The sequence below is a fragment of the Triticum aestivum genome, chromosome 2A (assembly GCF_018294505.1).
Source record: "Triticum aestivum cultivar Chinese Spring chromosome 2A, IWGSC CS RefSeq v2.1, whole genome shotgun sequence".
NCBI classification, from domain to species: domain Eukaryota; kingdom Viridiplantae; phylum Streptophyta; class Magnoliopsida; order Poales; family Poaceae; genus Triticum; species Triticum aestivum.
In genome coordinates this window covers 559,241,565-559,302,512 of record NC_057797.1, presented here as the reverse complement: position 1 = coordinate 559,302,512, position 60,948 = coordinate 559,241,565, and the positions used below count along the sequence as shown (strand labels likewise).

Below are 60,948 nucleotides of genomic sequence, written 5' to 3'. Positions count from 1 at the left end.
CGACGAGCCACCGGCCGGATGTTTGGCAGGATCCGCGACGGGGGGTGGGGAGAGTGGTGCGGAGGCGGCGTGGCACGTCGGGCCCTTCACGTCCGGGGGGTGGATGATGACAGTGAGATGCGGCGACGCACGCCGTTGGGACGGCGACGGCGGTGTCTGACGGGGTCGGACGGCGGCGTCGGACGGGGTGGGAGGGCGGCGATCCGCGGGGCCGGCGATCGGATGTGGCGGGTGAGTACACGAGGTGGGTGGGCGAGTAGACGGGGTGCTTGGACGCACGCCGTTGGGACGGCCACGGCGGCATCGGACGGGCTCGGACGGCGGCGTCGGACGGGGTCGGAGGGCGGCGATCCGCGGCGGCGGCGATCGTATGGGGCGGCCGAGTAGACGGGGTGGACGGGCGAGTAGATGGGGTGGGCGGGTAGATCGTGCGGGCAGTTTTTTTTTTTGCATGCGCGCGGTCTACGTACGTCAGTTACATCCGTATAATACGAGCTGGGCATACCTTTCTTTCGTATGACCAATCTGCCCTTCTACGTTTTGTTGGGGGGGGGGGTCTACCGAAGCAAGGCCCATCCTTTTTTGTCTCGTACCGTTGCCGACGTGGACATCGCGAGTGCTCGCAGCTGAATGTGCTTTTTTTTTACATCAGTACAGACACAAGCACTCATATACACGCACATACACTCATCCCTATGAACACACACGCACATCCTACCCCTATGAGCACCTCCGAGAGACTGAGCCGGCATATCGATCTATATTATTTGAACTCACAAACTAATAGCGGCCACGGCCACGACAGCGGGTTCTGAGTGCATTGGCATACTCGGCTTGACGATGGCTTGATCATGGTTGAGGGCTCCATCCACTCCATAGTGTTAGTTATTGTTCATCTTTTGCTTGCTTGGAGTTGTTGGGGTGGTGTGGCTAATTCTCAACATCTTTGTATCTTGTTTTAGGCCTGTGCGTGTGATTGTGGTGGCATGTCGTTTGCATAGGGTTGTTTGTGAGGTGAAAACCTTTTTGACGCACGTATTTATTTGACTGGATGACGTGGTACCCTTTTTATTCCAATCCATGAACAAATACAAGAAGGGGTATTGAGCAATCTCAGCCCTACCGAAGCGGAAGTGAAAAAGGATTTATCAGGCTCACCACGTCGTTCGCGTTTTATTCTACAAGAAAAAGACAGGAGGAGAAAATCGCCTTCAGCCCCTTCTCTCCGCCTCGTCCTCCTCTCCGGCGCCGCCACACCACCCCCTCTATCCAGCGGTGTCGCCTCTCCTCCCTGGTGCGTGAGCCGCCGCCTCGCCGGCGCCCCTCCTCCTCCTCCTATCTTCTGCCGTCTCGCCGCTGCAGTCGTCCCCGTGAGCAAGCTATCCAGGCTAGGGTTCATCGGAAAGATATGAAAAAAAATCCCCATTCCCTCCGCTGTCTACTATGCCCCGCTGCCCACCTACTCTTCCTCTCTGCAGCATCTTGTTCATCCTCGACGCAGAAGGATATCGTGGACTGCAGAGACGCCCTGCCGCCGTGCTCCTTTTTGTTGATCCCCTTCCATCTGATTGGCCAATGAGGGAAGGTCCAAGAGGTCTGCGGTGGGATTGGAGCAGCGAGGTCGGAGACCCAGGCGGTGGACGCCTCATCGGGTAGAGGAGAGGTTGACAGTACGGACAAGGAGCAGTAGTGTCATGGATCTGCAGGGGAAGCGTCATCGAGGGATGGCTGGTGTCAAGGTGAGCTTATGTTAGTCCTTCTCCCCCCTTCACTTCTAATCTGTATCACTCTCTCTCCCTTTCTGCCCATTCTGAAAATTCGAATTTGGCTAATCCATGTGTACTGGACCTGCTTTCGAAGCTATTATGTCTTATTTTTTTTGAAGATGATGCCACTTAAATGCTAAAACGTTGTGCAATATAATTGACTAATCTAGATTAATGAATACTACTTGAGCTTCATAAGCACCGCCGAGCTTCCCGCAAGGGGGCACCTAGCAGGAGAAGATCGCTGCACTTGAAGGTAGTACCTACCTACCCACCTACTTCCGCTACCAGCTACTACTACTTTTTACACCTTGGCCCTCCAATCTGCTGTCACAATTCTGTCTCTCCTGATGCTGTTCCTCGTCAAGGTTCAAATGCTTGAAACACATAATTAGTTAGTTCTCAACATAGATAGATAGGCATTACAGGTGTCTTTCTTCCTTGCTCTATGAAATTTCCCCTCATTTTTGGGAAGAGCTCTTCTGTTCCATACTACTACGATCACCAATAACCTGACTGTAATGCTTCCGCTCTCAGTTCACAACATTAAACCCGGTCTTTTGATGCAACAGAGATGAAGGTACGCCAATATGAGGAGCATGTGCAACTCAAGATTTTAGTACAAGATCTTGAAAGTAAGTATGGAAGGAATCATTGCCTCTGTGCTTAGCTTTACTTGTTGATTTCAGCTACAATGCCTCTTTTTGACGTGTCTCTGCTACCGTAGTTGATTTTTTCATGCTCCCTGTTGTTTTACTCATCATATGGTACATGCATATTAGGTCGTAGACTACCACCTGTTTTATCCATCCAAACCATGTTGAACGTTGACAATACTCTGATATTTCATCTTCGAATTGGTCTGTTTTTTAGGCAGATTCAAACTATTATTTTCCAAATTTCTAAAGGTGAAAGTATTATGACCTTGGCCATGTTTGTAGAAATAAATTTGGGAATATTGTTTAAATATGGCACTGCAATAAATGGTATTGGGTTAACAGTTAGTACAATACATTCAGTTTGGGCTGAATGCCAGAATGTTACCGAGACATCGAGACTTGAAGAATCTGACTCTACTTTTAACATTTCTTTGGGATGCAGAGAGGAGCTTACAGACCTTAATAAACAAGAACGTGGTATTATGTGATCTTGCTAACCTTTATTGCTCTACAGGATCAACCTGATCTCTTTCTGCACATCAGGTTCCTGTCGCCGCTGTTGTCATAATGGCTTGCAATCGACCAGACTATTTGCAGAGGACAGTTGATCTATCCTCAATTACGCTCTGTTTTCTCCATCCCTTCATTTCCCAAAAGAAGAAAAATTCCGCCGTCTGCTGTTTCGTTTAATGGCACCCAGAGCACATTCAGTTGATGACACCTGTCACTTATATGTGAAAAAAATTTAATCAAGTTGCACTCTTTATCACCTCACCAGTCATACAACATCTCTTAGGAAACTTGTATAGTATTACTCCCTAATCTTTTTATGAAGCTATTTGCTTCTTCCATATCTATGTAGCTTCAGTTTGTAGAACACCCTTCCTGACTAAATAAATAATGGATGATAACTCTTCCAGGTTCCAGAAAGCAGTTGCCTCAAAGTTTCTACTTTTTATATCACAAGTATTGCTAATAGCAATTTCAGTTCTTGTTCTCAGTCACTTTAAGTGTGTATGAAGAATATTTTTACATTGCTTCTTCCAATCGCAGGATGGAACAAATGGAGAAGTGAAAAAGAAAGCTTTGAGTTACACTTAAATAACATTTATGCAGGTGCGTAAAGAAACACTTGCTTTGTGCTTCTTAATTGCCTGATAGAATCGAACTCTTGTAATATTGTTAGCATAGCTGATACATGTTATGCATGACTGCTCATACCAAGTAGACATGTAAGTACAAAAACTAAAAAAAATTGGCCTGCAAGAAGCTGTAGATGTACCGAGAGATGGTAGAAAATCTAGATGGAGGTAGGACTTGAAGCATTTGAGACATGTCGGAGCAACACTAGATCCAACAGCAAAATGGCTTAGCCACAAGGGAGACATGTTCACTTGTGGCATCTTGATGTGCCGCTGTTTTAGAGGGCACTAGATTATTTTGGTACTAGGAAAGTAGGTTATGTACGTGGATGTCAGATGCAGTGATTTCAATGGTCCAAACGTTGAAAGGTTCTGCCCCTGGTACAACATCAATGGGAACTGCTACCCTCAAGGAAACAGTGCAATGAAATGGGGCAGGTCCATTTGGTTTGACATTTTGAACACACAACTAGAAACAAGAACAATATATATGCTCTATAAGGCTTGCTCTAAATTTTGTGAGTCGCTGAAGAATGCTTTCTCTTCCAATTGTTTGGCTTTATAAGTACTTGATGTATCCCCGCAATTTGTTTTGATGTGTGCATGACACTTTCAGCAGAAAAAGTAACAGAAAATCTGGGCACAAGTTGACTCTTCCCGCCCATGCAAATAAAATGTGCAATCCATGCTTATCTATGAAAGGCCATCGTCTAATTCTAGGTTGGCAGATGATTCATCTGTTTTCAGTTGATTGATTATATAATTATATTGGTTATATCGTCTTTGTTTGCTCAGTATTGTGTTGAGTCCCCAAGGGAACATGGTGTTGTATAAACAATATTGGAAAACACTGGGCTCTTGAGATTTAGGATTTGTTTGTTTCAGTTTGTTTCAAGTTTTACTCCTGAAAACCTTGAGATTAGTTTGTCTGCTGAGAACAATATAGGGTCAATATAAAGTATGGAGATACATCTAAAAAAGGTCTGGAGATCATGTTTTGTTTTTGCTATGTCACCAGTACTAGATGGTCAAGTTTTTCTTTTTGTTGCTGAAATGAGTTAATTTTGTTTTTTCTAAGGACGTGTCCAATGCGGCGCTACTTGCCTATCGTGAATCGTGAGCTTTGTTGGCATTGCTGGTTCAGGAAGAGTTTGACGCCGCTCGACATTTTCGCCTCAAAAATAAAAAGAGTCTGACGCCTACCAATTCTCCTGCCAAGGATACTCCTATCGACGGTGGATCGACAATTTGAGGTCACCGAATGAAATTGAAAATAAACAGCTGACTTTGGGATAACTCATTGCATCCATGATCCACATGTCAGATGCCCTTATACTTTCCCATGCTTTTAAGTCACTTGCTCAAAATTATGAGTTAATATTTTCGTTCTCAAGTTGTCACTTGCACGAAAAACTTCAGTAGATACTTGTTCTTCTTCGAATCTAGGCATGTGTTGTTCGCATCACTGTCTATTTCATGCAAATGCAGCCATGTTTGCTTTGCAGATATAGTTTCCCCTGCGTGATGCATCTAGGTTGTGTTTGTAGTCGTAAATACAATTTTAATGTACAAAATGTAAGTGGCTTCTTTTACCTCATATTTTTTATCTCTGGACTCATTGGGTCCTTATCTCGAACAAGTCTTGGAAAATAACACATGCATGTCCTACTGTTACTCCTTACTAGAAAAAATCCGGAAAGCAGGCAGGAACTATACATGATTGACAAAATTGGCAGTCATATTTTTCTAACTAGAATAGGCAGAAACTATGCATACAAACATCACTTTGATACCTTTTAACTAAGCAAATTGTAAATTTGATTTCATAAAATGAAATTGATTGCTTTCAGAAATTAGTTCAGAACTGCTCAATGAGACATTTATGATTACCTCTATAATAGGCCAGTCCCTTTTTCTACCAAACCGATAAATATCTAATAAACCCGATTCCACGGGGTACAAAGGGACCAGAACGCCAGTAGCCATGTCCCATGGCTTAATATGATATTCCCAATAGGTTTCTGTAATGGCTAGGCATCTCTTTGATGCTGTGTGGGAATGTTAGAGATTTGCAAAACTGTTTGCTACAATCTTAGTTACACCTGCAATTGTGTTTATATAGGACAGAGTTCTGCCGTTTCAGTGGTGCCAAGATATACAATGATCTGGTAGGTGATTGGGCTGCTTAAATGTTTCCTTGTGATTAATAGTTTCATTTACCAATAGCTACTGGCAGCCAAAGAAAGTGACATCTAATCAGTCTCAGGGATTGAATGATTTAGTTACCACACTGTCAGTTAGTCGGCTTGCTGTTCACAACATGAATGATATATACTGCTTAATCATGTGTAGTTTTCTTTCCTTTTGCTCTGTTATAAATGGATGTGTTGTATTGTTTGGGCAGTTTTCATCGTTGTTTAGATGTGTTTTAACCAATACTCCATGTACTCGTGTTTTTTCAAGCAACTACAAATCGGAGGGCATATGAAGTTCTGGCTTGTAATTCTTCATGGTGTGGTTGCAGGATATTCATGCTGAGGCTGCAAAGAAGAGGCGCCGCACCACCAAGAGGCCATATAGAAATAAGTTGTTAACATGCAAGCTGGCTGAAGGATAGTCTTAGCAAGTGACATCCCAATGACAGAAAAACGAAGATTATTTACAATAGCATTCCGTAAGTTTATTAATGCATTCTGTTTTTGCAAGCATCAGTTTGACAAGAACTGTTTGATTATTCAGTGGTCAGGGGACAGTCCCAACAACATATGCAAGTACTTCACCGGCATCTCTGATCCTTGCACCAGTTGTTGGCGTTGTCATTTTCAATGTAGTGTTATATCATTTAACAATCACAGTCCAAACAGCAGTAAGCGATTGCCCTTCTCATGTGTGTTGTACATAGGGCCTGGCGGAAGGGAATGAAGATGTACACCGCCAGGAAGAAAAATCCAGAAGGACAAGGGCATCGAGCCCTCCGAATTCGAGGATGCCATCGCGTGGGTGAGCGTCTCTCTTGCGTCCCTCCATGTCACTGTGCTTTAATCTCAGGTTATAACACAGACCCATCTGAAATAAGACTGGGAGTACCCCTTGGGGCTAGGGTATAAATAAATATGTTTCTCTCCTTTCCTTGTGCTGATTTTTCGTTATGATCTCGTTATGTTGGTCCGACTAGAGAATCACGAGGTTTTTCATGTCCAAACGGAACACAAGCCTTTTTTAAATACATGTTACTTGAGGCATTGCGTTTCAGAAAGACGCCGCTTTATTCATGGGTTGGGTTGCCAGTTTGGAGCCACTTAATTTATGGGTTGCTATTCCTATCATCGCTGTTAAATACTAATTATATTATCCAACTAGCTAGATTTTTATTTGTGTTTGTATCGCAGGCTGCAAATAATCTTGTAGCTGCGACGGCAGTGGCACCTTCAGTTCTTGCTTGCAGGGCACCTACTGCAGATACACCTTCTAGATCAGGTATGTATCATATGGCTGTTTGTCTCTCCAGCACACACATGAACTACAACCTTAATCCTGCCCAGTGAGTTGTTATGTGATTAGAGTCCTCCCATCTGGGTGCCACCGTCGTCGTCGCACGCGGTGTCGGAGACATGGACGAGGTCAAGCAGTCTCTGCCTTTGTCTTCTTCCCTCGCTGTGAGGAGCTGAGGATACAGACGAGGAGGCAAGGAAACTGTGGCATCTTCATCGTCGTTCTCTCAGCGCGCTGTGTTGAAGAGATGGCCAAAGGAGGCTGGGAGCTGAAAGTGCGGCACACTGTAGTAGTTTGATGGGGAACTATCTTTGTATGCCAGCATATTTGTAGTGGTTTGTTTGATGGGAACTACCTTTATATGTCCGCATATTTTGCTTATGTATTAATGATTCCATGCTAAATTTCTACTCCTTACTAAAAGAATAAATTGTCAGTGCAACAACTATCAGCTTTTTTATAACTATCAGTTTGTTGCACTAAACTAAGTTAATACAACTGTGTTATATAAATCAGAAAATGCAAATAAAAATGGATGTGTACATTAGTACAAATAGGAAAGAGAAAGGGGAGTGACCCACCTGGCACCGCAGAGCTTCTGCTCAGGCGGTGCGCCATGGGCGCGCCCCAACAACTAGTGAATGTAAAGTCGCAGCATGACTATGAATGATATTGATGCTTCAATCAAAATAGTGTTCTGCTAGAGTCCTTCCCAATTCGCTCGTTGATGTGTGATGGAAGTGTTTGGTGCAAAGGATAGTTCGTCAAACACGATTCTCTCAAGTTCACCGTGTGTGATACGTGGACATCACACACGGCTTCTCCAAACAAACTGTTTGTGACAGAAAAATTGATGAGCCAAATAGTACTCATCACATACCTTGTGAAATCAAGAAATGCCTAAATTTGACCCAATGTGGCCAAAAAGATGGGAGTTATTATCTGACTAAATTTTCACCCAATTTGGGAAAAGAACTGACTATGGACAGACTATCAAAATCAAAGCATTCATCAAGCCACATGCATTCCCTAACCAACTTAGGGTTCAGAGGATACATTATTTCTGTTCCTTGAGAAACATAACCACAAAATAGTAGAGTAAAGTGATCTCAATCATCATGCTACCACGAGTCTCCCTTGGTAGAAGTTGAGCACCAGAATTTCATCCATCTTAAGAAAATTGTGAGCGAATTCTTTTCAACCAGAGTTCATGTAGATCCCACGGTCGGTGCTGCACATGTACTTAATCGGATTGCTTATGCAAAGATAGCCACATCTCGACAGATGAAGAATGCCAGATTTGCGGATGCGTAGGCGGATTTTTCTAGGCAGTTTCTGCAATAAAACAAATAGAAATCATGAGTAAGCACCTATAAATACAAAATTGCTCTGTTTTGCGTAAGAAAACATGTGCCATGTTATTCTCTTAGCTTAGCCAGATGATGGATGAAAGTTGGAGTCAAATATTAAGACCTCCGTCACCTCAACAAGTAGGACAGCATGCGCTCGCGATGGGAGTCATCGAGATCCACCCTTTGTGTGTACACAGTAGGATCTACAAGTTGTTGCTGACGTAGGATTGGATCCATTCGATGGGTATGACAGAGGAAGGCACATGCAACGAGGCCGGCAACGGCTAGAGATGAGGCAATGAGTGTGATGCAGGGCACATGTTGACTCTTTCGACAATAAGCAAAGGGAAAATTTGGCGTGAAGGTCGCGCATGACATAGAGTTACCCGCCCACATCCGCCGATGGCTTAGTTTCTTACGCAAGCATGTCATTTTTGGGTTTTTATTATTTATGCCATTAGTTGTGTCTCACCACTCAGTTTTGCCATTAGAAATTACAACTGCTCAAAAATGCCATCGCTCTATAAGATCTTTTGTCAAAAATGCCATTAAAGATCTAAAAAATGCCATCGTTCCATTAGATGTTTGCTCAGAAATGTCATTAGACATCGTTATTGTCAGGTCAAACTCGTTGACCATGTTATATGACAAAATAACCCTATACCCACCTGTCAGCTCTCTCTATCTCACAATGATAAGTGTGGACCCCACTTGTTTGGAGTAAGAAAGCGAATAATTTAGAGAAAATAAGAATGTTGTTGGGATCAAGTGGGACCCACACTTTATTGTAGTGAGATAGGAGAGAGCTGGCATGTTGCTCTATAGGTATTTTTGTCATTATGACATGGAAAATGAGATTTGAGCTGATAATCATGGTGTCCAGTGGCATTTTTGAGCATGCATGTAATGAAGCGATGTCATTTTTGAGCAGCTGAAATTTCTAATGGCAAAACTGAGTAGTGAGTGACAACCAGTGGCATAAATGATAAAAACCCTTCATTTTATTAACCCGTGTGTGTTGCAATAGGACATTTGATAACATTGCCGGTTGTCAATTTGGGAATATTGCCATTTTTGAATCTAGTAAAATTGCTATTTGTCAATCTGGGAGCTAAACAATTATTATCACTATCTACTTTTGCAACTGATATTCACCAAAAAAACTTGAGGAATAATAGACACTTAAATTCACTAACATGAGGGTTTATGACTCCATGAACTAGTGCAAGATGTTGAAGTTGGTTGCACAAGTACTTGCAAAAATGAATATGAGTGAAATATGTTGGCAGAGTCACCCACAAGAACTCTCTAGTTCTTCTTTGGGACCCACATCAACTTGATGGGAATCCTTGGAGTTATAGTTAAACTTGTGAAGTCTTGGGAACCCACTACCAAGGCTTGAGGTGCTTCTTCAAATGAGTCAATCTCTTCTTGAAGCTTGTCCTTTTCTTTTAGCTTATGGTCTTATGATGGAAGATCATCTTGAGTTTGTGTTTTCTCAAAAGATGTGGGGTCATACTTTTCTTGTTGAGGAACAAAGTTCGTCTTGGGGTATTGATCTTCTTCCCATTCAACTCCATTGGCATTGAACTTCTGTTTAAAACCAACACCTTGATTCTTCTGGTATCTTCCTTGCTTGCGTACGATTTCCTCGAATTGCTTACTCCTGATAAGACTCTTGTAAACACCTTTCTATTTAATTTCCTTCAATAAACTATTTTCTTGCTCAAGTGTAACTTGGCTATGAGAATCATTACTGGAATTAAGAGAATTACTAGAAGCAACAATATTGGATTTAGCATGGTTATTGTTACTACTAGAAGAAGAATTTTTCGTACTCTTGTTACTAGATTTAACTTGTGGCCTGTAACATCCCAAATTTTCAATTTGGAATGTCATACATTAGATCATCACTGCATATCATATTTTATTTGCTTTTGGTTTGATCCTACAAATTCTACGCAACTCAAGGAACCTCGGAGAGAGTTGGGGATTTCGTTATTTTCACATTTGAATTTTCTCAAATTTTGAAAATAGGATCAGTTGATTTTATTTGTTTTTTCTTCAAATATTTATATTATAAAAATATGAGAGAGGGAATAAAATGAATTTCCCAAAATAAAGAAATATTGAAGATTTAATAATAAAATCAAATAAGATTTTTATTTTGGATTTTTTTGCTATTTTATTTGAATTTAGGAAAAATGCGCGTTTTTCAAAACTGCATTTAGGCCCCAAATAAATGTTCATCTAGACTGGCTTGATTTTAGAAGTCGGAGAAAATTTATTTCGGGATTTTTGGAGTCCGTTTAGTATTTCTTTTATTTGTTTTTCTGCGCGTAATTATTTGAAAAAACACGAAACCGACTTTGGGCCGTGTTTGGCCAGGACTCTGTCCAGCTGGCCTTTATAATGCGCCGCCCCGAGCCCGTTAGCCCGTAAGCCGTGCCGCGCCGTGCCTAACCCTAACCCTAGTCGATCCGCCGCCGCCCGGACTCCGCCCGCCCGATCCGCCGCCGCCCCGGAGCCCGCCGCCCCCGGAGCCCGCCGCCGCCGACCCCGCTGCCTCGCCGAGGTTGACCCAGTCCACCGCCGGCGGTTTTCCTTGAGAAAACCGTTCGGTTTTCCGCCGGTTTTCCGTTCTGTTTTTCTTTAGATCCTTTTTTAGATCGGTTTTTTCCGGTTTAGTTTATTTAGCGAGCGTTCGCTCATTTGTTCGTTTTAACGTACGTGTTCACCGTTTAGTTCCAGAAAACGAACGTTCGTTCGTTAATCTATTCATCATTTTTCTTTTTCTCGGATTTTCCGCGATTATTTCTGATCGCGATTTCTGATCCGATTTTCGTTCTAGTATAACTTTTCGCTCGTTTATCGGAATCAGGTGATTCAAGCGCCTGGAGTTTCGTCTCGAAACCCTCTTTCCGTTTAACCAACTCAAACAAGTTTTTGCTTCTGTAAAATTTGACCTAGGTCCAGATTAGTAAACGAAGTTTATTTCTTTCGCCGTTTGACTTTTGTTGCTTCGTTCGATTTGATTCTTTTTGCAAACCGGAGTTCTTAAGTTGAACTTTCTGGTTAGTTCTCTTATTTGAGTTTTACCTGTGCATTAGATGAGTACTTATTGTGTGCTTGTTTGTTTGCGATAGAGTACCCGGAGTGCGCCGCTTGCTACTTTGAATCGCTAGGTTTCGCGGATCATCAGCAAGGCAAGTAACATTTTGATCATACCTCTTTCATACCCAGTTTTATTGCATTAGATCAATCCTCAAACATTGCATGATTAGGATCTAATTAAATTTTGGGTTTTGGGAAGTAGATGAGGTAGTACCTATTACCTGTTTTCTTATCAAACCTTTGGGAGTTACTTCTATGTTTGCTTATTATGCCATGCTATGCTAGTAGACGTGGATTGGGTGAGTGTATCCATGACAGATGTGAGATTGCTAATTTAATGGTTTATTTAAGGTGGCAACTTTAACACACATCTGAGTGGATTGATGCACCTGGGCATTCTAGCGATTGCTTGTTGTCTTTATGGACCGCCACCCAGACTCAAAGGGATCATGAAATTATTCATACTAGAAACTTTCGTGTGCAGCCACAAGCTACTATGGGCTCTAGCATAGTTGATTAAATCGTGCGAACTCTTACAATGGTAGACTAGCAGATGTAGGGGAAAGTAGGTGTTACGGTCTACCCGTTCGTAAGGTGCTAGCGCTTCTGAAAGACTATGTCTCGGTCATCCGTTTCTCAAACATCATGTAGTGCGAGAATCCCAACGGAGGAGATCGAGTCTGTGGGGAAAAGTGCACAAACCTCTGCAGAGTGTATAAACTAATCATGGTTAGCCGTGTCCCCGGTTATGGACGTCTTGAGTATCTAGTACATGGATTATCATGTGAATCTCATCATGTTACTTAAATCAATTTTGTTGGGTTTTAATGATGATGTTTAATTGGGATTGAGAGGGTGTCTACACTCTCAATGTTTAACAACCACCATGATAGTTAAATAAAATCTATTCCATTGCAGTAGAGAAAAATTGGCTTTACGCAAAACTGTAACCATAGAGTTTTCCACTAGCCATATATGCATGTAGTATAGCCTATTTCTTTCATTACTCTCTATGTGTTACTTTGCCAGCATATTCCATGTGCTGACCCGTTTTTGGGCTGCAACGTTCATGTTGCAGACTTTTCAGACGACGAGTAAGGTGCCTTTAGGTCGTGGTTCTATACTCAATGATGCCATTGGAGTTGATGGACTCACTTATCTTCCAAGCCTTCCGCTGTTATCGTTATTAGATGGCCTTAAGCCATATTATTTGTAATAAGTTCTCTTTTGAGACATTCTATGTAATAAGTGTGTGATTGCTACTCTGTTATAAATCCTTCAAGTACTGTGCATGTCAGCATTACTGATCCAGGGATGACACTGAAGCACAGAGATCAGACCGTTTGAGGTCTGGTCGCTACAAGATGGTATCAGAGCACATGCTGACTGTAGGACACGACTACTAAGCTAAAGCCCTAGATCACTACTCACTCTCCTCATTTCTGACTCCTCATCTTTTCTACTCTTTTAGGATGGCGGATGCAAGGAACAAGTTTACACAACCGGATGAAGATACACCCTTTGGACGTCACTTGAAGGAAGTCACTAGATACCTGAACATCGAAGTACCAAGCTTCACCGGAACCTACAATGCCACTTTACCTGAAGAGGAGCACTAGATGATTCAAGTTCAAGTTCCAGGAAGGACGTTCATGCTAGTCACTGAGCTCATAGAGTTTTCCTTTGATGCATCAACCTGGAGTCTAGGAAAGAGCATGGCAGCTCACATCGCCATGGGACGTATTTGAGCAGCTTACCGCAATGATCTCAAGGATACTATCTACCAGATTTGTGGGTGCCGAGATGAGCACTGGGAGATGATCAGCACCAAGAAGGATAGATCAATAGCAGCTTTTATTCAGGAGTTAAACCAGCACATTCGACGTCAGGAGAACCAGATGTGCGCAGACATGATAGATCTGAAGAAGGCGAGGACAAGAATCACGGAATTGGAGGAAGAACTCGAGGCTACACGTGAAGACTATGAGGAGGAAATCGTCATACTAGTGGAGAAGAATGACGACCTGATCAAGAAGATCGGAATATTTATGGGAGACCCTACACCAGTAGAAGAAGACGAAGAACCCAAGGAGATTCGCCCGGAAGACTACATCATCATCGACGACACCGACTCAGACCCAGACGATAGCGATGATGACTGTGTTGATGAAGCTGGAGCAGATATCATGGAGTCTGCAACCGAAGAATATTTCTAGTAGACCGCCCCATCAGTAGTAGTATTCCACCATGTAAATAGAGCAGTCCGAGCACTTTTTCGATAGTTAGTAGACCGGCTGTATGCCCTTGTTTGATTGAATGAAGTGATTTGCTTGCTTTTGCCTCATGTGCATATGGGTAGTGTTTTCTCTCTAGACCCCTCTCTATTCTTAAATCTCATCTTTTCTAAACCCATCAGATGCCTCCGAGACGTGACAATGGATTTGCCTTTCCACCGGAGCTCACCCAGTTGATCCAGCAGCAGAATACATTGATGCAGTTGCTAGTCCAGAATCAAAATCAGGGGAACAACAATAACAACAACCCGCCACCACCGCCACCACCTGTTGATCACTTAACCCGTTTTCTTAGGCTGAATCCACCGGTGTTCTCTAGTAGCACCGAGCCTATAGTAGCAGATGATTGGCTCCGCAAGATTGGAAGGGAGTTAACCACTACAGGATGTACTGATGCCGAGAAGGTGTGCTTTGCCGCACATCAGTTGGATGGACCAGCAACATCATGGTGGGAGAATTACACCGTCACCGACCCTATAGCCACGGTGACCTGGGATCAGTTTCAGCAGGCTTTCTGTACTGCCCATGTTTCAGCAGGAGCTATGGCCATGAAGAAGCGTGAGTTTCGCAACTTGCGCCAAGGAGGACAGACTGTTGGCCAGTATGTGGATGACTTTAGTAAGCTAGCACGTTATGCCCCAGATGACGTTGCTACGGATGTAGTTAAGAAGGAGAAGTTTTTGGAAGGACTGAATGATGAGTTGAGCATGCAGTTGATGGTAGCAAGCTTCAACAACTACCAGGAGTTGGTAGATCGTGCTCTTATGATTCAAGGGAAGCAGCAGCAGATTGAGAACCGCAAGAGGAAGTATGGACAAGGGAAGTACAATTCAGGAGCTCAACAGAAGCCGTGTTTTACCCCTAAACCGGGAGGACCTTTTCAGCATACTCATGTAGGAGGAAGTTCGCATAATCATAATGGCCCCAAGAATGGTAATGGGAATGGAGGAAGCAACGGCCAGAACCGCACCAACCCGTCAACCCCAGCCAAGAGAGACCTGAGCCAAGTCACTTGCTTTAAGTGCCAGAAGACCGGACATTATGCCAATGAATGTCCTGAAGCCCATAATGGAAATGTCAATGGAAGCTCTGGGAAGAACCCGAACCCTTTCAACAGGGGACAGGTGAACCACGTAAACGTGGAGGAGGTTGAAGAGTAGCCGGATGCAGTAATCAGTAAGTTTTTGGTTAAGTCTTTTACTGCAATCATTCTTTTTGATACTGGTGCATCGCATTCATACATATCAAGGGGATTTGTGGATAAGTATAACCTGCCCACTAAGGTTCTTAGAACACCTATGCTAGTAAGCTCACTAGGAGCAGAGTATATGGCCAGCCGAGGATGTTTTCAAGTGCCATTGAGTATAGGTAGGCATGTGTTTCCCTCGGATTTGATCATTTTGAAATCGCAAGGTTTGGATGTAATTCTGGGTATGGATTGGCTGTTGATGTATGGAGGAAACATCGATTGCGCCAGTAAGTCGATTTTTCTTACCACCCCAGAAGGAAGAAGGATCAAGTATGTATCCCGACATGTGCCTAAGAGAACTCAAGTAAATTCCCCAACGGGAGTTGTACAGGAGGAAGTACTGGTGGTAAAGGATTTTCCTGATGTATTTCCAGAAGAGTTACCAGGCATGCCACCGGATAGAGACATTGAGTTTTTGATTGAGCTTTTGCTAGGCACAGGGCCAATATCTAAGAGACCATACAGGATACCCGCAAAGGATTTGGAGGAGATTAAGAAGCAGATTAAAGAGTTACTGGATAAAGGTTATATTCGCCCAAGTTCTTCGCCTTGGGGATCGCCAGTACTTCTAGTGGAGAAAAAGGATGGATCGTTAAGGGTGGTTGTTGATTATCGAGGATTGAATGAAGTAACAATCAAGAACAAGTACCCACTACCGATGATCAATGATCTGTTCGATCGATTGCAAGGAGCTAAGGTATTTTCCAAGATCGATCTGCGATCAGGATACCATCAGTTGAAGATTCGAGAACAGGATATACCTAGGACAACTTTTACCACCAGGTATGGGCTGTACGAGTATACCGTTATGTCATTTGGTCTGACTAACGCACCTGCCTATTTTATGAACATGATGAACAAAGTGTTTATGGACTTTTTAGATAAGTTCGTCGTAGTGTTCATTGATGATATTCTGGTTTACTCGAAGAATGAAGAGGAGCATAAGGAGCATTTGCGTTTGGTACTTGAGAAGCTCAGAGAACATCAGTTATATGCCAAGTTTAGCAAATGTGAGTTTTGGTTGAAGGAAGTGGGATTCCTTGGACACGTTATATCCGGAGAAGGTATAGCAGTAGATCCCACAAAGGTTGTCACTGTGACAAATTGGGAAGCACCAACAATAGTTGGAGAGATCCGGAGTTTTCTTGGACTCGCAGGATACTACCGAAGATTTATTGAAAATTTCTCGAAGATTGCGAAGCCTATGACGGAGTTGTTGAAGAAGGATACCAAGTTCAAATGGACTGAGGAATGTGAGGCCAGTTTCCAGGAGTTGAAGTAACATTTGGTTACATCACCAGTGTTGATTTTGTCAGATCAGAACAAAGATTATGAGGTGTATTGCGACGCTTCACGTCAAGGACTTGGAGCAGTGCTTATGCAGGAGGGAAGAGTTGTTTCATATGCCTCACGACAACTTAAGCCTCATGAGTTGAATTATGCCATGCATGATTTGGAGTTAGCAGCCGTAGTGCACGCCTTTAAGACTTGGAGACATTTTCTCATTGGAAACCATTGTGAGGTGTACACGGATCACAAGAGTTTGAAGTAGATGTTCACACAGAAGGAGCTAAATCTCAGGCAAAGGAGATGGTTGGAGCTCATCAAGGACTACGATATGAGATTGCATTATCATCCCGGAAAGGCTAACGTAGTAGCCGATGCGCTGAGCCGTAAGAGCCATGTCAACACCCTAATGATGGGAGATTTACCGAAGGAGTTAGCCGAGGACCTTCATGAGCTATGTTTGGAGATAGTTCCGAGAGGCTATGTAGCAGCATTGGAGATTCAGTCTACTTTGATGGATAAGATCAGAGAAGCTTAGAAGACTGACAAGGAGGTTACCTTTATAAAGGAGAAGATGAGCAAAGGAAAAGTTGAAGGATTTCGTGAGGATGAGCACAATACCTTATGGTTTGAAGACCGTGTTTATATGCCCAACGACTCGGAGATCAGGAAGTTAATTCTGCAGGAGGCCCATGATTCACCATATTCGATTCACCCAGGAAATAACAAGATGTAGTTGGATTTGAAGGATACTTTCTGGTGGACCGGAATGAAGAAGGATATTGCGGAGTATGTAGCAGTTTGTGATGTATGTCAGAGAGTAAAGGCAGAGCATCAGAAGACAACAGGATTGTTACAGCCATTGCCAATACCCGAATGGAAGTGGGATAAGCTAGGCATGGATTTTATTACAGGATTGCCCAGAACGCGTTCAGGCTATGACTCGATTTGGGTTGTAGTCGATCGTTTGACAAAGGTAGCTCATTTCATCCCAGTGAAGACAACCTACACCAGTGCTAAGTTGGCAAAGATATACATGACCAGGAGTGTATGTCTGCATGGAGTTCCAAGGAGCATTGTATCAGATAGAGGAACCCAATTTACCTTAAAGTTCTGGAATCAATTGCATGAAACTTTGGGTACCAGGCTAGAGTTCAACACAACTTTTCATCCACAGACAGATGGACAGACCGAGAGAGTCAATCAGATTTTGGAGGATATGCTAAGAGCTTGCGCGCTAGATTACAGATCTAGTTGGGACGACAATTTGCCATACACAGAGTTCTCTTACAACAACAGTTATCAATCCAGCTTGAAGATGGCCCCTTTTGAAGCCTTATACGGAAGGAGGTGCAGGACCCCATTCTCGTGGGATGAAGTTGGAGACCGCCAGTTGTTTGGACCGGATTTGATTAAGGAGTCTGAACAGAAGGTGAAATTGATTCGCGATAGGCTCAAGGTAGCCCAGTCCAGGGTGAAGAGCTACGCAAATTCTAAACGCAAGGAGACAGTTTACGAAGTCGGAGACCGATTTTATCTTCGAGTATCTCCACTTCGAGGAGTTAAGCATTTTGGAGTTAAGGAAAAGTTAGCGCCACGTTTTGTAGGACCATACAAGGTTTTGGAGCGTATGGGAGAAGTAGCCTACAAGTTGGAATTACCCAAAGGATTGTCAGGAGTTCATGACGTATTCCACGTTTCCCAGTTGAAGAAGTGCCACGCAGAGATGGCTGATATACCGCTGAGAGATACAGTGCCGCTGGAAGCGATTCATTTGGACAGTGATTTGACCTATGAGGAGAAACCAGTCAAGATTCTTGAGTATGCCAGCCGAGTCACCCGTAGCAAGGTTATCAAGTTTTGCAAAGTTCAGTGGAGCTACCACACCGAGGATGAAGCCACCTGGGAGCGAGAGGAAGATCTGCTGAAGGACCACCCTCACCTATTTTCTAGCCAACCCGAATCTCGAGGGCAAGATTCATCTTAAGGGGAGTAGGTTTGTAACATCCCAAATTTTCAATTTGAAATGTTATACATTAGATCATCACTGCATATCATATTTTATTTTCTTTTGGTTTGATCCTAGAAATTCTACGCAACTCAAGGACCCTCGGAGAGAGTTGGGGTTTCGTTATTTTCATATTTGAGTTTTCTCAAATTTTGAAAATAGGATCAGTTGCTTTTATTTATTTTTTCTTCAAATATTTCTATTATAAAAATATAAGAGAGGGAATAAAATGACTTTCCCAAAATAAATAAATATTTAGGATTTAATAATAAAATCAAATAAGATTTTTATTTTGGATTTTTTTGCTATTTTATTTGAATTTAGGAAAAATGCGCGTTTTTCAAAACTGCATTTAGGCCCCAAATAAATGTTCATCTAGACCGGCTTGATTTTAGAAGTCGGGGAAAATTTATTTCTGGATTTTTGGAGTCCGTTTAGTATTTCTTTTATTTGTTTTTCTGCGCGTAATTATTAAAAAAACGCGAAACCAACTTTGGGCCGTGTTCGGCCAGGACTCTGTCTGGCCAGCCTTTATAATGCGCCGCCCCGAGCCTGTTAGCCCATAAGCCGCGCCGCGCCTAACCCTAACCCTAGCCGATCCGCCGCTGCCACGAGCCGCCGCCGCCGCCGGACTCCGCTGCCCGAGTCGCCGCCGCCCCCGGAGCCCGCCGCCGCCGACCCCGCCGCCCGCCGCCGCCGCCGACCCCGCTGCCCCGCCGAGGTTGACCCCGCCCCGCCGCCGGCGGTTTTCCTCGAGAAAACCGTTCGGTTTTCCGCCGGTTTTTCGTTCGGTTTTTCTTTAGATCCGTTTTTTAGATCGGTTTTTTTCGGTTTAGTTTATTTAGCGAGCGTTCGCTTGTTCGTTCGTTTTAACGGACGCGTTCACCATTTAGTTCTAGAAAACGAACGTTCGTTCGTTAATCAGTTTGTCATTTTTCTTTTTCTCGGATTTTCCACAATTATTTCTGATCGCGATTTCTGATCCGATTTTCGTTCTAGTATAACTTTTCACTCGTTTATCGGAATCAGGCGATTCAAGCGCCTGGAGTTTCGTCTCGAAACCCTCTTTCAGTTTAACCAACTCAAACAAGTTTTTGCTTCTGTAAAATTTGACCTAGGTCCAGATTAGTAAACGAAGTTTTTTCTTTCGCCGTTTGACTTTCGTTGCTTCGTTCGGTTTGATTCTTTTTGCAAACCGGAGTTCTTAAGTTGAACTTTCTGGTTAGTTCTCTTATTTGAGTTTTACCTGTGCATTAGATGAGTACTTATTGTATGCTTGTTTGTTTGCGAGAGAGTACCCGGAGTGCGCCGCTTGCTACTTTGAATCGCTAGGTTTCGCGGATCATCAGCAAGGCAAGTAACACTTTGATCATACCTCTTTCATACCCAGTTTTATTTCATTAGATCAATTCTCAAACATTGCATGATTAGGATCTAATTAAATTGTGGGTTTTGGGAAGTAGATGAGGTAGTACCTAATACCTGTTTTCTTATCAAACCTTTGGGAGTTACTTTTGAAGGAAATATGCCCTAGAGGCAATAATAAAGTATTATTTATTTCCTTGTATCATGATAAATGTTTATTATTCATGCTAGAATTGTATTAACCGGAAACATAATACATGTGTGAATACATAGACAAACAGAGTGTCACTAGTATGCCTCTACTTGACTAGCTCGTTGATCAAAGATGGTTATGTTTCCTAACCATAGCCATGAGTTGTCATTCGATTAACGGGATCACATCATTAGGAGAATGATGTGATTGACTTGCCCCATTCCGTTAGCATAGCACTTGATCGTTTAGTTTGTTGCTATTGCTTTCTTCATGACTTATACATGTTCCTATGACTATGAGATTATGCAACTCCCGTTTACGGGAGGAACACTTTATGTGCTACCAAACGTCACAATGTAACTGGGTGATTATAAAGGTGCTCTACAGGTGTCTCCGAAGGTACTTGTTGGGTTGGCGTATTTCGAGATTAGGATTTTTCACTCCGATTGTCGGAGAGGTATCTCTGGGCCCTCTCGGTAATGCACATCACTTAAAGCCTTGCAAGCATTGCAGCTAATGAGTTAGTTGCGGGATGATGTATTACAGAACGAGTAAAGAGACTTGCCGGTAACGAGATTGAACTAGGTATTAAGATACCAACGATCGAATCTTGGGCAAGTAACATACCAATGACAAAGGGAACAACATATATTGTTATGCGGTCTGACCGATAAAGATCTTCGTAGAATATGTAGGAGCTAATATGAGCATCCAGGTTCTGCTATTGGTTATTGACCGGAGACGTGTCTCGGTCATGTCTACATTGTTCTCGAACCCGTAGGGTCCGCACGCTTAACATTACGATGACAGTTTCATTATGAGTTTATATGTTTTGATGTACCGAAGGTTGTTCAGAGTCCCGGATGTGATCACGGACATGACGAGGAGTCTCGAAATGGTCGAGACATAAAGCTTGATATATTGGAAGCCTATGTTTGGACATCGGAAGTGTTCCGGGTGAAATCGGCATTTTACCGGAGTACCGGGAGGTTACCGGAACCCCCGCTAACCTAATGGGCCTTAATGGGCCTAGTGGAGGAAGTAGAGAGGAGGCCAAGGGGCAGCCGCACGCCCCTCCCCCCAAGTCCAAATTGGACAAGGAGGGGGGGCGGCGCCCCCCCTTTCCTTTCCCCTCTTTTTCTCCTTCCCCCCAAGTCCTAGTTCAACATGGAAAGGGGGGAGTCCTACTCCCGGTGGGAGTAGGACTCCTCCTGGCGCGCCCCTTTCCTGGCCGCACCTCCTCCCCCTTGCTCCTTTATATATGGGGGCAGGGGGGCACCCCAGAGACACAACAATTGATCATTGATCTCTTAGCCGTGTGCGGTGCCCCCCTCCACCATAATCCTCGATAATATTGTAGCGGTGCTTAGGTGAAGCCCTGCGATGGTAGAACATCAAGATCGTCACCACGCCGTCATGCTGACGGAACTCTTCCTCGACATTCTGCTGGATCGGAGTCCGGGGATCGTCATCGAGCTGAACGTGTGCTAGAACTCAGAGGTGCCGTAGTTTCGGTGCTTGATCGGTCGGGCGGTGAAGACGTACGATTACATCAACCGCGTTGTGCTAATGCTTCCGCTTTCGGTCTACAAGGGTACGTAGACAACACTCTCCTCTCTCGTTGCTATGCATCACCATGATCTTGCGTGTACGTAGGAAAATTTTGAAATTACTACGTTCCCCAAAAGTGGCATCAGAGCCAGGTTTTATGCGTTGATGTTGTGCACGAGTAGAACACAAGTTAGTTGTGGGCGATATAAGTCATCCTGCTTACCAGCATGTCATACTTTGGTTCGGCGGTATTGTTGGATGAAGCGGCCCGGACTGACATTACGCGTACGCTTACGCGAGACTGGTTCTACGAACATGCTTTGCACACAGGTGGCTGGCGGGTGTCAGTTTCTCCATCTTTAGTTGAACCAAGTGTGGCTACGCCCGGTCCTTGCGAAGGTTAAAATAGCACCAACTTGACAAACTATCGTTGTGGTTTTGATGCGTAGGTAAGAACGGTTCCTGGTAAGCCCGTAGCAGCCACGTAAAACTTGCAACAACAAAGTAGAGGACGTCTAACTTGTTTTTGCAGGGCTTGTTGTGATGTGATATGGTCAAGACATGATGCTAAATTTTATTGTATGAGATGATCATGTTTTGTAACCGAGTTATCGGCAACTGGCAGGAGCCATATGGTTGTCGCTTTATTGTATGCAATGCAATCGCGCTGTAATGCTTTACTTTATCACTAAGTGGTAGCGATAGTCGTGGAAGCATAAGATTGGCGAGATGACAATGATGCTACAATGGAGATCATGTCAGGACCCCGATTCCAAGTCACATCGATCTAGCCGGTAACACTTCATATCACATTGTGGCCTCACGCATGGTATCCCCACGGGTGTCGCCTTACCATGGCCCGGGACCATTTGCGCCTTTTGGCTCACGTATATGATAGTGTCACTAGCATCCATATGACAGAGAACCCGGGCCGACATGGCTAGTCGTGAACCCAAAGCGGCACAGACCTATGGAGACAGGCATACGTGAATCACATCGAGCATGTCGGTCATCAGCGTGTGAACCCGGGCTGTAGCACCGGGCTAACAGGACTCTGGGGAACCCATGCTGTAGCAGGCTAGGCAGGACTCCGGATGTCACCGCGTGACATTTCCCCAAAGGGACATACATAGGAACAAAGTGAAACACATGTCGGCCAATCAAGTGTCCTGAGCAGTAGTGCTGGGCTAGCAGGACTCCGGTGAACCGGGCTGTAGCGGACTACTATGGCTCGAGGAAGCACTAGACTACATTTCCCCATAAGAAAGGCTGCCAAGGATAAACAACTAGATTGTCGGATCCCACACATACCAAGCATTTCAATCATACACACAATATGCTCGATATGAGTAATACAACATGGCATCACAACAAAACTCTACAACTCAAGTACTTTATTTAAAAGGCTCCGAGGAGCCATACATAACATATTCATACAGGTAGGGGTCACACGACCCGACACTCAAGTCATACAATCATACAAGCACATGCGGAATCAACTTAGTCTGAGTACAGACACTAGAAAGAAAGAAGGCTTCTCGAAGCCTATCTATCTACATAGGGACCTCCATGGCCAGGATCACCACCTGGGTGGCAAGTCACTCATCGACGTCGAGGTCTACATAAAACCCATCAGAGGGGGCGGTGTTGTCGTCTGAAAACAGTAATTAAGCAAATATGAGTACAAAGGTACTCAGCAAGTCTTACATCTGAACCTACTATACATGCTCATTCTCAAGAAGGTGGTGGAGTTATTGCAGCAAGCCAGCTTTGACTCTTGGCTAAGCTATCCTACGGGACACCACTAGTAAAATAGTTTTCGCACACGAGTCCACTAATCACCAACACAATACTCCACCGGGGATCCTCCCTCGTCATCCTATGAGAGAGCCATCCTCGGTACTCACACTTATCTTGAGTCTTTTAGTAGTATCCATTAACTTGTCTATGAACTGTATAGGCAACCAAGTAGTCCTTTACTGCAGACGTGGCTATTCGAATAGATGATGTTAACCCTGCAGGGTGTACTTCTTCATACATGCTCTCACCACTTACCGCCGTTTACACGACATGTACTCGGCAACCTTCAAGCGGAAGCCCAACGAGGGTGTCGGCCACGGCCTACCTAAACACTCAAGTCTCTAGTCCAGGTTTATCGCCTATCCAGGTTCCATCCGCAGGGAGTCCGGCCGAGGTTTCCACATACGGCCCCGAACGATGTGAACAGGGTTCCCGAGACACCAAACGGGTGACTCGGTACACCGTGCCACGGTGTATCTACCGCAACATAGCCCACCCCTAGGGTCAGCGCTATGCACGGCCGCCAACACATAACCTACAAACACCAGAAACTAATTGCAACTCCTGGACAGAGTACTAGGGTGATTAAGAAGCCGAGAGGGTCCATTAGGTTCGGCCCAATGTATGGTAGTAACTGAATCTTAAATCACACATACAGATCTCAGTTCTTAGGGACGGCCTCAATGAAACAACCCACCATGTACTCCTACATGGCCTCTCATCGATACCTTTACCAAATCATGTTCAACACATCCCTCACATTACCGACATAATCATTTCACTCTAGCCCATCACCCAGATGAACCAGACCTGACACAGCTCTAAGCATAGCAGGCATAGCAAGGTAGGAAACACATACATGGCTCAATCAACTCCTACACATGCTAGTGGGTTTCATCTAGTTACTGTGGCAATGATAGGTCATGCAGAGGATAAGGGTTCAACTACCGTAGCACACAGCAGTTTGAAACGTTGTTGTCTTAATGCAGTAAATGAGAGCAGAGGCGAGAACATGGGATTGTATCGATATGATCAATGGGGCTGCTTGCCTGATGTAGTGGTAGTAGGGTACTGCCCTTCAGTTGGATACTCGGAGATATCCTCGGAGGCAGAACCTACCACGAGGGACACACAGAACATAATCAACACATGACAATATGCAACAATATGATGCATGCTATGACATGGCAAAATGATGTGTCCTGCCTAATGCAATGTGAAACAAGTTGAAATGGGTCCATTTGAACCAAAGATTCAAATGGAAGTTAAAGTTCTTATGCATAATAAGTGTGTTAGCTTGTTTCACCTAAACAGCAAGGTTAAAGTGGTTTGTCATGCATGAAACCATTACAGATGGATAGATTGAATTTTTCTGATCATTTTTCATATATAATTTGTTTGATTTGGAGCTATGGTTGATTTTCTATGATTTTTAGAAGTTTTGGCTATTTCCTGGAATTTCCTATATAAAAATAAATCCAGAAAATGAATAATTGCGTCAGCACTGCTTCACTGTGACGTCAGCGAGTCAAAGGCGCCAGGGCCAGTCAAACCTGACTGGTGGGCCCCGTCTGTCAGTGTCTCAGCTAACTAACAGAGTTAAGTTAGTACTAATTAACTGTCAGTGGGGCCTGGGCCCACATGTCAGTGACCTAAACTAACTAAAATTAGTTAATACTAATCCTAAACTAATTAACAGGTCAGTCCCACCTGTCATAGGCTCGGGGGGGGGGGGGAGGTCAACTTGGGCCCACACATCAGTCCACGGGTTAAAACGTGGTCAACTCGCCGGCGGCTTGACGCCGGCGACGACAGATGCGACAGAGGGGCTCGGGTTTGCGTCTCCAGCGACCAAACGGGCGGCCGAGACCATCTACGGGGAGCTGGAAGCGAGCCGCATCGTTTGGTGGTGGAAGTGGAGCTCGAGGAGGTTGGGAACGACGCCGGTGACGACCTTGGCGGTCACCGGAGCTCGGGTGAGCTCGGGCTCATTGCTGTAGTGGCCTAGGTGCGGCGGCGCTAGCATCTACGGCTCCTACGTGATGCGGGTAGTGCGTTGGACACAAGCCCGGGACCATATGGTCACCGGAGCACGACCGGCGACGACGCGGGCGGCGGCGCATGCGGGTGAGCTTCGTGCAGTCGATGCAGGGGACGACAGCGAGAATGGAGAGGATGGGAATGTATCTGAGCTCACAGCGGTTGCGATGATCTAAACGGCGAGGTCGGGGACGAGCTGGAGCAGTGGTGACAGTGAAAGGGATCTCCGTCGGCGATCAGCGAAGACGAGGACGAGGCGGTAACTCCAGGGCGAGCGAGCGCTCGGGGCTCGGTCTGCTCGACGGAGAGGAGGGAGGCGGAGCTCCTGGACACGGTGGCGTGGCACGGAGACGACGGAGAGCATGACTACGGCGACGGTGCGGCTACGATAGCGTCGGCCATCATGGGAGAGAGCAAGGGAGAGAGGCAGGGGTGTGTGTGAAGTGTTCACGGGGTCGGGCGGTGCCGCAGAGGCGCTTTCAGGCGTCGCGCTGGCGCGGGCGATGGCAGGTAGGCAGGGAGGTGGCGTGGCGAGCTCCTGTGCTCGCCATCGAGCACCTGCTCGCCTCGCTGGCTAGGCGAAGCAGCTGCGTGGAGCGGCTGCTGGGTCGGGCCAGCTAGGTGGGCCGGCTGGTGGGCTTCCAGGTAAGCTCTAACTCTCTCTCTCTTTTCTGTTTTGCTTTTATTTATTTCCTGCTATGTGTATTGAAATAGAATAAATACTATTTCATTTCCAAAAACTCTTAAATATTCAGAGGCACATTTGGGAATATTCTCAACTGCCTAAAAATGCTTCCAAGATTATTTGAGCACTTTAAAATATTTATAGCATTTAAAATGCCCAAATTCAAATACTTATGGCTTGTTCAAAAATCCAGAATGGCTCCATAAATTGCAAGACCATTTTTGGCAGAGGTTTTAGTCAAGACCAAAAATGGTGGGCTTTTATGAAGGGCATTTTGGGTTCATTGAAATTCCAATTGTTGGAAATTAGCATTTTCAGGGGGGGTGTTGGGGTTGATTAGGCCCCATTTCAAGTTTAAAAGAAATTTAAACATGATGCACATGTTCATCCAATCCTAATGCATGACTAAAAGCAGGGATGTGACAACTCACCCCCACTCAAAAGAATCTCGTCCCGAGATTTAGGATCCTCCGGGAAGAAGGTGGGGTACTCGAGTCGAAGACGATCCTCCCTTTCCCAAGTGGCTTCTTTCTCGGAATGGTGTGACCATTGAACCTTGAGAAACTTGATATTATGGCGTCGAGTGGTACGCTCGGCTTGATCAAGGATACGAACGGGATATTCCCGATATGAGAGGTTATCTTGTAGATCAAGCGTTTCGTGGTCCACTCCACGGATAGGATCCGCGAAGCAACGCCTGAGTTGAGAAACGTGGAAGACATCGTGAACTCTGGAAAGATGCGAAGGTAGTTCCAATTGGTAGGCAACTTCTCCTCGTTTGGCAAGAATGCGAAAGGGTCCAATGTAACGAGGAGCCAATTTGCCTTTGATACCGAAACGATGGGTTCCCTTTAACGGAGTAACCCGAAGGTAAGCCTTCTCGCCGACTTCATAAGTCATGAGCTTATGTTTACGATCATATTGGCTCTTTTGACGAGATTGGGCTGTTTTCAATTTCTCACGAATAACGCGAACCTGCTCTTCTGCTTCCTGAATCATATCCGGGCCAAAGAGTTGTCTTTCCCCGGTTTCTGACCAGTTAAGAGGCGTTCGACATTTTCGTCCATAGAGAACTTCGAAAGGAGCTTTGCCCAAGCTAGCTTGATAACTATTGTTATAAGCAAACTCCGCGAATGGAAGGCATTTCTCCCAACCCATTCCGAATGAGATGACAGAAGCTCGGAGCATATCTTCCAAAATTTGATTGACTCGCTCTACTTGACCACTTGATTGAGGATGGAAGGCGGTGCTAAAAGAGAGACGAGTTCCCATAGCATTTTGGAAACTTTCCCAAAATCGAGAGGTGAAGAGACTCCCACGGTCTGAGTTAATTTCCAATGGGACACCATGAAGCGACACTATTCGGGAGATGTATAATTCAGCTGGCTGGCTAGCGGTGATACTCTCACGAACAGGTAGGAAATGGGCTACTTTGGAAAGACGGTCGATAACGCCGAAAATGGCATTATTCCCTCTCTTGGTCCTGGGAAACCCAGTAATGAAATCCATACTGATTTTATCCCATTTCCACTCAGGAATAGCCAAAGGTTGAAGGGTGCCAGCAGGCCGTTGGTGCTCTGCTTTAACACGATGACAGACGTCGCAACTATCAATGCATTGAGCAATTTCTCTCTTCATCCTAGTCCACCAAAACCTCTGGCGTAGGTCTTGATACATTTTGGTACTACCGGGATGAATGGTGAGAGGGGATTCATGAGCTTCCTTAAGAATCAACTGGCGTAAATGTTGTTTCTTGGGAACCACCAAGCGGTTCTCGAAGAAGACAACACCTCGCTCATCCATGGAAAAACATTTAGCAACTCCGCTAGCGATGTTCTCCTTAATCCGGGATATGTCCTTATCATACCGCTGGGCGGTTATGATCTGATCCGTAAGGGTAGGTTTCGCCACCAGGGTGGATAGGAATCCTCGAGGAACAATGTGAAGATTAAGCTTACGAAATTCCTCATGGAGAAGTGGTTGACTTTGTTGTAACATCAGGTTGTTACAATAGGATTTACGACTTAGTGCATCAGCCATGACATTGGCTTTGCCCGGGGTGTAAGTTATTCCTAAGTCGTAATCCGAGATCAACTCGACCCAACGTCGTTGCCTGAGATTCAAATCCGGTTGGGTGAAGATATATTTCAAACTTTGGTGATCGGTGAAGATCTCGCAACGATTACCGAGGAGGTAATGTCGCCAAGTTTTAAGTGCATGGACTACAGCTGCAAGCTCTAGATCATGTGTGGGATAATTTTCCTCATGTGGGTGTAATTGCCGTGAAGCATAGGCAATTACCTGACGATCTTGCATGAGTATGCAACCTAGTCCTTGTCGCGAGGCGTCGCAATAGATAATAAAGTCCTTGGAGAAATCTGGTGGTACAAGTACGGGAGCAGATGTCAGGCGTCTTTTCAGTTCCTGAAAGCTGAACTCGCACTGTGGGGTCCACTCGAACTTTTTATCTTTCTTGAGGAGTTCAGTTAGAGGTTTAGCAACCTTGGAGAAATTCTCGACGAAGCGGCGGCAATAGCTCGCTAAGCCAAGGAAGCTCCGAACTTGCTTGACCGTCTCAGGTGGAGTCCAATCAAGGACGGCTTGAACTCGCTCGGGATTGACAGCAATACCCTTACCAGAGATTACATGGCCTAGATAGGTCACTTCTGGCAATCAAAATTCACACTTGGAGAATTTGGCATAAAGGCGATGCTCTCGAAGTTTCGTCAATACCAGCCTTAGATGTTCGGCATGTTCCTCTTCATTCTTGGAGTAGATGAGTATGTCATCGAGGTATACTACGACGAATTTATCCAAATACTCCATGAAGACCGAGTTCATTAACCGAGAGAAGGTGGCTGGGGCATTGGTTAAACCGAAGGACATAACGGTGTACTCGTATTGGCCATAACGAGTAACAAAGGCCGTTTTGGGAATGTCCCCGTTTCTGATTTTGATTTGATGGTAGCCCAACCTCAAATCCATCTTGGAAAAGACTGAGGATCCAGCGAGCTGGTCATACAGATCGTTGATCCTGGGAAGCGGATACTTGTTCTTGATAGTGACCAAGTTGACAGGTCGGTAATCTACAACCATCCGATCCGTTCCATCCTTCTTCTTGACGAAGAGGACGGGGCAAGCCCAAGGAGAGGAACTAGGACGGATGAAACCCTTTTTCAAGGACTCATCGAGTTGGTTCTTAAGCTCGGCTAGTTCTAAGGGTGCCATCTTATAGGGTCTTCTAGAAATTGGAACGGTTCCTGGAACAAGGTCTATCACAAACTCGACATCCCTGTCAGGTGGAACACCTGGCAGTTCTTCTGGAAAGACATCCGGAAAGTCCCGGACTACCGGAATATCTTCAAGGTCTGGAAGGGGGTTGGCATTTAGGGAGTAAAGCTGGCGCTTGGCCACTCGAGTTAAGACATTGACTGTCTTGCCCGATGGGTGAGTAAGTTGAACGGTTCTAGTGGCACAATCAATCTTAGCGTAATGAGCTGACATCCAGTCCATACCCAAGATGATGTTTATGTCCGAGGACTTGAGAGCTATTAAGGATGCAAGGAAGACAAGTCTATCGACAAGAATATTCGTTCCCATGGCTTACTCTAGAAGTTTGCCATTTGGAACCCGGAGTTTGAATTACCATGGAAGTGGGCATGTCACAGAATGTCGTGTTATGCAATCGAGCATAGTTCTCGGATATGAATGAATGAGATGCTCCAGTATCGAAAAGAACAGATGCCGGATGGCAATTAACAAGGAGCGTACCAAGGACGACGTTAGGATCCTCATGAGCCTCCTCGGCTGAGACATAGTTGACATGGCCACGTGCAGTGGTGACCGGCTTGGCGTAGAATGCCTTTCCCGCTGGCTTACCACGACCAACGGACTTTCCAGACTGATTGGGGTTGTTGTTCTGGGGACACTCTCGACTATAGTGACCCGGCTCTCCACACTTGAAACATGTCACAACATTGGGGCGTGGAGCAGCATTAGCAGCGGGGCCACCATAGGGCTTGGACGGTGCAAACTGCTGGTTGGGACGAGGCGCCTCAAAGGATGGCCTCGGAATGAACCTGGGTGGCAGTGCCGTGCTTGGAATCCACACCCGGCGCTTCTGAGATCCAGAGCCGGATGAAGAGCCAAAATCACGGGAGTGCTTGCGTGAAGCGTCATAATCAGACTGGCCTGTCTCAGCACTGATGGCTTTATTGACCAACTTCTGAAAGGAGGTGCACTCGTGCAGACGAAGATCGCGGCGAAGCTCAGGGCTAAGTCCCTTGCGGAACCTTGCCTGCTTCTTAGCGTCGGTAGATACTTCTTCAGGAGCATATCGTGCCAGATTCCCAAATTCACGACTATATGCATCCACAGTCAGTCTTCCTTGGGTGAAATTGCAGAACTCTTCCCTCTTGCGATCTATGAGACCTTCCGGGATGTGATGCTCACGGAAAGCCTCACTGAATTCAGCCCAAGTAGTGATTTGGCCGACCGGGCGCATAGCTTCAAAATTTTCCCACCAAAGACTAGCAGGGCCTTCGAGGTGATAGGCAGCATAAGTAACCTTATCAGCTTCGGCTACGTTGGCAGAACGTAGCTTGTGGGTGATGCTGCGAAGCCAGTCATCCGCGTCGAGGGGCTCGACGGAATGGTTAAACTTTGGTGGGTACAACTTGATGAAGTCATTGATTGACACCAAGTCATTTCGCTGATGGCGTGCAGTGTTCTGCTCAATCCGCTCCAGCAAGCGGTTAGTCTCACGCTTGTTTCTTTCCGCCTCCAGCATCACTTCGGCCAGAGAAGGCGGGTGAGGCAGATTTTCACCCCTAACTGCACTGGCTTCCCCCTGCTCCGGGGCAGCAGGGTTGCTGCGGGTGTTGACCATCCTAGGAGAAAACAAGACAACGGTTTAGATAAGGATGGCACAACTTAGCAAGGAAGTGCAGAATGTAATGGATAACACGGAATGCAGAGATGTTCATCCGTATGTCATGGTAATATAGAACTGCCATATATATACCAACGGTCATACACACCATACATAGTTTAGTACAAGCCCAGGCTACAGTACAACTATGATGAAAGACGTTACATCTCATCGGAGGCATTCCAAGCTCCTATACATTATTTGTCTACACCTCCGGAATTGATTACACACTAAGTCATATTCCACAAGTCACGCAGGACAGTGGAGATACAACTATTACAATACTAGTGATACTACTACTAACTCAGACAGCTCCGTAGTAGTCCTCATAGAAGTCACCTCCATAGCCTGGAAGTTCAACGTGATCATCCGGGAACAGACGGTCCTGAGGAGCTTGTGGACCAAAGGGGCTAGGATGAGGTCTTGGACCAACAAACGGTGGCCTGCGGGGACCACGGGGTGGGGTGATGCCTCCCACATCACGCCAATCCACCATGTCTGGCAGAGCAGATCTCACAGGATACAGATCCCTCGTATCCATACATCCAGCTTGCACAGCAGGTGCAAACCGAGTCAAAGTGGCCCAATGATCAGCACGGGTGTTGAAAAGCTCCAGTCTCAAGGCCCGATTCTCTCGGTCCTTATCCTCGAGCATCTCGGTAGTGGTGCGAGTTAGTGAGTCCTCACATGTGGAGTCAGCATAGATAGCCTGGAGATACCCTTGCGCTCCCGGGAGTGAAGCTGGCATATAACGGAAGTCGGTGTTCCGAAGCAGGCCAGTCCGGACTCGCATGATGGTCATCATGGAATAGGCAGCATCCTGCACAGCCATCTCAACAGTAACCCCGAGTCCATAGGAATAGTGGAGGGGCTCGGTAGATCCAGGATAAGAAGGAAATATCCTGACGGTGCAGAAATATTGGCTTTGATTAAAGTCTCGGAATTGCTCTTCGACAGTGTATTCGGGATACCAACGGTAACCCGTCTCGATCATTACCCGGACTAACATAGCAGTATGACCGGGCACATCGAGGCACCGGGTCAGGCGAACCACTTGGTTTTGAGCATGAGTGGCCATCTGAAAGCACAACCACAATGCAAAGACATTAGAATTTCTAGGGAAAATTGGACAGCATAACAGCTGTAAATGCTCAGAAAAAGATTTGAGACATCCACAACAGTTTGCAATACCACTCAACAACATCATATCAAGGTTCTGATTCAACTGGCAACATACTAAAAGTAGTAGAAACTGTACTGAGGCTTGTAACAACAATCCTATAAGCTACTACGGATTAGTAACACGTGAACCTGATAGAAGAAGAGAGCCTAGTCCTTAACCCACGTTGAATGAGAAGAGAATGACTCAGATCAGAGGGCATAAGGTAAAGGAGTAAAAGAGCCTTACGTTCCCTCCCACAATCAATTCCCCTACATATAGCTAAAGCATTTCTAGACTCGACATCGACCAGTTTGGCTCAACGAACCTACAGGCAGTCCGGCTCTGATGCCAACGCTGTCAGGACCCCGATTCCAAGTCACATCGATCTAGCCGGTAACACTTCATATCACATTGCGGCCTCACGCACGGTATCCCCACGGGTGTCGCCTTACCATGGCCCGGGACCGTTTGCGCCTTTTGGCTCACGTATATGATAGTGTCGCTAGCATCCATATGACAGAGAACCCGGGCCGACATGGCTACTCGTGAACCCAAAGTGGCACAGACCTATGGAGACAAGCATACGTGAATCACATCGAGCATGTCGGTCATCAGCGTGTGAATCCGGGCTGTATCACTGGGCTAACAGGACTCCGGGGAACCCGGGCTGTAGCAGGCTAGGCAGGACTCCGGATGTCACCGCGTGACATTTCCCCGAAGGGACAGACATAGGAACGAAGTGAAACACATGCCGGCCAGTCAAGTGTCCTGAGCAGTAGTGCTGGGCTAGCAGGACTCCGGTGAACCGGGCTGTAGCGGACTACTATGGCTCGAGGAAGCACTAGACTACATTTCCCCATAAGAAAGGCTGCCAAGGATAAACAACTAGATTGTCGGATCCCACTCATACCAAGCATTTCAATCATACACACAATATGCCCGATATGAGTACATACAACATGGCATCACAACAAAACTCTACAACTCAAGTACTTTATTTAAAAGGCTCCAGAGAGCCATACATAACATGTTCATACAGGTAGGGGTCACATGACCCGACACTCAAGTCATACAATCATACAAGCACATGCGGAAGCAACTAGTCTGAGTACAGACACTAGAAAGAAAGAAGGCTTCTCGAAGCCTGTCTATCTACATAGGGCCCTCCATGGCCAGGATCACCACCTGGGTGGCAAGTCACTCATCGACGTCGAGGTCTACACAAAACCCATCGGAGGGGGCGGTGTTGTCGTCTGAAAACAGTAATTAAGCAAACATGAGTACAAAGGTACTCAGCAAGTCTTACATCAGAACCTACTATACATGCTCATTCTCAAGAAGGTGGTGGAGTTATTGCAGCAAGCCAGCTTTGACTCTTGGCTAAGCTATCCTACGGGACACCACTAGTAAAATAGTTTTCGCACACGAGTCCACTAATCACCAACACAATACTCCACCGGGGATCCTCCCTCGTCATCCTACGAGAGAGCCATCCTCGGTACTCACACTTATCTTAAGTCTTTTAGTAGTATCCATTAACTTGTCTATGAACTGTATAGGCAACCAAGTAGTCCTTTACCGCGGATGTGGCTATTCGAATAGATGATGTTAACCCTGCAGGGTGTACTTCTTCATACATGCTCTCACCACTTACCGCCGTTTACACGACATGTACTCGGCAACCTTCAAGCGGAAGCCCAACGAGGGTGTCGGCCACGGCCTACCTAAACACTCAAGTCTCTAGTCCAGGTTTATCGCCTATCCAGGTTCCATCCGCAGGGAGTCCGGCCGTGGTTTCCACATACGACCCCGAACGATGTGAACAGGGTTCCCGAGACACCAAACGGGTGACTCGGTACACCGTGCCACGGTGTATCTACCGCAACATAGCCCACCCCTAGGGTTAGCGCTACGCATGGCCGCCAACACATAACCTACAAACACCAGAAACTAATTGCAACTCCTGGACAGAGTACTAGGGTGATTAAGAAGCCGAGAGGGTCAATTAGGATCGGCCCAATGCATGGTAGTAGCTGATTCTTAAAATCACACATACAGATCTCAGTTCTTAGGGACGGCCTCAATGAAACAACCCACCATGTACTCCTACATGGCCTCTCATCGATACCTTTACCAAATCATGTTCAACACATCCCTCACATTACCGACATAATCATTTCACTCTAGCCCATCACCCAGATGAACCAGACCTGACACAACTCTAAGCATAGCAGGCATAGCAAGGTAGGAAACACATACAAGGCTCAATCAACTCCTACACATGCTAGTGGGTTTCATCTAGTTACTGTGGCAATGACAGGTCATGCAGAGGATAAGGGTTCAACTACCGTAGCACACAGAAGTTTGAAACGTTGTTGCCTTAATGCAGTAAATGAGAGCAGAGGCGAGAACATGGGATTGTATCGATATGATCAATGGGGCTGCTTGCCTGATGTAGTGGTAGTAGGGTACTGCCCTTCAGACGGATATTCGGGGTTATCCTCGGAGGCAGAACCTACCACGAAAGACACACCGAACATAATCAACACATGACAATATGCAACAATATGATGCATGCTATGACATGGCAAGATGAATGTGTCTTGGCCTAATGCAAGCTAAAACAGAAAGGAATGAACCCATTTGAATCAAAGATTCAAATGTTAGTTCACTTAACATAGCCATATTAGTGCATTATCTTATTTTGCTTAAACAGCAAGGTTATCTTGTTTTGTCATGCATGAAACCATTACCAATGGATAGATTGAATTTTTCTGATCAAAATTCATATATAAATCTTTTCATTTGGAGTTACAGATTAATTTCTATGATTTTTAGAAGTTTTGGCTATTTTCTGGAATTTCCTATATAAAAATAAATCCAGAAAATGAATAATTGCGTCAGCACTGCATCACTGTGACGTCAGCGAGTCAAAGGTGCCAGGGCCAGTCAAACCTGACTGGTGGGCCCCGTCTGTCAGTGTCTCAGCTAACTAACAGAGTTAAGTTAGTACTAATTAACTGTCAGTGGGGCCTGGGCCCACATGTTAGTGACCTAAACTAACTAAAATTAGTTAATACTAATCCTAAACTAATTAACAGGTCGGTCCCACCTGTCATAGGCTCGGGGGGGGGGAGGTCAACTTGGGCCCACACGTCAGTCCACGGGTCAAAACGTGGTCAACTCGCCGGCGGCTTGACGCCGGCGACGACAGACGCGGCGGAGGGGCTCGGGTTTGCGTCTCCGGCGACCAAATGGGCGGCCGAGACCATCTACGGGGAGCTGGAAGTGAGCCGCGTCGTTTGGTGGTGGAAGTGGAGCTCGAGGAGGCCGGGAACGACGCCGGCGACGACCTTGGCGGTCGCTGGAGCTCGGGTGAGCTCGGGCTCATTGCTGCAGTGGCCTAGGCGGGGCAGCGCTAGCATCTACGGCTCCTACGCGATGCGGGGAGTGCGTTGGAAACAAGCCCGAGACAATATGGTCACCGAAGCACGACCGGCGACGACGCGGGCGGCGGCGCGTGCGGGTGAGCTTCGTGCAGTCGATGCAGGGGACGACAGTGAGAACGGAGAGGATGGGAATGTAGCTGAGCTCACAGCGGTTGCGACGATCTAAACGGCGAGGTCGAGGACAAGTTGGAGTAGTGGTGACGGCGAAAGGGATCTCCGGCGGTGATCAGCGAAGACGAGGACGAGGCGGTAACTCCAGGGCGAGCGAGCGCTCAGGGCTCGGTCTGCTCGACGGAGAGGAGGGCGGCGGAGCTCCTGGACACGGTGGCGCGGCACGGAGACGACAGAGAGCACGGCTATGGCGACGGTGCGGCTACGGCAGCATCGGCCATCGTGGGAGAGAGCAAGGGAGAGAGGCAGGGGCGCGTGTGAGGTGTCCACGGGGTCGGGGCGGTGCCGCAGAGGCGCTTCGAGGCGTCGCGCTGGCGCGGGCGATGGCAGGCAGGCAGGGAGGTGGCATGGCGAGCTCCTGTGCTCGCCGTCGAGCACCTGCTCTCCTCGCTAGCTAGGCGAAGCAGCTGCATGGAGCGGCTGCTGGGCCGGGCCAGCTAGGTGGGCCGGCTGGTGGGCTTCCAGGTAAGCTCTAACTCTCTCTCTCTCTTTTCTGTTTTGCTTTTATTTATTTCCTGCTATGTGTATTGAAATAGAATAAATACTATTTCATTTCCAAAAACTCTGGAAATATTCAGAGGCACATTTGGGAATATTCTCAACTGCCTAAAAATGCTTCCAAGATTATTTGAGCACTTTAAAATATTTATAGCATTTAAAATGCCCAAATTCAAATACTTATGGCTTGTTCAAAAATCCAGAATGGCTCCATAAATTGCAAGACCATTTTTGGCAGAGGTTTTATTCAAGACCAAAAATGGTGGGCTTTTATGAAGGGCATTTTGGGTTCATTGAAATTCCAATTGTTGGAAATTAGCATTTTCAGGGGGGGTGTTGGGGTTGATTAGGCCCCATTTCAAGTTTAAAATAAATTTAAACCTAATGCACATGTTCATCCAATCCTAATGCATGACTAAAAGCAGGGATGTGACAGATCAAGGTGTCGTGCCGGTGACGATGGTGATCATGACGGTACTTCGAAGATGGAGATCACAAGTACAAGATGATGATGGCCATATCATATCACTTATATTGATTGCATGTGATGTTTATCGTTTATGCATCTTATCTTGCTTTGATTGACATTAGCATTATAAGATGATCCCTCACTAAATTATCAAAGTATAAGTGTTCTCCCTGAGTATGCACCGTTGCGAAAGTTCTTCGTGCTGAGACACCACATGATGATCGGGTGTGATAGGCTCTACGTTCAAATGCAATGGGTGCAAAACAGTTGCACACACGGAATACTCAGGTTAAACTTGACGAGCCTAGCATATAACAGATATGGCCTCGGAACACGGAGACCGAAAGGTCGAGCGTGAATCATATAGTAGATATGATCAACATATTGATGTTCACCATTGATAGTACTCCATCTCATGTGATGATCGGACATGGTTTAGTTGATTTGGATCACGTGATCACTTAGAGGATTAGAGGGATATCTTTCTAAGTGGGAGTTCTTAAGTAATATGATTAATTGAACTTAAATTTATCATGAACTTAGTACCTGATAGTATCTTGCTTGTCTATGTTTGATTGTAGATAGATGGCTCATGCTGTTGTTCCATTGAATTATAATGCGTTCCTTGAGAAAGCAAAGTTGAAAGAGGATGGTAGCAATTACACAGACTGGGTCCGTAACTTGAGGATTATCCTCATTGCTGCACAGAAGAATTACGTCCTGGAAGCACCGCTAAGTGCCAAGCCTGCTGCAGGAGCAACACCAGATGTTATGAACGTCTGGCAGAGCAAAGCTGATGACTACTCGATAGTTCAGTGTGCCATGCTTTACGGCTTAGAACTGGGTCTTCAACGACGTTTTGAACGTCATGGAGCATATGAGATGTTCCAGGAGTTGAAGTTAATATTTCAAGCAAATGCCCGGATTGAGAGATATGAAGTCTCCAATAAGTTCTATAGCTGCAAGATGGAGGAGAATAGTTCTGTCAGTGAACATATACTCAAAATGTCTGGGTATCATAATCACTTGACTCAACTGGGGGTTAACCTTCCTGTTGATAGTGTCATTGACCGAGTTCTTCAATCACTGCCACCAAACTACAAAAGCTTCGTGATGAATTATAATATGCAAGGGATGAATAAGACTATTCCTAAGCTCTTCGCGATGCTAAAAGCCGCGGAGGTAGAAATCAAGAAGGAGCATCAAGTGTTGATGGTCAATAAGACCACCAGTTTCAAGAAAAAGGGCAAAGGGAAGAAGAAAGGGAACTTCAAGAAGAACAGCAAACAAGTTGCTGCTCAGGAGAAGAAACCCAAGTCTGGACCTAAGCCTGAGACTGAGTGCTTCTACTGCAAGCAGACTGGTCACTGGAAGCGGAACTGCCCCAAGTATTTGGCGGATAAGAAGGATGGCAAAGTGAACAAAGGTATATGTGATATACATGTTATTGATGTGTACCTTACTAATGCTCGCAGTAGCACCTGGGTATTTGATACTGGTTCTGTTGCTAACATTTGCAACTCGAAAAAGGGGCTACGGATTAAGCGAAGAGTGGCTAAGGATGAGGTGTCGATGCGCGTGGGAAATGGTTCCAAAGTCGATGTGATCGCGGTCGGCACGCTACCTCTACATCTACCTTCGGGATTAGTATTAGACCTAAATAATTGTTATTTGGTGCCAGCGTTGAGCATGAACATTATATCTGGATCTTGTTTGATGCGAGACGGTTATTCATTTAAATCAGAGAATAATGGTTGTTCTATTTATATGAGTAATATCTTTTATGGTCATGCACCCTTGAAGAGTGGTCTATTTTTGATGAATCTCGATAGTTGTGATACACATATTCATAATGTTGAAATCAAAAGATGTAGAGTTGATAATGATAGTGCAACTTATTTGTGGCACTGCCGTTTAGGTCATATCGGTGTAAAGCACATGAAGAAACTCCATACTGATGGACTTTTGGAACCACTTGATTATGAATCACTTGGTACTTGCGAACCGTGCCTCATGGATAAGATGACTAAAACGCCATTCTCCGGTACTATGGAGAGAGCAACAGATTTGTTGGAAATCATACATACAGATGTATGTGGTCCAATGAATGTTGAGGCTCGTGGCGGATATCGTTATTTTCTCACCTTCACAGATGATTTAAGCAGATATGGGTATATCTACTTAATGAAACATAAGTTTGAAACATTTGAAAAGTTCAAAGAATTTCAGAGTGAAGTTGAAAATCATCATAACAAGAAAATAAAGTTTCTACAATCTGATCGTGGAGGAGAATATTTGAGTTACGAGTTTGGTCTACATTTGAAACAATGCGAAATAGTTTCGCAACTCATGCCACCAGGAACACCACATTGTAATGGTGTGTCCGAACGTCGTAATCGTACTTTATTAGATATGGTGCGATCTATGATGTCTCTTACTGATTTACCGCTATCGTTTCGGGGTTATGCTTTAGAGACGGCTGCATTCACGTTAAATAGGACACCATCGAAATCCGTTGAGACAACGCCTTATGAACTGTGGTTTGGCAAGAAACCAAAGTTGTCGTTTCTGAAAGTTTGGGGCTGCGATGCTTATGTGAAAAAGCTTCAACTTGATAAGCTCGAACCCAAATCGGAGAAATGTATCTTCATAGGATATCCAAAGGAGACTATTGGGTACACCTTCTATCACAAATCCAAAGGCAAGACTTTTGTTGCTAAATTCGGAGTTTTTCTAGAGAAGGAGTTTCTCTCGAAAGAAGTGAGTGGGAGAAAATTAGAACTTGATGAGGTATCTATACCTACTCCCTTATTGGAAAGTAGTACATCACAGAAACCGGTTTCTGTGACACCTACACCAATTAGTGAGGAAGCTAATGATAATGATCATGAAACTTCAGATCAAGTTACTACCGAACCTCGTAGATCAACCAGAGTAAGATCCGCACCAGAGTGGCACGGTAATCCTATTCTGGAAGTCATGCTACTAGATCATGAGGAACCTACGAACTATGAAGAAGCGATGGTGAGCCCAGATTCCACATAATGGCTAGAAGCCATGAAATCTGAGATGGGATCCATGCATGAGAACAAAGTGTGGACTTTGGTTGACTTGCCCATTGATCGGCAAGCAATTGAGAATAAATGGATTTTCAAGAAGAAGACTGACGCTGACGGTAATGTTACAGTCTATAAAGCTCGACTTGTTGCGAAAGGTTTTCAACAAGTTCAAGGGATTGACTACGATAAGACCTTTTCACCCGTAGCGATGCTTAAGTCTGTCCAAATCATGTTAGCAATTGCCGCATTTTATGATTATGAAATTTGGCAAATGGATGTCAAAACTGCATTCCTGAATGGATTTCTGGAAGAAGAGTTGTATATGATGCAACGAGAAGGGAGCCATCGCCTGCCCGTGAGAGATCTTTCGAGGTCTCTGCGTGGCGGCGAGCCCTCTCTTTTTTTCCGCAGCCTTGGTTACCGCTCCGTTGTTACGAGTAGTTCTCGACCTAGAGCTCTGCTCACCGGCCATGGCAACGATGGACGAAGAAGAAGCACTTATGAGGAGGAAAGGTAGAGTGATTTTCGGTTAGGTAGTTCCCCTTTTTATAACCCAAGTACTAGCACTAGTACTAATACCTGCATAGTGGGAACACGTTCAGGTTTGGTACGTACTACTAGTAGGTGTGAGTAGGCTTTCGAATGTGATGGGAACAAGGTAAAGATTAATTGATGGTTTTGGTTTCGAGGCCCGAAACGGCTCCCAATGAGTTTAGCGGAACATAAATTTCAAGTACTACACTGCTCAAATGCGTAAATATTATGTTACTGTCAAAAATTGGCACAAAATACAAAGGAGACCAATGGAGGTACTACTAGCAACCCACGATTTAACTACTCGCATGCGCGCAGTGGAGTAATAATGTCTTTCTTCCGCCCTCACGTCCACTCAATTTGCATGCGTTGTATTAATTGACCATCAATGAAGTGAACGACTTTACACGCGTCAAATTATCACATGGGGTGGATCTTGGTACAAAATTGCGTCCGCCCGTGTACCCACGTGTGCGTGTGAGGAATGAGTGCGTGCATGGCGTGCGTGCACATCTTCGCTTCGTGCATGTACCGCCAGTATGGCTCAGGGAGGATGAGTACATTCTTCTGGAACCAAGAGCACATCACTGTGATCAATCCACGCAAGGAGGTCACGACAACGCCTACACATGTGTCACGTGGCTTCATGAACTGTAAGAGAGACACTGTGTAGCATGCCATTGGTATTCTAATTTACGTGTTTTGCACATACTCAAAGTACTAGTAAGGTACACGTGCATTGCACACATCAGATTTTGCAACCAAATTATGAATAAACACCACACTATAGCATGTAAGCTCTAAGTCATATATGCCTGATGTAGCCCTTCGTTTAATTCTTATAGTTCATCTCATTCAAAATCAATTAGTTTTTATAAAAAAGCTAAGAATGCGGGAATAGGAAAAACATGGGATTATAGTGGAATGTCGTCTTGAATCCTACGGGATTGTACGAGTGTTTGATTGTGCATAGAAAAAACGCAGAATTCTTTCAAAGAGGTTTGAGTGGATGGGATGTTTCCTATGAAATCTAGTGCAAATGAATCATATGGAAAAATTCCTATGGTTTACAATCCTACGAATCAAACAACCAAGATAGGAAAAATTCCTAATGATTAGAATCCTCCAAAATTCCTCTGAGAATCCTTTGAATCAAAGAAGCCCTTAATCTATTTTATGATTCATGGAATTGTGTGTGGTAAAGCATAAAGTAAAAACAAATAATGGCAATTCAACTAGAAAAAAGTTTGGGCAGTTATGATACGAAAGATTCTAGAACAAAAGAGAACCACTGTTGTTTTGAGGTTTGTGCATTATGCTTAAGTTCAACCATGGAGTCTGCTAGATTGTACATGTGGCAAAATCTGGTGAGGGGCTAGAAGATGGTGCGAGGGGCTGAGTGGAGGGATACTAGTAAGGAATGCACAACTGCGAGATTGATATTTAGAGAGAGGGGGCAAACACGTGCACTGATGCGCGAAGTGGCGGAGCCATGAAAAATAAATGAGCTAGGGGGCCAAGCATTGCTAATCCTTTACGAGGAGGGTCAATTCATGAACTTAAACCATTTTTAGCAGCAATTGTCTAATGATCACATTCATATTAGCCTTGATATATAGTGATGTTAGGGGGGAGGGGGCAGGGCCCTTACCGCCCCCTGTCTTCGCCATTGTGCACGTGTCTGAGAGATGAAGCGGAAGGCATGTATGATGAGAGGGGAACGTTGGATACATAATTAATGTGGGTGTATTAGCTATATATGTTAATCCTTTATAGAGAGGTATAGATTGATCGATGTGGACATGGGAAAGAGGGTGAGACCTCACTGGATATATCGATTGATCAGTTTGTGTGGAAAACTATGAAAGACCTAGCTATATACACACATACATAGAGGAACATCGGTCATTGCGCATGCATGCGTGAGAGATAAAGAATGCCCCATATGATGGAGAGGGGGATGTGTGTTGGTGTGTGCCTTCATGGGAGACCGACCTGAAGAAAAATATTACATGCGTGCGATGGATAATGCCGACTGGTAGTGTGTGTGCATGCATGCACGAGAGAAAGTTAGTGGTACAATTATAAAGAGAAGACTACTGTGTGGGTGTAAAAGAATAGCTGAATAGGTGAGGTCACAATCAATGTAAAGTTGAATTCAAATATTTGAATAAGAGATCCTGATGTTTGAAACCCATGCATGCATGAATATAACGGAGATCTGCGCGGTGTGGTTTGGAAACAAGCATGTTGTAATGTATACACATTGAACAAGGTCAGACTGATTTGAATTTGAGATACCGATGGCAGACATCATTTGGCCACGTCGCATCCGTGCATGGACACACTATTCTAATTGGAGATGATGGGTGGCTTTTGCATCACATATCAATATCTATACCCCTATATATGTATTATATTTTATATGTTTTTATATTGTGTGTTGTTAACTTTAACTTTGAAAGATGGTCGTTGGATGAGGCGAATCCGATGGTCCAAAGATGGCAAATTTGAGCACTACTGGCCGTTGAATATCATCTAGATTCCACCAGATTTCGCCACATGTATAATCTAGAAGACTCCATGGTTGAACTTAAGCATAATGCACAAACATCAAAACACAAGCACTTCTTATTTGTTCTAGAATCGTCCGTATCAGAATTGCCCAAATGTTTTTCTACATGATTTGCCATTATTTGTTTTTACTTTATGTCTTACAGCGCACAATTCCATGAATCTTAAAATAGATTAGCTTTCTTATAAAAACTAGATGATTTTAAATGAGATGAACTATAAGAATTAAATGAACATCTACATCATGCATATATGACTCAAAGCTTGCATGCTATAATGTGGTATTTATTCATAATTTGGTTGCCAAATCTCATGCGTGCAATGCACGTGTACCTTACTCTAGTATAAATGGTGTTTGTGTGTGTGTTGTGCGTGTTGAGGTGCAAATTGTCTTTTTTGGGTACACGTTATGTAGCGACGAGACCTCAAACGGTCTGATCTTTGTGCTCCGTTGTCATCCCTGGATCAGTAATGCTGACACCACACAGTACTCGGAGGATTTATAGTAGAGTAGCAATCACACACTTATTACATCAAGTGTCTCAATAGAGAACTTATTACAATAAATATGGCTTAAGGCCATCTAACAACGATAATAGCGGAAGGCTTGGAAGATAAGTGAGTCCATCAACTCCAACGACATCACTGAGTATAGAACCACGACCTAAAAACTCCTTAATCGTCGTCTGAAAAGTCTGCAACATTAACGTTGCAGCCCGAAACGGGTCAGCACATGGAATATGCTGGCAATGTAACACATAGAGAGTAATGGAATGCAACAGCTATACTATATGCATATTTGGCTGGTGGAAAGCTCTATGGTTACAGTTTTGCGTAAAGCCAATTTTTCCCTACTTCAAAGAAATAATTTTATTTAACTATCATGGTAGTTGTTAAACGTTGAGAATGGTTGACAGCATTCTCAATCCCAATTAATCATCATCATTAAACATAACCCAACAAAATTAATTTAGAGTAACATGTTGAGATTCACATGATAATCCAGGTACTAGATACTCAAGATGTCCATAACCGGGGACACGGCTAACCATGATTAGTTTATTACACTCTGCAGAGGTTTGCGCACTTTTCCCCACAAGACTCGATCGCCTCCGTTTGGTTTCTCGCACTACATGGTGTTTGAGAAGACGGATGACCAAGACATAGTCTTTCATAAGCGCTAGCACCTTACGATCGGGTAGACCGTACCACCTACATCCCCTACATCTGCTAGTCTACCACCGTAAGAGTTCGCACAACTTAGTCAACTATGCTAGAGCCCATAATAGCTTGTGGCTGCACATGGAAGTTTCTAGTATGAATAACCTCATGATCCCTTTGAGCCTGGGTGGCGGTCCATAAAAAACAGGCAAGTCCTGGAATACCCAGGTGCCTCAATCCACCCAGACGTGTGTTTAAGCTGCCACCTTAGATAAACCATTAATTAACAATATCACATCTGTCATGGATAACACTCACCCAATCCACGTCTACTAGCATAGCATGGCATAATAAGCAAACGTAGAAGTAACTCCCAAAGGTTTGATAATAACAGGTAATAGGTACTACCTCATCTACTTCCCATCCCACAATTTAATTAGATCCTAATCATGCAATGTGTGAGGATTGATCTAATGCAATAAAACTGGGTAGTAGAAAAGGTATGATCAAAGTGTTACTTGCCTTGCTGATGATCCGCGAAACCTAACGATTCGAAGTAACAGGCGGCGCACTCCGGGTACTCTATCGCAGACAAACAAACAAGCATACATTAAGAACTCATCTAATGCACGGGTAAAACGCAAATAAGAGATCTAACCAGAAAATTCAACTTAAGAACTCTGGTTTGCAAAAAGAATCAAATTGAACGAAGCAACGAAAGTCAAACGGCGAAAGAAAACAACTTCGTTCTAGTAATCTGGATCTAGGGCAAATTTTACAGTAGCAAAATCTTGTTTAAGTTGGTTAAACGGATAGAGGATTTCGAGACGAATCTCTAGGCGCTTGAATCGCCTGATTCCGATAAACGGGCGAAAAGTTATACTAAAACGAAAATCGGATCAGGAATCGCGATCAGAAAATCGCGGATTTAATCCGAGAAAAATAAAAACGACGAACGCTCGCTAGAACGAACGAACGGACGAACGCTCGCTATTTAAACAAACCGGAAAAACCGATCTATTTAAAAAACTGAAAAAAACCGACGAAAGCCGATTTCGCACGAAAGTCGAGGCAACGGCGAACCTCGGCGGCGGCGGCGGCGCCTGGGGCGGTGGCGCTGCGCGTGGGGGCAAGCGGCAGTGGCATGGGGCTCGAGGGCGGGCGAGGCGGCGGCTAGGGTTTCTCCCGGGGGGCTGGGCCGGCTTATATTGCCTAGTCGGGCCAGAGTCTTAGTCGGACACGACCCGTTAGGTCGGTTCGTTTTTTTAATTATTCCGCTCGGAAGAAAAATAAAAATAAATACTAAACAGACTCCAAAAATTGCAAAATAAATTTTCATGGGCTTCTAAAATCAAGCATCACAAGGTGAACATTTATTTGGGACCTAAATGCAATTTTGAAAAACACACATTTTTCCTAAATTCAAATAAAACACCGAAAAACTCCGAAATAAAATCCTATTTGATTTTATTATTAAATCCTCAATATTTCTTTATTTTGGGAGAGTCATTTTATTCCCTCTCTCATATTTTTGTAATAGAAATAATTGATTATGAAATAAATAAAATCAAATGATCCTATTCTCAAAATTTGAGAGAACTCAAATATGAAAATAACGAAATCCCCAACTCTCTCCGTGGGTCCTTGAGTTGCGTAGAATTTCTAGGATCAACCAAAATGCAAAAATAAAATATGCTATGCAATGATGATCTAATGTATAACATACCAAATTGAAAATTTGGGATGTTACACGTTAAGCTTGTTCTTCCGAAATTTCAAGTCGCGCCTTGTTATGCCGAAAATTCAAGCTAGCGTCTCTGTCTATCGTGCTGCGAAACTCCCGCCTCTTCAACCCGCGCCTTGTTAGCCCAAAATATTTAAGATATATCTTTGTCTCGTTGTGCTCCGACAACTCCCTCCATCTCAACCCGCGCCTTGCTATTCCGAAATTACAACGCGCGCGAAAACTCCCACCTCCTGTGAAATCCCGACACACGAAATGCCCGTGGTACCCCTGAACCGAAAGAACCGCCTCAAATCGGTGGGGGTACTTTCGTAACTTACCCCACATTTCGGATGAGCGCGTCTCTAAGCCAAGGTTCCCCACTGCCATCACATCCGCCCACCCATTCCTACACCGAGGCCGCGAAAACCTGCGATGAAACCCCACACCCTGCTTCATCCTCCACCCAGCCAGAGCCTCTTCCCCGACGACGTCGTCCACAGCAACACCTCGACGTCCCTCATCCACCGTACCGGATGAGAATCCGTCGTTGATCTCATCGTCCCGCCGGTTCAGCCACCCTGTCCTCCACCTCCAAGGAGCTGCCCCGACGTTCCCCTCGTCTTTAATGCCACCTCCATTCCCACACCTCCATCTTCACCTACACCACCGGAAGAGCATCATCATCACCATTTCCTCGGATGAAGCTGCGGCCTAATCGGCGCCACCAAAGAGGTTGTACATTAATCGCCGCATTTTCTTCTTGATTCGATCTCACGGTGCTACCGGCGCTTGGTCCCGAGCCGACACGGCGCGGCTCCATCCACGATGGCGTCGCCGGCCACTTCCTCCATGGCGTCGCTCCCTTGGCGGCAACGTCCACATCAGTAGGACCTTCTGCTGCTTTAGCTCTCGCTCGCGCTACTGTTCTGCTCTTGCTCCCGATCCCCTGCCTGGTCTGCTCTTGCTATTGCTCTTGCTCGTGCTGCTGCTCTCGCTCTTGCTCTTGCTTGCGATGCTGCTCCGATTTAGCTACACTTCACTCCCATGCCACCGGGGTGAAGGAAGAACCAGCCGCAGCGGGGAGGTGGGCTTGCCGAAGAGGTACCCCACTATCTATCTTAGGGTTCAGGATGGGGGCGGTGGTCGCCGACGGTGGTGGGGCGTTGGCGGGGTGGTGGCGTGGGGATCGCCAGAGAAAAAGCTCGCCACGGGGGGCCCTAGAGGGATGGCCGGAGCGGCGGCGGACCGGCTATGGGGAGTGTTTTCGGGGTGGGCGGGGCGGTGCACCGCCGGCCGCGAGCGGCGGGGGGCTGCTGTTTGGCCGGCTCAGGGGGGTGGAGGTTGAAGATGAATCGCAGGCCCTTGATTTCATATCCAACAGCTGCAAAATCGACTGACCAGAGATGAAAAATTCAGTCGACTGACGTGTAGCCTCACCTTGCTAGTGCATTCAGTTTCGACAGCAAAATTCAGTTTCGACAGCAAAATTCAGTTTCGACAGCAAAATTCAGTTTCGACAGTTATGTTCAGTTTCGACAGTTAAGTTCAGTTTCGACAGTTAAATTCAGTTTCGACAGTTAAGTTCAGAGATGAGCGGCTGATGTATTTTACATCTAGCACTTTGTGGTTATGTATTTTACGTCATGTATTGGAGATGCTATTAGAATTCCACACAGGTTAACGTTGTTCATTGTCTCTCTTGTCCTGCTTCAGCCTCGGCGTCGTACAACTCACCGGAGCTGCTCCAACGATGAAGCCCTCCATCACAGCGGAGCAGTACCTCGGGCTCCATCTCCAGACTCCTAAGATCTTCTTCCCCTCCTCCGACAGCCAAGTCAGCCGGAGCATCCTCACCGGCCAACCCAATCACGCTGAGATCGACATGGCTTCGCCAAAGAGGTTGTACACTTGTTGCATCCCTTTTTTACTCTACATGTTATATATATTATCCACTGAGCACTCGTAGTAATGGGAAATACGGTTATTTTATCCTACTATATGACAAGCAGTGAGGTACCAGGCAACTTAGCTATCCGTGATGAACTCTCTTGAACACCATCATTATTTATCTCTGTGCGTTTGAGCTGTGCATTTCTTGATGGGCCTGGGAGTTGAGCTAGTATGGCAGTGGCCTGGGTCCAAAGTAACAGAAGTAGCACAAAAACATTTTTTTAGTGTAGGATTTTCCTTGCTCAAGCCTGCCTACTAGAATCGCCAGTGCTTGAAAGGAAAAGTGAATGAAAAACATCGAAATTGGAAAGTTTCCTATGGTACTACTTTTCATGAATTTGGTGCAAAGGAATGGAGCAAAGGAAAACTGTAGGATTTGTTCCTTTAGTGTCTCCTTGAAAGAAAAATCATAGGAATTCTAATTTCCACTTCTCCTCCTTTTCATATTCCTATTCATCAAGCACAAGACTAAGAGATAGTAGCATAATAGCATTATAACTATACATTTTCTTGTGGTTTGACTTAATCTCACCATGCTTTTTTGCATCCTGTGATCTTCCAATTGTTGTGAATCAAACACCCAGATTGGCAGAAATCCTATGTTTTTAAATTCTCTGTTTTGCACATGCATTCCTATCCTATTCCTGTCTATTTCCTATCCCTGCAATGTTAGAATCCTCAAATTCAAACAAGCCCTTACTCAATTACTTCTGTTACAGATATGTGTCAAAGAAAACCTTGTGTGGTTTGTCCTGCTCCTGCGGTGTTGTATTCCACCCCAGCTCAGCTGCTCCAACGATGAAAGGGTTCACCACAGCAAGGATCCTCTCTCCAGACTGTCTTTCGCCGCCTCAGATCTTCTTCCCCACTGCCGGCAGCCACGACAACTGCATTACCATCATCAACTGAGCAGATGACCTTGAGGACTACACGGGTCCGCAAGAGAGGTCGCACTCTTCCGTGTCTTCTTACGTTATGCGTCGCTTAATATGATGACATGCTACATTATCGTCTGTTCACCTATTAGACTCCGACTCGGGTCCAAACTAATGCTAAAACTTGAGTTTTTAAATGGTTGTGGGGTACATATTGGGGCAGCAATCAGTACTATCTGTCTACTATCTGATTAATCTCCGGTGTCTACTATGAGTTTCATGTTGGGTGCAAACAAACATTAAAGGAGCCATTATCTGTATTTTTTAACTAAAGCTATTATCTGCCTGCTATCATTGGTTTTGGGTCTATCCACAGTTTGCTACCATCACTCTGGATTTGTGCATGCACTCCTTACATAATCTCACTATGTTTTATTCCTATGCATGCCAGTTATTGTACACAATGGAACTGATCATGTAGAGCAAAAGAGACGAGCCTTGCGTGGCAATAAAATTTCATGCAGACTTTGTTCCATGGTGGGCGCAAAGGCAGCCCCCCTCCACCCATTTCGGATCATAATCAAGAGGAAGATAACTGTTATGAGGGGGATTCAGAAGGAGAAGACCACTCCTATTTACCCCATGAGGTCTTCGCTCTAACTTGGCATGCTGATGTTGGTAATATCATGCATATGGTGCCTTGCATTGCTTACTATATACATTAAAGATGTCATCTGCTTAGTTTAGAGATGCTTTGTGTCAATGCCATCTGTTTAGTTTCTTTATCATATATGTGAATCATGCAATGCCATCTTGTCTAGCCAAGCATCATATATGTGAATTTTGCAATGCCACCCTGGTTAGCCAATCATCTTATATGTGAATTATATCATGCCATCATTTTTTTATTACGTGTTAAATTTGTCAACAATTTTAGTACATTCAATTACTCTTCCTGTGCATCAGCCATTTGGCACGGTCATGGAAATATCTGGAGTGGAAACAAGGTCTTCAGAGCAGACAATGATATATGACGAAGCGCATGTCTTGTTGGTTACCGATAGCTCCTCAGAGGAGGATTCAGAGACAGATGACCAGTCATATTCCCCCCCCCCCGAGGTGCATGCCCTAACTTGGCAGGGTTATGTTGCTCATATCGTGCGTATGGTATCTTGCATTGCTATGTCCTTTGCTTAGTTTAGACATGCTTTGTGTGAATGCCACCTGTTTAGTGTCTAATTACCATATATGTGAATTATGCAATGCCATCTTGTTGCAAGACATTATATATGTGAATTATGCAATGTTATCTTGTTGCAAGGCATTATGTATGTGAATTATGCAATGCCATGCTGTTTAGGCAAGTGTCATATATGTGAATTATATCATGCCATCCTTTTTTTTGTATTTCTCATTACTTTTGTCGACAATGTTTGTATATTCAACTGCTCTTCCTGTGCATCAGCCATTTGAATTGGTGATGGAGAAATCTGGAGTGAAAACAAGGTCTTCAGAGCAGACAATGCTACCTGCTGAAGCAAATATCTTACTGGTTACAGATAGCTCTTCAGAGGAGGATTCAGAGGCAGATGACCAGTCCTATTATCCCCCTGAGGTGTATGCTCAAACTTGGCAGGGTTATATTACTCATATAATGCATATGTTGTATTGCAATGCTTAGTTTTTACATCATATACACAATATTGAATGACATCTCCTTAGTTGACACATCATATATGCGATTGCCCTCTGCTCACTTCCTTAGTATATAAATCATATATTTGAATTATGTCATGACATGATGTTTACATAGACAGCATGTATCTGAATTATGGCATGCCAACCCATTTTCTAAAGACATAATATAGTTATATCATCTCATCCTGTTTACATAGTCATCATATTTAAATTATGTCATTCAATCCGTGAATTATATCATGCCATCATGTTTCCATCGACGGCATGTTTGTGATTTATGGCATGCCAACCACTTTAATAAACACATCGTATAGTTATATCATGTCATCATGTTTACATAGTCATCATATTTTGAAGTATGTCATTATATCCTGTTTAGTTAGCCATCATACATGTGAAATTGTGTCATGCTATCCTGTTTAATTAGCCATCATATATGTGAAATTATGTCCTGCTATTCTGTTTGCTTAGACAACATAAATGTGAATTATTTCATGCCCTGTTTTCTTCCCTACTATACATTGCACCTGTCTATCTTACAATGTATGTACATTCAATTACTTTTCCTGTTTATCAGCCATTTCAATTGGAGGGAGTGATGGCAGTATCTGTGGGAGTAAAAACACGGTCTTCAGAAAAGATCGTGCTACCTGTCGATGCAGATAGAACCACGATTGTACTTGCCCAAGAACCATCCCCACCACACATAACCCACACTCATGCAGATTGTACCCCTACACAGTTGGACAGAGAACCAGCTACACCCCTTCTAACCCCAACCCCAGCAGATAGACACCCAGTTCCCGTTGACACAGCATCGTCTCCACCATAGAGCACCCAAACACGAGTAGTTAGTAAGGCAACTGCAGTGCCCAAATCACGAGGACCACCACTCCGAACCCGAAGTCAACGCTTAAAGCAGAAGAAGAATTGTTCTCAGGTCAGGTTCCGTAGCTATGGTTCATACTAGTTTGCTCTTGCATCACTGTATTTACTGATACCAACTAATTTCAAATTTGAAGGATGCAATTGAAACTCCAATGGCGCAACAGGTATGTTTTAAACCTGTTTCTTCAACGTATTTGGTTGTTTGCTGTTGTAACTTGCTCTATGTTGATTTCAGTTTCAATTGAATAAACAGTTATGTTATCATGCCATGCACACTACAAGTGTTGTTATTGCTGTGTAGTTTCCCACACTTATATTCTGTCTATGGTGCTTTGTCTTAAATAGATATGATTTGAACTGTATCTATCTTGATTTGGCAACATAAACTAGAATGATATAGACCATACAGTGACCATACTACATAGATATATGTTTGTTTCATGTTGTTATCCTGTCCACCTTACTACTCAATTGGTTTACCAAAATGATTTTCATATACTACATTGTAAACCTGAGATGTGTTTGTTTGTTTCTCTTTTAGAACGCGAATAAAATATTGGAGAAGAGTACCCTGTTATGCAATGGTAAAGGAAGTAATGTAGATAAGGTTCAAGATAGTGAGACATCCCTATTGGTCTCCAAGAAAACTGATAAAAACTATATTGAAGACACTGAGACAACCCCAAAGTCCTGTCTTGATGTAGTGTTTGAGTTACTGGCTACCACTGCTGGCACCAGCTCTTCGAACTCATTGCCTGAATCAGTTCGGCTTCTTGACTCTCAACTTCAAGTTGGAAGACATCGATCAGATGTTATGCGATAGGAAGCCGAAGGACTGAGGAAGTCCCTGCAGAATTCATATGCATACTTTCTGGTGCAACAGCAAGTGCTGGAGGACTTAAGTGCCAAACAAGCGAAAGTTAATAAGCTTGCTAAGCATCTTGCCAGCATTATGGGTACCCAGGATATTGTTTCTTGAGCTCTTCTGAAGTGGTTTCGGTTCTGGACTTGTTTTGCTGCGGCGTTTATATGCTGTTGTGTTCCCTATATTTGCACTGGTGGCGAACTTTGATGCCCAGTGGATGTAATATGTGTAATAGCCGTGATAGCCTAGTGTAAGTTGCTTGCTTATTTATTTCCTTGTTGTCTTGTTTATTTGTTTGCTTGTAGTCAGTGCAGTTCTTTTTCTGCGGTTTGCTAGTGGCTGCAATAACCTATTTTTTAAAACTAGGCCACAATAACCATGGGCTAATATTTACTGTAGTGACACTAGGCCTCCTACGGGCCGTAGAAACAGTGGGCCTTCTACAGGCCGTATAAACAGTGGGCCTTCTGTGGGCCGTAGAAACAGTGGGCCTTCTACGAGCCGTAGAAACAATGGGCCTTCTACGGGCCGTATCATCAATGGGCCTTCTACGGGTTGTATCATCAATGGGCCTTATACGGGTCGTATGATCGATTGGCCAAACATGGGCCTAACAGACCGCATTCTGGCCATAAACAGGCTAGAGTTGGAATCATCCGTTCATGGGCCGACCATAAAGGGCCATCATTAATAGGCCGTATTTGATGATGCTATGAAAATGGCCCAACGTATTAACGGACCACAAACGGGCTGACTATAACCACGGGCTGAATTTGGCCCACAAACAGAAAATGACAGTAACTAGCCATAAGTAAACGAATGCTGGAAATGAGCCCAAGAATAAATGGGCTCTAAGAAGGCCGAAAGATAACATGGGCTGGAGACGGCCCAACGGAATAACGGGCCGTTAATGGGTATAAAGTGATACACTGTTCATTACAGGCCAGTTTCACCACGGGACGTTAATAGGCCAAGAGTTACATAGGGCCTCATATGGGCCGAAAGACATCATGGGCCATACATGGGCCAGAAGTGAAAACGGGCTGGAATCATATTGGATGGCCCAGATGATGCTCCTGGGCCTAATTCGGATAGGGCGTAATGGGCCTTGGGTTAGCGGGCTGTAAATGGGCTATATGCGAACATGCCGTTAACAGGCTTTCCATGGGTCTCCCCGCCACCTTTTGACCAAGTCAAACGGGCCGGCCTTTTCACAGGAATGGGCCTCTGTTGGGCCGTGCCACGTTTCAATGTATCATAGGCGCCTTCTGTCCAATGAGTGGATGACATATGTCCTGACGATGAGCCGACACGTGTTTCCTCCAGCCAATGATGATTTTACACGTGGAAAATCCCCATTGGTCGGGGTTGTTAACGGGTTACCGGATCCAAAACCCGACCCGATAGTTAACGACGTTCCGTTACGGTGGATGCCACGTGTTGGTCACCCTTGACAAAAGCACTTCTATGACGCGCGATTTATCGACATGGAAGTCGACACTTCCGTGATGATAATTTTGGTAATGTCATGGAACACTTCTATGACAACACAGGTATGACTATCTTGATTCTGTCATAAATTTGTCATGGATGTACATGCATGACAAAAACGCGACCTACTGTGACAAACACGTATCATCACGGAAGTGTATTTTTTTGTAGTGCTGTTAACGGCATGTTCGAATATAGCCCATTCACAGCCTGCTAACCTAAGGCCCGTTACGCCCTAGCCGAATTAGGCCTAGTAGCATCATCTAGGTCGTCCAATATGATTCCAGCCCATTTTCACTTATGGCCCATGTATAGCCCATGACGTCTTTCGGCCCATATGAGGCCCTTTGTAACTCTTGGCCCATTAGCGGCCCGTGCCGAAACTGGCCCGTAATGAACAGTGTATTACTTTACACTCATTAACGACCCGTGGTGAAACTGGCCCGTAATGAACAGTGTATCACTTTATACCCATTAACGGCCCGTTATTCCGTTGGGCTATTTCCAGCCCAAGTTAACTTTCGGCCTTCTAAGGGCCCATTTATTCTTGGGCTCATTTGCAGCATTCGGTTACTTACGGCCCGTTACTGTCATTTTCTGTTTGTGGGCCAAATTCAGCCCGCCATTACAATTAGCCTGTTTGTGGACCGTTAGTCTATTGGGCCATTTTCATAGCATCACCAAATACGGCCTATTAACGGCCCGTTATGGTCAGCCCATAAAACGTACGATTTCCATTAAAGGCCCGTCTACGGCCCATTAAAGGCCCGTACAACCATAATGAGCGGCGGCCCATGGATCCTACGAGCCGGTAGAGGCCCATGGATCCTACGAGACGTAGAAGGCCCATGGATCCTACGAGACGTAGAAGGCCCATGGATCCGACGGCCCGTGAAGGGCCATGGTCGGGCGAATTGGCCCCCGTTTGAATGATGTAGCATATTCAAAGAATTATCCTACTCAATACTATCACCTCTAGAAAGCCTACACTATTACAACAAAGAGATCAAGGCATAGAAAGGTAGAATAATCCTACACTGTACAATAAAGAAATTACAGCTGATTATACCCACTGGGCATTATGGTTCGGCACAGGTGATAATAAAGCATACACAAACAACAAATTACATACACTGGGCAAATACAGCTCATACATCATGGACGCGCATCAACTTAACTCCATTTGAACTATAATCTCTTCAGAAAATAGGATTGGCCGGATTCAGATAGCACAAATTTTAGTCTGCAAAATCTCCAATTCCTTCATGGTTACCTCAGTGGCTTGTTTCATTTTTTGACTCTTGCATCTAATACCTGCATGTCCAGTCTCAACTTGTTGATTATACGTTGACAATCATGTACACGTTGTCTTGCCACCTCTAGTTGATGCTCGAGAACATCAGCACATTCCAATTCCAATCCATAATCATTCGGTAACGGCCATGCCGCACTGCTCGCAGATCTTTGTGTTGATGTCACTTCATCCTGAAATGTTTCTGTAAGTACACATGACTAGGGCAAAAATATAGTTACAACAGTGAAGCGAACAAGACACTATTTTGTACTACATGGCAAAACAGGACTAACAATAATGTTACACGTCACTTTCAAAAAAATGTTACACGTCATGAAGCATAAGCAGGTGATATTTTAAAAATTATAAAAAAGATAGTCTGTGCAGCCTGCATACAGAAATCCCTCTTAGCTCACCAGAGGAGCATGATGTTGGGGCCCAATCGAAAACACAGACAAGTTACAAATTTAGACAGCACGTTGCGTATAAGTAAGCAAGCAGTTGGCCATTCTGTGCCTCAATTAAAGTCTTAGGGAGCATAATGAACAGCAGAGGGTTTCATACAAACATACTACAGCAGGCAAAACTATGCAATCATTAGCGTAGTATAAACTAGATTGTGAGCCTCATGCAATAATAGTTGGTTAATAGACTTCAAAGCTTCAGGCACACTTCGGCAGAGTAATTAAATGGTAAGGCCTTTAATTATGTCAACTAATAGTGATACAAGTACCGAACATCAGGCATGATTATTTGGGCATCTCATTAACTGAGGACAAATAAAGCAATTGAAAAGAGAAAATTAACTATGCCTGAAACAAACAAGGAATTGAACTGTTGAGTTGCATACAGTGACTTACCTTAGCAGGTTGAAGAGGCTCAGCGCAGCTCCTACTTCTCTTGCAAGGCTCCTTCCTAACATCTTGTACTTGGAAATCCTCAATCTTATCTTCATTGCACCCCCTCTGCAAGGTGACACAAACTAGTTACTCGTCTCCTTGGAAGATAAATATGCATACTTTCCAGTCTGTGAACACAAAAGGATGAGATTATAACAAAACAACACCACATAATTATGTCAACTAGTTACTCGTCTCCTTGGAAGATAAATATGCATACTTTCCTAACATACTTGCCTACTGTAGTGTACAGCCAAACCTTTATGTCACCTATGAGTTAGACAAGGCCCCACTACAGCAGCCCTTAGTGTTTAAATCGTTGACAAGCTCTGTTAGAGTGTTAGGTCAAGAACAACAAGTAATCAAAGCAAACAGTCCTAGTATGGCTGGCTGATGCAAACAAGCAATTGAACAGATGTGTGAGCAAATCTTACATATCAAGAAAAGAAGCAAAGAAGGAGGCTTAAAGACCATCACTTGACTGACCAGATTTAAGGGGCATTTAAACATCATGTGCAACGTATGAACTAACATAAACATTGCATATTCCAGATTCTACAATGGAATGCACATGTATTAGGTTATGCCATGTATGATGATGCCTAAATGTACAGATAGCAGGCAGGAGTGATTCATCATTGCACGCACAATTGAATTGCAGGTTAAGGGCCAGTTCGATTCCGCCTTTTCAGGGCATATTGTCAAAATAAGCCATAAAAGATGTAAAGAAGTCATTTTTGAGTTATGGGCTTGGGCTTAACTAATTTCGCTTTGGAGGGGGTGTTTCGGGTAGAACCTCACTAAAAATTGAAGGGAAGGGGAATAGTGAAATGACTCTGTTGTCTGCCTATATTACACTCAAAATGCAACTGCTGACGCCCGTGTCACACCTGACCCTCAAGTAAAAACAAACACGCAAGCATTCATTGCCCTGCCCGCTTGCATCTCCTCTCCCCTTTCCCTCTACCTCGATCCCCTGCCTGCAGCACTAGGGTTCCTCCAGCGAGCCGTCGCCACTGGTCCCATCTGGCCTTGTCCTCGACGATGCTATGTCCAGCTAGGCTACATGGCCGGCGGGTAGGGGCAAATCTCCCTGGCTTCTCCTCCCTCTGGCGCCGCCCCTCATTCTCATGGTCTCCAGCAGCTGCTCCACTGTGGTTCGTCCAACGCACTACTCCGGCGGGCGCTGCACAACTACGGCTGATGCCACACTGCGGCAGAAGGCACCTTATTCCCCCTCCCCTCCTCCCAGGCCATGGCCTTGAGGTGCTGTTGAAGGATGAGCTCATCCAACAAGGTGAGGATCTCCTCTGATTTTTTGCCAAATTTTCGTTCTGATCCACTATACGATGAATTGCTATGAGCTGCTTCTGCTGCTGCTAGATGATGCATTGCTATGAGCTGCTCCTGCTGCTGCTATATGATGAATTGCTATGAGCTGCTGCTGCTGTATGATGAGTTGCTATGAGCTGCTGCTGCTATATGATGAATTGCTATGAGCTGCTGCTGCTGCTATATGATGAGTTGCTACAAGCTGCTCCTGCTGCTGCTATATGATGAGTTGCTACAAGCTGCTCCTGCTGCTATATGATGAATTGCTATGAGCTGCTCCTGCTGCTGCTATATGATGAATTGCTATGAGCTGCTCCTGCTGCTGCTATATGATGAATTGCTATGAGCTGCTGCTGGTATATGATGAATTGCAGACTGCTGCTGCTGTATGATGAGTTGCTATGAGCTGCTGCTGCTATATGATGCTTTCAGGTGGTGCTGCTATACGATAATAACCAGCCACTTGGACCATCGAATTTCAATAAATAATTGTTCTTCATTTAAATGTGGGTCATGCGTTCTTCGTTTAAATTAGGCAATGGGATCTCTATGGAAAACATTGACCAAAGTAGATTGTGCCAAGTAGATGGTATCTTTGTATTTGCATTTTGAGCAAATAGTGATGGTCTGTTTTCCTATCATATTAATTACTGCACTGGGTTCAATTTGTGATGTTTGCAAGTCAAATTAATTTCCATATGGGCAGCAAAATGAAAAAAATATAATGCAATCTAGACTTTCCACTGATCATACCAAAGATAAGCTGAAAACGCAATGAAAAGAACTGGTTGGCTTATTACATGGAGCTTATATTCACAGGTGCTTATTTTCTTAGGATAACTCGTAATAACTGTCCCTAAGAAACTTGGCTAATAGAACTGGCATACAAATAACATGTCACGATGATTGCAATGGAGGAGTGACGTACCATGGCACACTGTATAGGCTCACCGCTGCCTCTCCTTTTTTTGCGATGTTCCATGAAATTGCCACATACATCTTGTACTTTTTCATTGTGTAACCCTATCTGCAAGTTGACACGGCTAATTTCAGACATCTCTACATGATACTACATTGCATATCCCTTGCGCATATTTAAACCACCAATTAACGATTGTGTGCGTACCATAAACTAGCCATGACTCTGTATGCTGGACTAGCAGGCACTCTAAGGGAGCCTAATGTAGTGCACTGGAATTCCTACATGCCACCTACGATTTTGTGTAATGTACTGCCCCTGTTCCTAAATATATGTCTTTGTAGAGATTCCAGTATGGACCACATACAGATGTATATAGATGCATTTTCGAGTGTAGATTCACTCATTTTGCTCCGTATGTAGCCTATAGTGGAATCTCTAGAAAGACTTATATTTAGGAACGGAGGTACGAGGTAGTATCATGTATGACATCTACATATCTAATTTAGCAGCCAGTAGTAGAAATCATTGTCTGCACAAAGGGATTACTGGTCGAAAATCCTAGCAAAGCACGCTGGCAGGCACAGAACAATACAAGAGAGAGAGACGCGCTTACAAGATCATAGCAATGCCTCAGTCCAGGATCTTGGTTGGCCAAGCTGTTAGATCCAGAAGAAACATCGTCCTTGTAGTTTTTGCCAGCTGCATAACAGGTAACAGCGACCGGTTAGTATATTTGAAGTACATCGGGCAGGTGATGCTGGACGGGTTTAAAGGTGACAAGTACCTAGGCCGTGGCGGGTGCTTGGCATCTCTCCAGACTATGGGAATCAGGTTAGAAACGTCGAGGGTGATGACGCTGCGCTGGCTGTCGGGGTCCGGTAAGGAGATCTAGAACCGTCGAGTAGGGTGTTTGTGGAGCGGCTCCGGTAGGGTGGACTACGGTGTGGGCGAAGCGGATCTATGGCCGTGGACGAGGGCGTAGGTGAAGCTGCTCCGGTGGTTGGGTTAAGGATGGTGTCGACGATGCGGATCTGCGGCCGTGGACAGGGCGTCAGAAGCTGCTACAGTGGTTGGGTTAAGGATGGTGTCGACGATGCAGATCTGCGGCCGTGGATGGGGCGTCAGAAGATGCTCCGGTAGGTTGGATGAGGGTGCGAGGAAGTGGATCTGAGGCCGTGGACTTGTGAATTGGCAAAGCGGCCCCGATAGGGTTGAGAATGGTATAGGCGAAGCTACTCCGGTAGGGTTGAGGAAGGTGTCGGCGAAGCGGCTCCGGTAGGGTTGAGGAAGGTGTCGGCGAAGAGGATCAGAGGCCGTCGACGGGGGCGTCGGTGGGGCGGCTCCGGGGGTGTGGACGAAGCGTCTCCGGTGGGGAGTACGAATGAGCCGTTGCAGATGCGCGGCGGTTGACGAGAGTACCGGCGAAGCAGATCCGGCGCCGTGGACAAGGCCGCACTGAATGGGCTGTGGTACAGTGGTGGATGAGCAGTCTACTTGTTTCTAGGGGAGGTGGGAGGGGTAGATGCGGCCGCAGAAGCAGATCCGGCGAGGTGGACGCCGCTGGCAGTGAATGGGCTATGGTACGCCGGTGGATGAGCAGTCTAGGGTTTCGAGAGGGGAGGGGAGAAAGGGCGATGAAGTACGGACGGCGTGATGTAAGATGCTCTGGTGCTGTGGAGTTAGTCGTTTTTGCGGGAGGGGGAGAGGAAATGGGGGTGCCGTGTAGTGGGGGAACCGGAAGTTACCAAAGCAGCCCCGACCTATCATGTAGATGAGGGCGGTATTGTAACTGTTGGTCTCCGTGCACCAAGGACAAAAGGGGGATTTCGCATGCTAAAGACTAAGGTGGCGGAAATTTTAGAAGGAGGCGGGAGATTTTGCCGCCCGCGGGATCGTTCGTATCCAGTTTCAACTAATTTTGGACCGTGCTAGCGGGAAGGTCATGCTAGACTGTGTACACGGGGCACGCGTCAGCAGTTAATAACTGGTGTGAAGTCCACCCCAGAAAAAAGACAATAACTCGGGATGATGCGCCGATAACTTGGACGTTCACACGGGCGCGGCCAATCGTACGGGTGTAGTGGCGCGTTCACAAAAAAGGGATCAAACGCTCAGCCTATGTATTTCTCGTGTAAATAGATAATTTAGTGCCATTGGTTATTTACTTTAAACATAATGCATTGACGTGTTAGTGTAGAGGCGCACAAAAAGAAATGGATATTGTAGTCAGCTACTTAAAAGTGTTACCTCATATGATTACATAGCCTCCATTTCATAAATTGCGTACCCGTTGAATTCATATATGAATATTACATATATTACTTCAAAATAGAAACTTAAATCATCCAAGACTAATGAATTTGAATGCAAGAGTAACAATGGTGCATGTTCATGATAGCTACATTGGTTGTTTGAAGAAACATCACTGTAACTTTGGCATGCACAACTAAAAAGGCTTATTTAAATAGAAAAAATGTGATATGTGAGTGTCCAATCTTTATAGCGTTGAATCGATATTGTACCTTTGGCCACGATACGAAGTAGATATTGACTTATGTTCAAGCGATGCACGTCCACGATCGCTAGATAGTGATACGTGAATGAATTGTGCAATCTCTCTCACACGCATACATATCTCATTTCCCTGTGGGCATCGGAATCACACACGCGCACTTCGTGTATTTCTCTCCCTCCGTCAGGGTTAAATTCGTCTTTCTACCCCGTCCTACAAGTCTCTCACACAGAAACACACACGCTCTCTATGTCTAACACGCCCACCCCTTTAATTCCGCCCACCCACAGCCACTAATGTCTCTCACACATATGCTATCTACTTATCCCTTAATATAGCTAGATATGTGTCACACAAACTCCTTCTCCCTACTAGCAAGATGCCCATGCGTTGCAAGGAACATCAAGATGCATTTGTATGAGAAGATTATCTTGTGGGAGAAAAGGATGAACGAGGGAATGCCTTATTTGCAAATGCGGAGAGGGGTGTGGG

General features: G+C 44.9%; 1 long non-coding RNA gene across 14 annotated transcripts; it reads left to right on the top strand.

Moving 5' to 3' along the window:
• The first annotated feature begins 1,116 nt into the window (after positions 1 to 1,116).
• On the top strand, positions 1,117 to 7,504 carry LOC123189409 (uncharacterized). 14 transcript variants are annotated; one of them, XR_006495805.1, is made up of 7 exons: positions 1,117 to 1,370; positions 1,479 to 1,739; positions 1,937 to 2,022; positions 2,339 to 3,541; positions 6,092 to 6,241; positions 6,470 to 6,567; positions 6,957 to 7,504. It is a non-coding gene; the product is annotated as an uncharacterized lncRNA (long non-coding RNA). The 14 variants fall into 14 exon arrangements; XR_006495797.1 differs by lacking the exon at positions 1,937 to 2,022 and adding exons at positions 4,646 to 4,820; positions 5,690 to 5,735 and having other exon boundaries at positions 1,127 to 1,739; XR_006495803.1 differs by having other exon boundaries at positions 1,131 to 1,739; positions 2,339 to 2,401; positions 2,868 to 3,541.
• Positions 7,505 to 60,948: the final 53,444 nt, after the last annotated feature.